The sequence below is a fragment of the Oryx dammah genome, unplaced genomic scaffold (assembly GCF_014754425.2).
Source record: "Oryx dammah isolate SB20612 unplaced genomic scaffold, SCBI_Odam_1.1 HiC_scaffold_8, whole genome shotgun sequence".
Classification (NCBI taxonomy): Eukaryota; Metazoa; Chordata; class Mammalia; order Artiodactyla; family Bovidae; genus Oryx; species Oryx dammah.
In genome coordinates this window covers 39,486,997-39,553,141 of record NW_024070192.1, presented here as the reverse complement: position 1 = coordinate 39,553,141, position 66,145 = coordinate 39,486,997, and the positions used below count along the sequence as shown (strand labels likewise).

At 48.0% G+C, this 66,145-nt stretch overlaps 2 protein-coding genes, 2 non-coding genes and 1 pseudogene across 9 annotated transcripts in view; 1 reads left to right on the top strand and 4 right to left on the bottom strand.

Moving 5' to 3' along the window:
• Positions 1-13,324: 13,324 nt before the first annotated feature.
• Positions 13,325-33,806, bottom strand: CRK (CRK proto-oncogene, adaptor protein). Of its 2 annotated transcripts, none has more exons than XM_040243809.1 (3): positions 33,437-33,806; positions 25,648-26,013; positions 13,325-16,409 (listed from the first exon to the last, which is right to left on the bottom strand). In XM_040243809.1, the coding sequence occupies exons 1-3, from the start codon at positions 33,675-33,677 to the stop codon at positions 16,402-16,404; spliced, it is 615 nt and encodes a 204-aa protein (XP_040099743.1). In that variant the 5' UTR covers positions 33,678-33,806; the 3' UTR covers positions 13,325-16,401. The 2 variants fall into 2 exon arrangements, with proteins under 2 accessions (XP_040099743.1, XP_040099742.1); XM_040243808.1 differs by having other exon boundaries at positions 25,478-26,013; positions 33,437-33,791.
• TRNAE-UUC lies at positions 23,708-23,780 on the top strand. Its single transcript has one exon. It is a non-coding gene; the product is annotated as a tRNA-Glu (tRNA).
• A 5,573-nt stretch (positions 33,807-39,379) lies between the features above and the next one.
• On the bottom strand, positions 39,380-45,272 carry LOC120866660 (annotated as a pseudogene).
• Positions 44,018-66,145, bottom strand: part of MYO1C (myosin IC) — a 23,963-nt gene continuing 1,835 nt past the window's right edge. For 4 of the 5 annotated variants that reach the window (XM_040243803.1, XM_040243807.1, XM_040243806.1 and 1 more), the window contains exons 2-32: positions 59,888-60,043; positions 59,650-59,765; positions 58,824-59,022; positions 58,663-58,743; positions 56,650-56,829; positions 56,461-56,559; positions 56,128-56,241; positions 55,976-56,047; positions 55,487-55,606; positions 55,321-55,403; positions 55,005-55,110; positions 54,808-54,888; positions 54,482-54,573; positions 52,697-52,791; positions 52,568-52,614; positions 52,371-52,451; positions 50,427-50,532; positions 50,216-50,333; positions 49,237-49,350; positions 49,085-49,161; positions 48,515-48,583; positions 48,334-48,418; positions 48,075-48,234; positions 47,715-47,798; positions 46,598-46,691; positions 46,444-46,499; positions 46,190-46,325; positions 46,038-46,108; positions 45,851-45,948; positions 45,678-45,777; positions 44,018-45,298 (exon numbers count right to left, since the gene is read on the bottom strand). In XM_040243803.1, the coding sequence (XP_040099737.1) occupies positions 45,272-45,298; positions 45,678-45,777; positions 45,851-45,948; positions 46,038-46,108; positions 46,190-46,325; positions 46,444-46,499; positions 46,598-46,691; positions 47,715-47,798; positions 48,075-48,234; positions 48,334-48,418; positions 48,515-48,583; positions 49,085-49,161; positions 49,237-49,350; positions 50,216-50,333; positions 50,427-50,532; positions 52,371-52,451; positions 52,568-52,614; positions 52,697-52,791; positions 54,482-54,573; positions 54,808-54,888; positions 55,005-55,110; positions 55,321-55,403; positions 55,487-55,606; positions 55,976-56,047; positions 56,128-56,241; positions 56,461-56,559; positions 56,650-56,829; positions 58,663-58,743; positions 58,824-59,022; positions 59,650-59,765; positions 59,888-60,043 (3,117 nt within the window). In that variant the 3' untranslated portion in view covers positions 44,018-45,271. Of the gene's footprint in view, positions 45,299-45,677; positions 45,778-45,850; positions 45,949-46,037; positions 46,109-46,189; positions 46,326-46,443; positions 46,500-46,597; positions 46,692-47,714; positions 47,799-48,074; positions 48,235-48,333; positions 48,419-48,514; positions 48,584-49,084; positions 49,162-49,236; positions 49,351-50,215; positions 50,334-50,426; positions 50,533-52,370; positions 52,452-52,567; positions 52,615-52,696; positions 52,792-54,481; positions 54,574-54,807; positions 54,889-55,004; positions 55,111-55,320; positions 55,404-55,486; positions 55,607-55,975; positions 56,048-56,127; positions 56,242-56,460; positions 56,560-56,649; positions 56,830-58,662; positions 58,744-58,823; positions 59,023-59,649; positions 59,766-59,887; positions 60,044-61,388; positions 61,475-66,145 lie in introns of those variants that run through there. The other variant, XM_040243804.1, reaches the window with a different exon arrangement.
• On the bottom strand, positions 65,101-65,172 carry TRNAW-CCA. The gene has a single exon. It is a non-coding gene; the product is annotated as a tRNA-Trp (tRNA).

Below are 66,145 nucleotides of genomic sequence, written 5' to 3'. Positions count from 1 at the left end.
CAGATGATTTATTTTTAGCTTGTTTATTTTCAAAACTTCTTGAATTATGTATTACTTTTACAGGCTAAAAAAGGTGAACTAAAAGAAAGAAAAATAATTTACTGCTACAATATTGTTAGGCAGACTGCTTTTTCCCCTTAATATATCATGGCCATCTTTACAATAGTATCTATGAAAATACCTTATTCTTTTTAATAGCTTTATGATATTCTCTTAAATCAGTGTTACATCATTTAACCAATTCTATATTGATTAACATTAAAGCTCTTTAAAATATTTTGTTTCTACAAATAATACGCAAATCCCTTCTATCTTTACACATATACAAGGATATTCCTAGAAGGAAAATAATTAAGTCAAAGAGTATGCACACTTTTTTGGTAAATTTTATACCGATTTATACAAACAGAAAAGTGTACGAAATTTAAGTGCACAACTGAATGATATTTCACCAAATGAAAGTAACTCACATAAACTGCATCCCGTTCCAGAAGCAGAATATTGGTTAAGGCCCAGAAGTCTCCTGTGTATGCACACTTTTTATAATTTTTAGTTGATGTAAAATTGCTTTTTGAAAATGTTAAATGAATCTACACATAACCCAATAGTATTTGAGACTGCCAGGTTCTTACATCCTCTCCAACACAGGATTTATCATACTTGAAATTTCTGATAGTTTGGTAGGTGAGATGAGAATTATGTCTCATTAACTTGCCTTTTTGGGGTTTTAATGAGGTGGAGGATTTTGTGTTTTTCTATAAACTGTGTATTACCTTGTTCATTTTTCTATTAGTTGTCTCTTTGTGTACAGGAATTCTTTATTTTATAGATGCTACCCCCTTTGGTTCTTATATATGATGCAAATATTTTCTCACTGTCATTTGTCCTTTATGCTGACTTTTAAACTGAAGAAGTTTCAAACTTCAAATATTTTGTTGTCACATCCTTCAGTCTTTTTCCGTTTGGGCCTCTCAGTTTTGTATCATGCTTTAATAGTCTTCTAGACATTCAACAGAACAAAAATATCCACCTGTTCTTTCTTCCTGTTCTATTATAATTTTGCTTTTAACATTTAGATCTTTAATATATTTAAAATTGTGTGTGTTGGGAAGGTCAGTTCAATTCAGTCGCTCAGTCGTGTCCGACTTTTTGCGACCCCAGGAATCGCAGCACGCCAGGCCTCCCTGTCCATCACCAACTCCCAGAGTTCACTCAGACTCACATCCATCAAGTCAGTGATGCCAGCCAGCCATCTCATCCTCTGTCGTCCCCTTCTCCTCCTGCCCCCAATCCCTCCCAGCATCAGTCTTTTCCAATGAGTCAACTCTTCACATGAGGTGGCCAAAGCATCATTCCTTCCAAAGAAATCCCAGGGCTGATCTCCTCCAGAATGGACTGGTTGGATCTCCTTGCAGTCCAAGGGACTCTCAAGAGTCTTCTCCAACACCACAGTTCAAAAGCATCAATTCTTCGGCGCTCAGCCTTCTTCACAGTCCAACTCTCACATCCATACATGACTACTGGAAAAACCACAGCCTTGACTAGAGAGACCTTAGTCGGCAAAGTAATGTCTCTGCTTTTGAATATGCTATCTAGGTTGGTCATAACTTTTCTTCCAAGGAATAAGCATCTTTTAATTTCATGGCTGCAGTCACCATCTGCAGTGATTTTGGAGCCCCAAAAAGTAAAGTCTGGCACTGTTTCCACTGTTTCCCCATCTATTTGCCATGAAGTGATGGGACCGGATGCCATGATCTTCGTTTTCTGAATGTTGAGCTTTAAGCCAACTTTCTCACTCTCCACTTTCACTTTCATCAAGAAGTTTAGTTCCTCTTCACTTTCTGCCATAAGGGTGGTGTCATCTGCATATCTGAGGTTATTGATATTTCTCCCGGCAATCTTGATTCCACCTTTTGATTCTTCCAGCCTAGCATTTCTCATGATATACTCTGCATATAAGTTAAATAAGCACGGTGACAATATACAGCCTTGACGTACTCCTTTTCCTATTTGAAACCAGTCTGTTGTTCCATGTCCAGTTCTAACTGTTGCTTCCTGACCTGCATATAGATTTCTCAAGAGGCAGGTCAGGTGGTCTGGTATTCCCATCTTTCAGAATTTTCCACAGTTTATTGTGATCCACACAGTCAAAGGCTTTGGCATAATCAATAAAGCAGAAATAGATGTTTTTCTGGAACTCTCTTGCTTTTTCCATGATCCAGCGGATGTTGGCAATTTGATCTCTTAAAAAAAATCAATAAACCTAATGCTATTATGTTTTGTTCATTATTTCTAAAATTGAGGGGCTTCCCTGGTGGTCCGGTGGTTTAAGAGTCTGCCTTGCAACGCAGGGGACACTGGTTTGATCCCTGGTCTGGGAAGGTCCCACATGCCTCAGGGCAAGCATTGAGCCCACATGCTACAACTACTGAAGCCTGCACACCAGAGTCCGTGCTTTGCCACAAGAGAAACCACCACAATGAGAAACCCACTACAACTAGTGAGTAGCCCCCACTCTCCACAACTAGAGAAAAGCCTGCAGAGCAATGAAGACCCAGCACAGCCAAAAATAAATAAATATTAAAATTGATTTGAAAATGCCTTCTTTACTATATGCCAAATTTTCTTATATCTGATTCTAAATGTATTTAGAGCTGTTGATCCCTTATTTCAAAGCTACTACTCATTGCAACAGCTCAAGAGCACGTTTTCATATCTGGTATGGTAAGTTTTCTCCACAAAATTTCACTTATTTTGTACTAGATGAACTGAAGAATTAACTTAAAAAGTTCTCCCAGGATTCACTTTGATTTTGATTGAGGTTGCCCTGAGTTTATAGATTAATTAGGGGAGAATTAAAAATCTTTTCAACAATGAGTCTTCCCACTCAAGAATATATTTCTCCCACTTTTTTCAAGTCTCTTTTATACGATCTTTTTTTTCTTCATCTTGACGTGTCTTATAGGATCTTAGTTCTCCGGCCAGGGATCAAACCCTGCAGTGGAAGCTCAGAGTCCTAACCACTGGACCTCCAGGGAATTCCCCCTTTTAAATGATTTTATTTATGTAGTTAGATTAATAGAGATTTATAGAGATCTTACAAATTTCTAGTTAAATTTATTTCCAAATATTTAGGAGGCTATTGGTATCGTAAATGATATCAATATTATCATTTAATGGGCATTATTGTTGAATTCCTGTTTTTAATGGGAATCTCTCTAGTATTTCACCATTAAGGGTGATCTGATAAATAGGTTTTTGAAAATTAAGTTAAAGAGATCCTTCTCCTTTGTTTTAGCTGCCTTGGATCTTTGTTGCTGCCTGCAGGCGTTCTACATCTGCGGTAAGCCTGGACTGCAGTCTAGTTGCAATGCACGGGCTTCTCATTGCAGTGGCTTCTCTTGCTGCGGAGGACAGGCTCTAGGGCACACGGGCTTCAGAAGTTGTGGCTCTCAGGCTTAGTAGTTGCGGTGCATGGGCTTGGTTGCCTTACAGCATATGGAATCTTTTCGAACCAGGGACTGAACCCGTGTCCCCTGTATTTGCCAGTGGATTCTTTTTTTTCTTTTGGCAGGCAGATTTTTAACCACTAGACCATGAGGGAAGTCCAGATCCTTCTACTTGTAATCTGGCAAGTTTACTTAAAATCAGGGTTGATTTTCACTAGATGCTTTTTCAAGCTCCATTTATATACGTATATATTGAACCCATACCCCCTGCAAAGGAAGCACACTCTTAACCACTAGACTGCCAGCCAAGTCCCATCAGGCTCCATTTTCATGAACTATGGTTTCTTCATTAATTAGCACATATAGTTAATTGTTTTAATAGATTTCCTAATATGAAACCATGGTGGCAATGCTGGAATAACTTCTCCTTAGTTATATACATGATAGGCAGCCAGTGCCTGGATTTTATGGGGACACCTGCAAGAGTTCTTTGGCAGGTTCTCCAGGGGTTACAAGCAAGTTTCTTCAGCCCAGCAACTTACTGCTCTGTCCATGTGGTCCTTAGGAAAATACCCATGATCTTACTAAATCGGAGGGTATGCCAAAATAGGAAAGTATGGTGGCTCCCCGGAACCTTCCCTCACTACTGCCGTCTCTGCTCAGTCCTCCAGTCCAGGGCCCAGAGAGGCGTGGGAATGTGAGCCACCCATCGCATCAGCATCCCTCTACTTCTGTGGCTGATTCACGTCAAGATCCTGCTATTCTCCTGATCACTTGTAAAACCCATCGCTTCCAAACCTCTCAAGAGTCCATAACACAGGAATAAGAAAGGATTATTGTAAAAGTGGCTTGAGGATAAGAGTATGTTAGAAGTTAGGTCTATACTTTATGCCATTCACCAATTATTTTTTAAATTTAATAAAGTAGGTTTAAAGACCAGCTTATCAAAATTCTAGTATAAAATACAGTCAAATGTCTGTCAGATCTGAGGAAGAATGCTTTTTCAGCATTGAAAGGAAAAACTGACTATTTGAATAAACAGTAAATCCAATAAATAAAATATGCATAGGATATAACCTGATAATTCATATACGAGGAAATTCAAGGGGTAAAAACAAAATGGAAAGATTAATTTTTACTAGTAAAAAAAGTGATTGAGATATACTTTTTGACATTTTTAATTCTTTAAGTGAAAAATTAAATTGTGGTAAAATACACATAACAAAGTTAACATCTTAACCATTTTTAAGTATACAGTTCAGTAGTGTTAAGTACAGTCGCCATGCTATTGGAGATATACTTAGCAGCATACTAAATTAGCTTTAAAATCCAACGGTGAGCCACACTTTCTAGTTCACTCTGTTAGCAGTGCTTAAAGTTGATAAATATCTTTCAGAAAGCGACATAATCGTGGCGGTAACAGCCATCATCCAGTAGTCCTGCTCCTGGGGATTTGTGCTAACAATAATTCAATTGAACCAAAAGGCTAGATTCATAAATGTATCTGTGACTATAGCAAATTATCACAAGCTTTGTTGTTTACCACACAGATTTACTCTTTTACGGTTCTGGTGGATAAGAAGTCCTAAAATCAGCAGCAGGACTGCTCTCCTTCTAAAAGGTCAAAAAGAGAATCCACCTTTTGCCATTTCCAACTTCCATAGTCTACCTGCATTCCGCTTCCTCCATTTTTGGAGTGCTTCATTGAAACCTCTGATTCCATTGTTAAATCTCCTTTTTTTGATTCCTCTTGAGTCCCTCTTATGATTCCACTGGGCCCACCAAGATAATCCAGGGTAATTTCTCAGGTCAAGGTCTTTAATTTAATCACAACTGCAAAATCCCTTTTGTCATATACAGTAACAAGTTCCAGGGATTAGGATGTAATCCTGACAAAACGTGATCCACTGGAGAAGGGAATGGCAAACCACTTCAGTATTCTTGCCTTGAGAACCCCATGAACAGTATGAAAAGGCAAAAAGATTGGACACTGAAAGATGACCTCCCCTGGTTGGTAGGTACCCAATATGCTACTGGAGATCAGTGAAGAAATAACTCCAGAAAAAATGAAGAGACAGAGCCAAAGCAAAAACACCACCCAGCTGTGGATGTGACTGGTGATGGAAGTAAAGTTCAATGCTGTAAAGAGCAATACTGCATAGGAACCTGGAATGTTAGGTACATGAATCAAGGTAAATTAGAAATGGACAAACAGGAGATGGCAAGAGTGAACATTGACATTTTAGGAATCAGTGAACTAAAATGGACTGGAATGGGTGAATTTAACTCAGATACTCATTGTATCTACTGTGGGCAAGAATTCCTTAGAAGAAATGGAGTAGCCCTCATAGTCAACAAAAAAGTCCAAAATGCAATACTTGGGTGCAGTCTCAAAAATGACAGAATGATCTCTGTTCGTTTCCAAGCAAACCATTCATTATCACAGTAATCCAAGTCTATGCCCCGACCAGTAATGCTGAAGAAGCTGAAGTTGAACGGTTCTATGAAGACCTACAAGACCTTTTAGAAATAACACTGAAAAAAAATGTCCTTTTCATTATAGGGGACTGGAACACAAAAGTAGGAAGTCAAGAGATACGTGGAATAACAGGCAAATTTAGCCTTGGAGTGCAGAAAGGAGAGAAAAGGCTAACAGAGTTTTGCCAACAGAACGCACTGGTCATAGCAAACACCCTCTTCCAACAACACATGAGAAGACTCTCCACATGGATATCATCAGATGGTCAAGACTGAAATCAGATTGATTACAATCTTTGCAGCTGAAGATGGAAAACCTCTATACAGTCAGCATAAATAAGACCGGGAGCTGACTGTGGCTCAGTGGAAGTACAGAGTTTTATCCACTAGACCACCAGGGAAGTCCCTGGACCGTTTGTTTTATAGAATATCTCACATCCTGGATTTGTTTCTTCAGCTCTTTGTGGTGTTATTTAACTTGTTCCTCTATTCTTCCTATTTCCTGTAAACTAATAGCTGGATGAGAGTCAGGTTCAATTTTGGGGGGTTTGAATACCTCAGAGGTGGTGCTTGTTGTGAGCTTCCTGTTGTACCACATCAGAGACAATGTCCTGTTTGCTTTTAGTGATGCTCACACTGAAGAGACAATGTTTTTACAATGGCTTTACTAAGATATAATTTACATACCATAGAATCCACCCACTTCAAGTATACTATTCAATAACTTTTATCTATTTACAGTTGTACAACCACTGCCACAATCTAATTTTAGAACATTTCCATCACATGAAAATGAAACTTTGAACCCATTTTTTTTTTTTTTGGAACCCATTTTGAGTCCATCTCCATTTCTACTCTCAGCCCCAGGCAATCATTAATCTATTTTCTGTCTCTGTAGATTTGCCTTTTATAGAAACAAATCATATTTTGTGTGCTTCAGTGTTCTGGTCTCTCTGTTAACTCTCAGTCGGTTTCTGAACTCATTTCAGACATGTGAACCTAAGTCTGTTTTTTTCTTGCTCCTGGTTCTCTCAATCCCTCATTCATTTTGATCCACCTGTAAGAACAAGCGCTTTCTTCATTTTCTTGCCTATTTCTATGCAAGAAATTTCTTCATTTCTTCATATTTCTATGCAATATTTCTTGTGCTTTCTTCATTTTCTTGCTTTGTGCATTTTGTGGCATCTCATGTTCCCCAGTAACCATTTCTCTGCTACCTTAGGTTGAGTATCGAGGGCCCTATTAGCCCAGAGGGAAATTTTGTAAGACATGAAAAAGTGTCCTTTCCACATAGATGTAGCCCTAGAGGCTCACTGCTTAGCAAGCAAAATGTGCCTTTGAATTTAAAATGGTGCTTCTTGCAGGCAGACAAAACCAAGTCAGGGACTGCGACTGTTTCTTAGCTACCACAGTACAGGTTGGATTTCAACTTCACTCCTTGCCTGGCATGTCCTTGGGAAGGGAATCACCTGCACATCTACACGCAGCAGCACTGTTGGTTAAGATGAGACATTTAGCTAGCTCTCCTTTGTAACAGTAAATAGAGGTTTACTCTTATTCATTCAACATATATTTGCTGAATGCTTTCCATGTCCTAATCAGGTGAGATGCTACAGATAAAGGTTAATAAAGTGGACACAGTCCCTTTCCATATGAAGCTTCCTGTCACTCTTCATTCTCAGTGACATTTTTCTAAGTGCCTTTCTTCCCAAACAGTTCCCATAGCCCAGTTCCAAACACCTACTTTAGCAGTACTAAAAATCATGATTACACAGGCAGTGTTCAAATTACAAAATGAAATGAAGAAAAACTATGGACATTTGGGTATTGACTCACCCAGTGATGATGCTTCCTAGTAATGTGTGCTTCTTCACATATTTTAGTCAAATAGTTTCCTTGGGGTAGCTGTGCATATTCCAAAAATGGCCGGATTTGGTCATTCTTCCTATATCCACACCCCTTTGCAGTATGAACTTTAGTTTCTCCCATCAAGAAGAGTCTATTTTTTCACTCCTTGAATTTGAGCTGGCCTTGGGACTTGCTCTGATCAAGAGAAGGCAGTGTTATAGATGTTGTATCAGTTCTAAGGCTAAGCCTTAAGAGGCCTTGTGTGATTCCATCTGTTCTCTTGGAACCCTGTCAATAGCCATGAGAACCAGTCCAGGCTACCCTGTTGGAGGATACAAGATCACAGGAAGCAGAGATTAAACTCTGCTGGCTGAGGGCCATTCAAGAACCAGCCAGCCCCCAGCCAATTGGAAGCTAGATATGTCAGTTAGATTAGCCCAGACCAGAACTGTCCAGCAGAACCAAACCGAAACTGCTAAGCTGCAGAATTGTAAAATATTGTTTTAATTCACTACGTACTGATGTGGTTTATCCTGCAGCAAAAGCTAACTGACACTATAACCTTAAATCCCTAGGAATATTACTACCCGCCGCTCCCACTTGACTTTTGATGATATCTAGCCCACCCATCCTGAGGTTCATTCTTTTGTTCAAAATACACACTCTGGGTATCTTGCTGTGTGTCAAGCAGGGCTGGGTGTTGGAAACATAATGAGATATCTTGGTCTTGTGACAGATACATACATAGGCAATTTCAATTCAGTGTGACAACTGTAGGCATATATTGCCAAGAGAAGACATGGAACAGATAGGTAAGCCAAATTAGAGTGTAATTAGTGTAACTGAAGGTGAGACAGATAAAGACTGTACAAAAGCCTTGAGCAAGTGGATCAGTCAGGTAAAGAAAGGACACAGGATGCTTGGGGCTGGTGCACGGGGATGATCCAGAGAGATGATATGGGGTGGGAGGTGGGAGGGGGGTTCAGGATTGGGAACTCATGTACACCCGTGGTGGATTCATGTCAATGTATGGCAAAACCAATACAGTATTATAAAGTAAAATAAAGTAAAAATAAAAATTAAAAAAAAAAAAGAAAGGACACAAACGCAGCATGGCTAGAGCTCAGAGTAGAGAAGGGAAAGTGAGAGGAGAGGCTGGAGACAGGAGCAGGAACTAGAGCATACAGAGCTCTGTCTCTTCTGTAGAGGGAATTTAGGTATCTGCTGAGGGAGAATATAATCTATTATAAATTACAGAAAGCTCACTAAGGCTGCAACAAACATAACAAAGGGGTTGGAGGAGCCAGAATTAAAGGCATTCTAGTGACGTTTTAGGTCATCCAGATGAGAAACATTGGCAGTCTGAACTAAGGCGGCAACAGTGGGAAAGGAGATAAGTGGACTGATTTTAGATGGTCGGGAATTAGGATTTAGTAAATGGTTACAGATGGGATGAACTCTCCAGAGGAAGAATAAAAGATGGTCTCTGTAGCCAAATGGTGCCATTGAGACAGGGGATATGGATGAGGGGCTGATGGGGGAAAGGACAATGAATTCAGTTTGGAATATATTAAAGAGTTTGAGGTTCCTTCAAGATATCCAAAAGGTGTTCACTAGGCAGTTGGATATATCTAAGACCAGACAATATTCTATTCATTTGTTCATCATTGGGAAAAAAAAAAATAGCAGGTGGCTAATAGTTGAGGAGCTTAGGGACTAGAAAGTGCCTTGAAATGGAAGAACCAGGGCTTTGGGAAGACAGTGAGAGAACAGAAAGGCTAGAAGGTAGTGATCAGAGAGTAAGATGTTTTAAGATTCCAGGGATATCACAGTATAAGATAATGGATTTGAGGTGGTCAAAAAAGTAAGAAGCCAAGGTGATGAAAATGGTAACCCCAGATGACAGCAGATCTTGGCAAAATGAAACACTGAGAACCAGATGACCAAAAATAAATGAGAAGAAATTTGATTGGGACAGCAAAGACAGTAGGGAGCCTAATAGGTTGGTAAATCTTCAAAGATGAGAGTCCAAAAATGGGGGATGCGTGGTCAGAGAAGACTCAGTACAGCTTGAGGATCACAGTAATAAAATGAGAGGTCATCAAGAAGTCTTACATTTAGGACAGTTAGAAAGATGACAAGGGGAGCTCTGGAAGGAGCTGCTTGGCCCCAGCTGTCCTGGTATGGATTGTTTTTGCTTCAGAATTCAATTTCCCTGGAGGAAAGAGCAGCAGCCCTGCAGCAATGTTTCTCTAAAGGGGAGACCAGGGATAGAGTTGCCAGGTTTAGCAAATAAAAACACAGGATGCCCAGTTAAATTTCAATTTCAGGTATTACATAGGTCATACTTACACTAAAAAATCACTTATCGGGTATCTGAAGCATCTTATTTCTACAAAGCTTTGGCATCGTGTGGCCCTAATATTCTGCCAGATGGTCAACCTCTCACCTATTCAATTCACCTCCCTTGTATTAGTTGGAGTAGGGTAGCTAATTCAACCTTAAAACATACGGTTGAACAAACGTTAACTTTTTGCTAGCTAAGCATGTCACCAGGCTCCCCAGGTGGCTCAGATGATAAAAAATCCACCTGCAACATGGGAGACCCAGGTTCGATTCCTGGGTCAGGAAGGTCCCCTGGAGAAGGAAATAGCAACCCACTCCAATATTCTTGCCTGGAGAATTTCACGGACAAAGGAGCCTGACAGGCTGCAGTTCATGGGGTCACAAAGAGTCAGACACAAGTAAGTGACTAACACTTTCACTTTTTCAAGCTGGTCATCAAGCCAAGGTGCCCCTCTCAGTGTAGTCACCTTGAGCCCATGTGGATGAAGGCTTTACCCATCTCCATTCCTGCCTGATAGAAAGGAAGAGCAGGGAGGAGCTCCTAGAGGAGCTATCTAGAGCCCAGGCCTGAAAGTGGTGTAGGTGCTTCTGTGCACAGTCCATTGGCTGCACTCAATCACATGGTCATGTGTAATGCAAGGGAACCTGGGAAACATAGTGTGCACAGGAAGAGAAGACTATGGCTTTGAGGGAGCAATCTGCCACACCCCTTATATCAGTTTATCCATGGATTCCCTAGGGATCAAGATTCTGGATCAATAATCTCTGCTTGAGAACAGGTACCCACACATAAACCATATCCTGCCTGCTACTGAAAATGCTGATCAGGGACAGAGTTAAAGATCATTACATGCATTCCTTTTTCCCTAGACATCACTTTTTTTTGATAGCTAAAAGTGATACCTATCAAACATCTCACTAGAAAGAAGAAAGTCAACCCTGTTGGTCCAAATTCTAGCTTTAGCCCACCAAGTTGTGTGTTTTATCTTTGAATTAGGATGAAATTTACCACAAACCATCCCAAACAACTCATGTTATCCCCTGGTTCTTCCTTATGCAAATGTTGGTTGCTGTGAAATCAAAAAGGCCTGCCACTGGTCAAAGGACAGAGCTTGCTAAGGAACAAGAAACGACGAGCGGGTTCAGGCATAAACCTAACCCTGCACGCATGTTTATTTAACAAGGGAAATAAGAAACTGGGGCAACTTCTTATTGAAAAGAAAAAGTCAAAGTAGGAGAACTTGATTCTAGTAAGAGAAAAGATGTGGCCAAAGAATTTACGTAAACTGTTTCCTCTGCTTGCATTCTTTTTGGGGATGGTACCTGGCTTTCTCCTTTTTTGTTGTGGTATCATAAGGCTCATAAAAGGTTTTGGGCCTCAGACTTGGGACACTTTTGTCTACTTTCTACCTACTCTGACATTAGTGAGGGGCCAATGCAAGGAGATCCAACCAGTCCATTCTGAAGGAGATCAGCCCTGAGATTTCTTTGGAAGGAATGATGCTAAAGCTGAAACTCCAGTACTTTGGCCACCTCATGAGAAGAGTTGACTCATTGGAAAAGACTCTGATGCTGGGAGGGATTGGGGGTAGGAGAAGGGGATGACAGAGGATGAGATGGCTGGATGGCATCACTGACTTGATGGACGTGAGTCTGAGTGAACTCCGGGAGTTGGTGATGGACAGGGAGGCCTGGTGTGCTGCGATTCATGGGGTCACAGAATCGGACACGACTGAGCGACTGAACTGAACTGAATGCCGTTTACCACAATGCAGAGAGAGAATTCGAGAGGGCCCTGCCTCCCTTAGGTGCTTTGAGTTGCTGCCTCTGAGGTCTGTTACTGAAAGACCTAAATGACAACAGGATAAGGTATGACTACTCTCAATATTGTTTAGGCTACTAAGCTACTTCTATTACTGGTATTTTAGAACAAGATAATTCTGACATTTTTGTTAATTCATTCTTTTTGAAAATATCACTGAAACTAGAAATTACAATACAACCAGTGATTGATCTTCATTGTCTGAATATAGCTTCCCTCTAAGTGATCCATTCGCCTCTCCTATGGGGGGAAAAAGCAAAGCAAAACATGAAAGCATCGGAGATCTCAAGGCTGGGCTTTGTCAAGCATTTCACATTTCAGAAACAGAATGACTTAGAGTTGGGTGTTACTTTAACCAAAATTAAAAATGAACCCACAGCCTTGGACCATACCCAAGACCAGGGGTGCTGGAGAGAGCAGTTGAGAGGGAACCAGTCAGGTCCTTATTCCCGACTCAAATCCTGCCAAGGAAAACATTATTCGATCAACAAATATATATTTTCTGCTGTCAGTCAGGCTCTGTGCTGGGCTCTGGAGATGAACAAGTTAGATGTGGCTCCCGTCCTGATGGAACTGCTTTATAGTCTAAGGGAAGAGGCGGAATAAAATCAGAGAAAGAATAACAATCTGAGAGGAGTGCTGAGAAGGGACTTAAGAGATCAGGGAAGACATCTCTTGACAAAGCAGCATTTAAGCCAGAATTGAGTGGAGGCAAGTTAAGCTCGCTTTCGACCTGTATCCCAACAGAATCCTTAAGTCTTGCTCTTTGAACCTTGATTCTTAATAGCAGTTCTTCTTGGCCCCCTACCTTATCTCCCCATTTCTTTTTCTTCATATATGTAGCAGCCGAGTTCCAAATTCTTAGCTTCCTCCTGCAAAACTTTGGAAGACTATTTTCATACTTTCATCTGTGGACAGGGCCACTTCTCTCTTCACATCTGTAAGAGGAATAGACTTTAATCTGAAGATCAGGGTCACAAAATACAAGACTGTTATGAGCACTCCAGGCTATGTAAAGAAATCCAACTCCACCTATCACAAAGATTTTATTTCTAATTGATAAAAAAGTGGAAATATATTTAAATCACCTTGCTGTTAAGTGTACAGCAAACATGGCTCCCTTGCAGTGGTTGCCTTTATTTACCTCTGGGTTGATATTCTGCCGTGTATACAGCAGTAGCTAGACTGTTCATCTGAATTCAAGGCAGAACACTCTCTGAATGACTGACCACGCTTGTCCTTATCATCTCAGAACTTCACTATCCACAGGAACATAAGACTATGACGTATAAAGTCAACTTTTTAGGTATATATATCTACACACTGTGCATATGCATCTAAATATACATGTGCTTTGAGAAAGCATGGGAAGAACAAAACGTTTACCTTTTAAATTTTCCTAAATTATCTACACTGAAGTAGTGTCACTTACATAAAAAAGGAGAAATTATCCTGAATATCTCCCCTAGCATTCTAAAAACCTATTGTGTAACAGCCACACTTCTTACTTGCTTTATGAAGACCCCTACCACAGCCATATTTTCTGTAAACCCACGTGTGATTTGGTATTACCTGCTCACATCATTCCAGCTTTCAAATCATTATATAATCATTCTTCTTATAGTCCCCTCAAATCATTATTTCTGGACTTCTGGAGACCCTTCAAAGTAACACCAATGATTGATCCCATTTTTATGAGTACCCACAGTGTGTATAATTGTTTATATGATTTTTCATAGGCTGTTGAGTACTACACACAACTCTGACTCCCTAAGCATAAAACATTTAGCTCTTTTGTGAAAAATATTCAAAGACTGCTTTCTTCAAAAGATCACCAAGCCAAACATTTGGCCATATTTTTATTTACTACATATACTATAAACATATACAATACATGCTACAAAAAAAATTTTTTTTAAATTTAACTGTCAAGAAAGTGTATAGTGTTATAATACAATGGCACATGTTTCATATTTTATTTCAAATTGGTTTGCTTATCATCCATTTCAAACCTTTAATAGTGAAATGTTACTTATGGATAATTAAAATTATCTATTTGCATTATTAACAATAAACAATTCCAACAATTAATAAGAATTAACCATGTCAAATATTAGTATCCAAAAAAATGGGTTTTTGCAGAAATTATTATATAAAATATAGCAGCCAATTTCGGTTTATTTTGCTCAGTGACAATGTACATATGCATTTGAATAGGATTCTTGCATTTGCTTTTGGAAGATACTTATAAGAAGTCCTTTGAGTTCTTAAGGTCCAACGACTGCCAAACCCAGCCAAAACCAACCCGGCAACTCGTGTAATGGCTCTGGACAACTGATCACTGAGAAAGTCTTCTGATTCGGGTAGAGCTGCATGTTCCACCAAAATTACATACGATGAAGAGAGACATTACAAGCCAGTATCAAGGTCAGAGGCAAAAAAAAAAACCACAAACATTCAAATCAGCTGTGACAAAGCTTTTCTACAAATATTTTAGATGTCATACTTTCAGGAAAACAAGACTTAACGTGTGTTGGGTTTTACAGTATCTATGTTCTAACTGAAAATTTAAGAGTCATCAGATGGAATTAAATCTAGTATTGCAAACCTGTCCATTCAACATTATTGAGCACCCACTATGTGCATAGCACTGTGCCAACATTTTAAAAGTTGAGTATTAATGTCTTTATCAAGCACTATCTTAGTGTGAGGTAAAAATATATTAAATTAGCGTCAACTCATTAGTTTGCTTGTGGTAATGTATGTAATCCTGTGCCAGCTGGCTTCCCTGTGCCATATAATGAGCTTCTGCACACCTCGCATTCCCTCTCACAAATCTGTATGCCGGCTGTGCCAGGCACGGTGCTAGTCACGGGGATATCACGATTTGGCATACATTCAATGAATGCAAATTAATCTTAACCTAGGCAAAACAACTGGAAAAATACACTACTTTTCTAAAATGAGACCCAAAGCAAAGAACACGGTGTTTCTATTGGTCATATCACACCACAGACCAGTAAGTGCCTCTAGACTGGGAACTAAATTTGAAAAAGTTTCATATGGTAGTCTATATAGCCTACATCATTTTTGGTCTCAGAAGTCAATTCTTTGGAGCACCTGACCCTATATAAACCATTCCATTCTTAAAAGGGTTTGTAAACTAAACTTGAACACAAAGAAAAAGAGCCCCAAGTGAAGGCAGTTTATAACATAGTGTGTTTCAAGCACTATTCTGGTCATATGAAACAAATACATAAGTAATTCATGATTGGTTCAAACATTTTTCAAAGTACTAAAACCCTATCCCCAAACTCATGTAATTTTAACTTGATTTTTATACAAGTTGTACATAAAGCAAAGGGCAGAATTTGGCCCCCCAACCATCCATGGAATATTCTAAGTGATTGGTCCTTCCACTCCAAGTAGAAGCTAAGAATTCCAAAAAGTCCCCTGATAGAACAATGGCGCTCAGGAGAACGGCATGCTGGACCCCATTAGCCAGGAGCCCACTGAACCGTGGTAGCAATGTGAACCTACTGTGAGCCCTTGAGGGATGGCAGAGAACTGGGAGTCTGGCTGTCCACGCAGTGAATCCAATACTGGCTTAAAGCTATGCACTGAATAAAGTGCTCTGCACATCCTGCTTATCATCTGGAATGAAAATAAACACTTATCTTGAGAATTAACCTATCTGCAGGTTTGGGGAAAAGGAATTACAAGGCTTGAAAGAATCCCAAGAAAAAGTATGAAGCATTGACTGGGAAGGAAGACAAATGCCTCTAGTAGTGTCCTCAGAATTCTCAGGATTTGAACTGTCAGAATGAGTCACACAATGGTCATGTTCCATAAATGAAAAAGCAATCCCACTGGGTACTATTCACACGTGCATGATTACTTCATGGGGTGGAAGGGAACAGTCTATTGCCATTTGACAGCATGGTTTCAGAATGAAAACCAAACCATTGAATAAATCAGGGTAAGTGGTGTGCAACACTTCTCTCCTGTCCATCAATTTTCCACAGGTTGATTTGTATTGCCTGAGAAAAGGGAGGCAAGATGCCGCTCCTTTCAGATACACTCAGGCAACGGTGCTACCACCTAAAATCACCAATTCAAAAGTTAACACACAAGCCCTCCAGTTTCGTACCCTGAATATGGTAAATAAGACCAGGGATGGAGTAGTTCAGTCTAAAAAAGATCACAGGCAACAGAATGCTTATATAAACTAGACTGCTTTGACATCTGTAAGAAAACTGTATAGATGGCAATTGGAAAAAAAAAAAGATTGTTCCCATCTGTCAGCAAAACTGTTTGTTGAGCTATACTCAGCTGAAGTCCTCATCGGGATTCTGTTGATCCAGCAGACGGACATGTGTGAATGGGAAGTGACCTCGTTTGCCATTACACTCCCCTTCCCACTGACCACTCACATTAATCTTCGTAACCTTTACCAGCTCACCGACCTGCAGGAGGAGAATAAGGACAGCACTTTATTTCCAGTTATGAATGCAAGCTGAAAAACTCCATTCTCTGGTTAGCCATACCCTGCCCATGTGATTGCTCTAGGGCTGATATTACAGAAATGGCTATTTGCTGCCTCCCAAGCCCCAGCCACCAGACCGATTACTTATGGTTAATGCAGGCAAGAGGAAGAAGTGATTTTAGCAGTGCAGAGAAAAACAGAGTACAGAAAATAGGAGGGATGCTAGAAAATGACACCTTTTGGAAAGTTCATGACACATTTGGAAAGTTCCCAAATGTCTCTGGAGCAGCAACCCCACCTAGGATGATCTATAGGCCCTGTCTTTGTACCCACTACTCTTAGCTTCCTGCCTGGTCCACACTGGCCCTCCCCTCTCTGGCATAAAGCAGTGCAATCCCCCAGCCCACTCTTATACACACATCCTGGCCTGGTGTTGCTTGTAGAGCAGAAGGCAATCAGAGGAAGCACATTTCATTTGGTCCCAGAAAATGGAAGTGTTCCCATCATCGTCCTACCAAGGCAAGGCTTTCCCCACCTTGGTACAGGCCAAGACTCCAAATTCCATCAGCTTCCTGAAAGCCTCAACCTTCCTCAGCTAGTTTTACTTGGCAGGCCACTGCCTGCCAGTCCCCACCACTACCCACCCCTAGCAGGTACTGACAGACTTTGCTGCTCCCTCAATGCCACCTGGTACTGGTTCCTTAACAGTAGGAGGACATCGTGTTTCTGCTGTTAGAAAAAGTTTTCCTGTTGCAACATCTAATATTTTTGACAATCTAGGATATACCTGTATCTTACTATGAAACTTAAAAGACAAGGTGTTTGATGAATGGATTCACCCTATAGCAAAGTATTTAACAATGGTAAGGTAAGTTCCCAAATGTCACTAGAGCTTTATGACTATCCTTGAATTATCAACATCTGAGTTCTGCACATGCAAGTGGTTTATAAACGTTACTGTTCATTTGGTTTCATTAATAATGATATTTAACTCCCATAAAGTACTATAGTGCTTTATATAAAATCATTTTCTAATAATCATATAATCCTATAAAATAGGAATTCTTTTCATTTTACATATGACATTCAGAAGAACTACATGTTACATCTGAAGTCACAAAGCCAGTGACAGGGCCAAGATTTGAGCCCATTTATGTTCTTCCACTATATTAAGAACTTTCAAACTATGCTCCCCTAGCCCTGCAGGTTCCTTCCCTAGGAAGGCCTGTAGGCTGACTACCGGCCAAAGCCAACTCAAGTTTAGGCCAGGGCCTTCTCTTAAACCAGCCTGATCTCACTCATAGAGGAAATAGGTTACCTACTGACCTACCTACAGTTTCCTAAAGAATTATATGAAAAGCTTAGAGGCCTAAAGTGGCTGCAGGAATCATAAGATGCTGAGAAAAGGAAGAGAGAAACCATGGAATATTAGAGAGACAAGGGATAAGATACAAGGGTGAGAAAAGGCATGATGAAGATGAAGGCTGATGGGGAAAGGTGAGGAGAGAGGAAAATGACACTGCATATCTGTCTTTGCAAACAGATCCAACTCCTATAGGCTCTGGCACCCAGGGTTCTGTTTATTCCCAGCAATCTTCCGATTCAATTCCTGATATCTGAGTAGACCAACTATGACAAGCAAAAATTTTCAGTCTTTGTAGAGGAAGATCTGAACATCAAATGAGAAGTTCCTTGGTGGTAAAAACAGTCTGGAAGATTTCTTCTCATATCCCCAATTCTAGTTCTCAAGACTACCTTGCTTGTTCTCATCTTTTAAAAATTCTTACAGTATTACAAGTACAAGAAGTTAGGCTCTATATAAACTCCATAACATGTAACTATTCCTTAGTGAATTTTCCTTTCTGACCTGTTAGCTACCTTGACTCCCCAACCTTCTCTCACACACACACATACAACACGTTACTGGAATTAATGCCCCTGCACTGCTAGCCCCTTGCTGTGTTACAGTAAACTTTATTATAAAGTACAATGCTCTTCCCTCTCATTTTTATTATATACTCATGTTATACTCAAGTGCTATTCAGAGAGCTGGACCCAGAATAAGTTCCTGACCTTAAGAAAGAAAAAAAAAAACCACTTAAAGGAATAGGTATGCTCGTGTCAAAAATTTAAACTGCCACTCATGGGACTTCCCTGGTGGTGGTCCAGTGGTCAAGACTCTGCTTCTACTGCAGGGGCACGGGTTCGATCCCTGGTTGGGAAACTAAGATTTCACATATAGGAAAATAAATAAATAAATAACCTTGCCACACATGTTAGATTCTCCTCCAGATGAGGAGTAAGTGGCCAGTTTAAGAAGCTGGTCTGATGCCATTCCAGCTATCTGAATCCATCATTTTACTGATATTAAAAACACAACCAAGGGACATGAGGGAACATTCTGGAATGCTGAAAACATTCTATACTTTCACCTGGGTGGTTGTCACATAGGTATATACGCATGTAAATTCACTGATCTACATACATACTTAGGACTGGTACATTCTACCAAATGATTTCATAGCTAAATAAAAAGGTGAAAAGAATGTTATGTTTCTCCAGCTTTTCTTTGTTGCTCAGTCATGTCTGATTCTTTGTGACCCCATAGACAGCAGCATACCAGGCTTCCCTGTCCTTCACTATCTCCCAGAGCTTTTCTAGGTGTTTTGTAAAAGATGGGTCTTCAGGATACAAACTTAAGTCCACCATTCTACTTGACACCAAAACCCAGGTTTAAACACCTCTCTTTAAGACTGTCATTCTAAGAATAAGATTGTTGTTATTCTTAAGCATTCAAAGTGCTGTCTCAAATCATGCCCCAAAGAGCTCTAAGCGACAGGTAGTTAAAATGTGGACCATCCACCCCCTCCATGTCATCAGTACCACAAAACCACACTAGCTTCTCCACAAGAGAGCACAGCCTTCTGCTCTGCCCTCAGACCATTCTTCCTGCAGAGTTCTAAGTGAGAAATGAGTCAGGGCTCCTGTACAGCAAGATGCTAGTAGGGAGAAGAGTGGAGTGCAAGGCAGGCCTCTGGACAGCATCAGGGTCATCTCTGATATACACTCTCTTGGTTCCGCCCTGCAGAGAAAGACTCAGGAAAAGCAACCATCTTCTGGAATCCAGAATCGTTTTTTTACAGTTGATTAGGTTCTTGGCAGAAAAGTCCAAACATCAAGGGGTGAAAGGTTGTGTCATGACTCTGAAATGATTCTGATTTTTAAATGGGTAGAAGAGGAAAACTGTAAGCATTTAGTAGGCTAATTAACCCGCCCAAAGTGGCCTTGAAGTACAAATATTTCGAGGTAGACCTTATTAAAATTAAATACCTATGCATAATACCCTATGGGTTCTTTCTCCTGAAATAGTCAAAGCACACAGGGAGTCCTGGGGTCAAGAAGGCAAAAACATGACTATCTTTGAGAAAACATAAGGCCCTCGAGTTCCAACCGTCTAGAAGACAGGGTGGGTATGGAGCCTGAGGCAGAGTGCAGGAGGGGATGGGGCAGTCTAGGAATACGGCACTCCACTAAGTGCAGTTCTTTCTCCAAGTCAGAAATGACACTGGAATTTGTGGTCCTCTCCCTGTCAGGCAACAGCACTCTAAAGTAGAGTTCCCTCAGGCAAGACCAGGGAGGGTCAGGGGGATGCACACAGGTTTGAAGCTTGGTGCACTAATGCAAAGACAAAGAAAGCAAGACAGAGCGCCTGCCCTGGAAATGCTCCAATTTTAAGACACAAAGGAATGTACTTGCAGTAGTAACTATAGTTCTCACATTAGTGATTTCAAAATTCACACTACAGATGCAAGAGAAAACCCTCATCTGCGCACTAATGAAAACGAAAGAACTTCTAAAGGACCCGAAGCACGACAAGGCAGTTAACCTTTCTTTTCATGAGGCAGACTCCACTAACACCTTGTAAAGGAAGAGACTGGTGATTCTTTCACCACCAAGGTACTATTTTAGTGTCGAGTTAGTTCCTTGTCTCTCAACCCTATACCACACCCTCAGGAGTAAGTCTGCAAGTAAATCATGGCGTCATCTGTAAAGAGGACCGAATGTAGTTACTTTCTTTTCCTCACTCCCAGGGAACTTAATGAACACTCACCTTTACCAATGAGTTCTAGGGACAATTAGAAAAAATATGAAGTCCAAATGGCATTAATTTTTGGTGTTCCCTAAATAGGAGACACCAGAGACTGTGTGACCTCCCCTGCCGGTGCAACCCCAGGCGACTGCTTTTCTAGTTTCTATCCCTGCTATCTAACAGGAAAGGCATCAATAGTTGCCAGTGTTTCTTTGATCCAGATTTGCTGCATGATTCCTGTAAGCTCAGGGCAGGAAACACATATAACTCACTTTATGTAAATAAAGCCAGGGAAACCAAGTACTGAGACAGACTGCAAGGATCTTGTTTTCAAATACTTTCAAACACACCAAGAACACATTTCAAGATTTGACTGAAGGAGGGAGAAAGGTAAGAAAACTACAGCAATCTAAGACAGGGGTCAGCAAACTAGGTGGCCCGTGAGCCACGTCCCGCTTGCTGCCTGTTTCTGTGAACAGTTCTGCTCTAACACAGCAAGCTCCGTTGCTGTTTGTCTACGGCTGCTTTCTCGCTACAGTGGCAAACTGACAGAGGCTTCATGGCCTGCAAAGTCCTTCACAGAAAAAGCCAGAGCTGAGGAATAGGTAATATTTAGGGCCCATCTAAAATCGCTAAAATCAGTGAAGACAAGTTAGGCCAATTCAATCTTAATGATTCACTTGCCTCAGAGATGGACTGAAATGCACCTGGCTCATATTTGTGGATCATTGCAGGTCTTTGAGATTTAACTCGTAGGCACGCTTCCTGATGTCAAGCAAAAGCACCACACTGAAGATAGGTGTTACCCTGATTGTACCCCAAGTCCAAAAAGATTTTTCTGTAGCTCAACAACTGATAGTAACTGAAACTAAGTTCCCCATCCTCTTGATGAGAGGTACATAGAACAGGTACATTTTAGCTCAACCTAAGGAATTTTCTAAGAACTAGTACAGTCAACAGGACCAGAGGTTCCCAAACTGAAGAGTCAGAGGCACTGCAGCAAATTCTGAGGGGTCCCACCAAGTATTTTGTATTTTTTAGGGAAACAGCAATACCTGACGTCTGTTATGCCATGTGAACTACTAACTCAAAACAGTTAACAATTTTGACATCAGATTACACTACATCCCTTTCAAAGATGTCATGTCTTTGCAAAGCTGGGCTCTGGCAGTTGCTATGATAAAAATCAAGTACCTTATGAAAATAAGTGTGGAACAGGAAATGAAGGTGGCATATGTTCCATATGATCCCAAGGTTTGAGAAACTTTGCTATTTAATGGGAGGTTAAGTAACTGAAACTATTTTATTAAAATGAAAATATTTTCTTTCAATTATGTTTATTATTTTTTCAAGTGGGTATGAAGTTATTATATATATAGCCAAGACTTGTCATGCAGTTCTTACACTTCCTAATCTCATTTTTTCTCTCTGGAACAAAGGGGAAATTAAGATCTTCACTTCACTTTTCCATATATAGGTCAAAAGGCCTAAATAACTTAAGGTTTCAGAGCTCTACATGGGGAGATGTAGAGTTAATATAGTCACTGCTGCATATAATCAGTGACCCATGGAACTTTACATCTTCCCTATCTGCGACCAGAAGAACAGGTTCACACCTAAGTCCACCTGAAAAGCTCCTTGGTTACTCAGAAGTCTTATCTATCAAAGGCAAGAGGCCAGGCTGAATCAGAAAATGGAAGTTACATGATAGTACATTCCAAGATAATGTGATTGTTCTGGACAGTCTACAGAGGCATGAAATAAACTTTAACACCTGCAATTTACAAGATAAGATTCATCACTATTCTAGCTCCCAAGGAGCCATGACTCATGAAACCAAAACCAATCAAATCGAAATCTCAGATCAAATCTAAGACCAAAAAAGTAAATGGTGCCTCTGCACTGTTCTAGCGCTACTTCCAGTGTTTCTCCTTCAAAATACATTTGTTTAAAATCTGTCTTTATTAGAAGCTCCAGGATGGAACAGATGGTGTCTTCCTGGTTCAGTTACATTCCCCCAGAGTTACAGTGAACCGAGGAATACCCTTACTTTGGTTGTTTGCTAGAATTAATCCCTTCTTTCCAACAACCTTCATTCCTACTAAAGAAATTTGATGGGTGGGAAAAGAGGAAGTAGTCGTTGACTTATACTCTACTGGAGGACTCTGGTCACAGCAAATATACCATGCAGGAAACATCCATCTGTAAGGGGAGGACAGGTGGATCCTGAACATGCTCTTTAAGTACAGAAACCCTTCCTTCAAAAAAAAAAAAAAAAACCTTAGAGAGACACCGATATGTAACAGTAAAAACAAAGTTGCTTTGAAGAGAGGTAACCCAGAGCGTTGCATCCTCAGCTACCTTCTGAGAAATACTAGGAGTCTGAACCCTTATTATACCTGGGGTTCTGTCCACTTCTAAAATGCAATGATTTCAACATCAATTTCAAGTTAACTGTAAAACTTCACTAAAATGTGCCTACTTTGTCTACAGATCTAAATCTATAATGGGTCAACTACAGCAATGAATTTTTTTCTCATCTGAATGCGAAGGTCAGAAAGTCAGAGCTTCCTAATCTTATCTCCTGGCTTCATCTCCACAGGGACTAGGCATCAGCTCCTATGGAAAACCAGAAAGAGGAAAGGAACGCTGTCTCCCTGCACGGAGAGTACACGTGAGAACATGCTGCCAGTTACACCACACAAAACTGACCGGAGGGCAGCATCACCACTACAAAACAGAAAATGCCACAGATGCAATCTGGGCATGGCTGAAAAGGCCACTGTAGATCCGGATTCCTCATATCTCCAACTAGTTTAAACAACCCATTCGATCTATCTCTTATTTTTTTTCAATAAATGATTAGGGGTATCTAAGGTCTTTTCTAGCTTTAGGTTTCTGTGATGCTAAACTTACATGATGTTTTCTGAAGTACATAAGGTGTTTTTAAAGTTATTATTTGGGGTATTTGTTCTAACGTGAAAGAGGCTATCGTCATCAGTCAACACACATGGCTCCAAACTAATACCCAACCAAAAAAGGAAACTTAGTGATATCATAAAGCACTCTTCTACTTTAGTCTTTATTTCACAAGATTTACGTTTCACAGTAGGAGACAGCTCAACCATTTTGGAGCACTAAAGCCTCTAATTAAGGCAAGCATCGTTGGGGCAAACAATTCTGGGAATTCCCTGATGGTCCAGTGGTTAGGACTCGGTATTTTCACTGCTGTGGGCCCAGGTTCAATCCCTGGTTAGGAAACTGCTGCTGCTGCTGCTAAGTCGCTTCAGTCATGTCCGACCCTGTGAGACCCCACAGACAGCAGCCCTCCAGGCTCTCCTGTCCCTGGGACTCTCAAGCCAAGAACATTGGAGTGGGTTGCCATTTCCTTCTCCAATGCATGAAAGTGAACAGTGAAAGTGAAGTCATTCAGTCGTGTCGGACTCTTCGATCCTGGAAACTGCTCAGTGAGGTCAAAACCAAACCAAACCAAACCAATTCTCTTTGAGGAAGGAATTGCAAAAGGAAGCAAAATTAATGTGGTAACTATTCTCTCCTGGGTGTTAGCTAGCTATTCCCACACTCCAGCCCAGTGCTAACAGGCCCTGCAATAAACGTCCAGAGTCACAGCTGTCACGGGCACAGCACCATCTTGGCTGTTGCCATCATATGAACTTAAATGAAAACATGAAGCTAGAAACTTGTTTTCCTTATCCTCCAAATTCTAAGTGGGAAAAAGTAGTGTGACCTAGACAACATATAATTCCTTTCTCATCAAAAGCAGGACACAATACTTTTCAGTCACATCATGATCTCAAAATATACACATTTTAAAAGCACACATTTTTTTCAATCAAACCTGTAGACCTAACCCTTCTTTGCACCCACTCTTCAGAATGCAAATGAAAAATTTTAAATCCAGTAATATCAGACTATTTCAAATAAATTTCAGCTCACTGTACAGCCTTTTACTTAGGCAACTCCCACTGCTCACTGTATAAGCATGATCCAAAGGATTTTAGAGATTTCCATTTATAAAAATATATTAATACTTTAGCCACTTCTCTGCTAACCTGCACCCCTACCTGAGTAACTTCAGCCTATGCTCATGAAATTTAGCTACTTGCTTAAAGTTATCATATCTGAAAGGCTCTGAAAGACAGGAAAGCATGCCACTTCTAGCTTTTATGCTGAACCACTATCTCTGCATAACTCAGAAAGAAAGGGAGGGAGGAAGGGAAGAAGAAAGAGAGGAGGTAAGAAACAAAGCTGTGAGCACTAAAGATGAGAATAAACACAATGCGATGGCTGGCCAGAGGAGATGGGCTACTGAGGATCACTATTCACCAGTAAAGGAAAACATTTACTCTCCAGGAGGAACTGGTTTCTTGAGGATAAAATGCAGCAAACAACAAAGACCAAGTAAACCTGCTGCTTCTTGGAACTGACACTTTGGGGTATCTATCTCATTATACCTATACAATTAGTCATGGTAAGAAACCCCAAGCCCCCTAAAGTAAAAACACTTTTCTATAAGAAAATTCATTTAAGTATTTTGATACAGACCACTTATACTCAAATTTGTGGAGCCCACTTATTTTAGATAACGATAAACAGAAAGAAACAGATTAGAATGTAGATGGAAAAAAATATTTTAGGTTAATTCCTGTGAATTCAGGTGGTGTTATTAAAGAAGTCAAAGTATGGTTTAGTAAATCAATCAGAACATTCAGTTATACAGTTTTAAGCTTACTCATTCCAAAATAGGTTTTCTATAAAAAAGAGAAAACCCAACATTAAGTGCCAAGATCAGTACTTAATGGTAAAAGTACCATTCAACATCTATAACAATGTTACAATGCTGCTGCTTATATTCAGCATTCCTACAAAGCTCTAAGAGGTCTGAAAGGGAGACCCTGTAGCAGATCTCTTCTTTCTACATTTTGCACATTATGTACCTCCAAAGCCAAGGCTGTCTTGTCGTAGGCATTAGGGACTCGCTTCTGGATTACCCTGGCATAAATGGGCCCATTCTGGAGGTTAGGGAGCGGAGTGTTGACGCTGGGTTGGGCATAGGGCCCAGGCTCCGGCCCACCCAGTGGCTGTGGGTGGGAACCCTCCTGGTTACCTCCAATCAGAGCCGATACTGAGGCGGAGGCAGGTCTATACTTCTCCACGTAAGGGACTGGAATCATCCCTCTCTTGCCTTCGCTGTCCTCCGCATTCCACCACTGCTCTTCAGGCTTATCCCGGATTCTCAGGATGTCTCCTTTCTTAAAGGGAAGATCTTCTTCATCATTCCCATTAAAGTCAAAGAGGGCTCGTACATACTCTGCCTCTTCCTGCCTGATAATCACTCCACTACCCTGCCTGGATCTGGAAACTGGTTCTATCAACGTTGTAGTGTCCAAATAGTGTATTTTGTAGAATTCCAGTAAAGCAGGCAATGAATCAAATTCTTGATCTCCTATTCGGAGTCTGGAGGGACTCACCCCTAAAAAAAAAAGAGAGCAGAGTATTATTGAAAGATATACTGGAGATGGAATGCAGATTTTAAGCATCTCCCCGCACATATTTACTCAATATTTAACCAGAAAGAGAAGAAAAAATTATCTAAATAACCCCTTCTCCTAACAGTAAACTAAAACCATACTTTGTAGCTCAAATGTTCCCTGGGAAGAAAGTGAGCCATCACTACCTGCAGCAGAGAAGAGACAGAGGCTGTGATAGAGCAACCACACCTGTCATGACAAGCTCACATATCGGACCAAAGACAGAGCACCATGGAAACTTCTTGTTCATTCTCCCAAAACGTTCCGTGGCTATTCCATTTGCAGAGTACAAGGTTCAAGGCTGTGTTAGTCTTTTTCTTTTCAACCTCAGGAAATGGAGCAACCTCTCCGTTTTCATAGGTCTCAGCAGCTATCCCAACAAGAGGTGGGATATTTTATTCTCAATTTTTCACTACTGCAAACAATGCTCTTATGAGTGCTTTTATTAATGAATATTTTTTATTACCTCCTTAGGATAAACGTCTTAAAATGCAACTGCTGGATCAAAGGGTAAGAACACCAAGATTTATGTTGCCTGTCATCCAAAAAGTTTTATGATTTTACATTCACACCAGTGGATTATGAGTTCCCATTTCCCCCATGTCCTTGCCAGAACAGCAAGGATGTCTCTTCTTAAATATCATCTTTGATTGTTTGATGTTTTTCACATTTATTGAATATTTGTACTTGTTTTGTGAAAATTACTTATTCGAGTTCTTTGTTAAAGAGAGGGCCGAAACTACCCTCACCACTCCTATTGAAACCAGTCAGTCAAAACAAAAACGTAGCCAATCCATCTAAAAACCCTGTGCTGTTAACGCTTTGAAACAGGAACACTGCGGTAGCCCAGCTGTCTAAATTGCTTCGCCACTCTAAAAAAATGAGACCAAATTATTTTGTTCCGTGTTAGACAACACTCTGTCCAGATAGGCCAGAAAAAGTACATTTAAAATTCTCTACTGGGGAGAGGTGAAGTGATAAATTTTGGAGGTTAACCAAAAGTCCCCAATGCAGAATGTATACTCATGAGTGACTTCTCTTTCCACCCGTATGAAACGAAGGCCGAGACACATGTAGAGGACAGATGCGCATTTCTCACATTGCAAGAGTCCATCTGTGGAATTCATGGCTATAAACTAAAACAAGTTAACAGCCCACAGTCAGTAATGTTGGCTGTCTCTCTGACTCAAGATGTTGAAATACGTGCTCATACCCAGGATTGTCCATCTATGGCAAACACTCCTCAGACACCAGCAGAATGCAACCCCAATAGTTCCAAGTGCAGAACTGGTGACTGGAGAGATGATTTTGGTTATGACCATACCAGAGCACAGTGGCGCTACATTCTGGAGTTTCTCTTCTCTAAAGCTCATAACTGATGGGTAATTATTCCTATTCCAGCCTGGTAAACAAGGAAGACGCATGGCTACCTCATCTATCACCTCTAGGCTACAGTGATCCTTCAGGCCTGTGGAACTATGTGAAGGACAGAGTCAGTGTGAGCTCCAAGACCAACTTTGTACTGCCTGGTCAAGAAAGCCTAAAGGGCAGAGTGGTAGGGAGAACCTTTGAGAACCTGGCTTAGAAAATTGTCCTGGTGACACCTAGGAATAAAAGTTCCCTTCCTAGAATTTACCCAACAATACGCCAAGGTACAAATGCCAATATGGCTTTCACTAGTCACCCTTTAGGGACCATGTTCATTAATAATGAACATAACTCTCAAGTGAGGAAAAGTTACACGAAAATCTGTCCCCAGGTTTGAGAAACTTACAGCATAGCTGCGCATACAAAGGCAAACACAGTGTGGCTGGTGAGCAAGGAGCATAGCAGCATGTTTCAGGAAGACTTTCTTTTCCTCCCCTGGCATTCACTTCCAATCGGGGATGTACTCTTACAAAAATCAGTGGCAACAACAAGCTATGTTTTAAGATAGAACAAAATTACTATAAAAGAATAGCTCTTTCCATTCCTGAATGGTTCTTTCTTTCCTTCTTTTGTTTTGCCACATTGGGAAACTTGCGAGATCTCAGTTCTCTGACAAGGAATTGAACCAAGATCCCAGCAGCAAAAGCCTGGAGTCCTAACCACTGAACCACCAGAGAACTCCCTCTTTTCCTATTCTAATGACATTATAATTGTTCCATAGAGAAATACCTATTTTTGTGCACCGCTACAGCAGTTACATGTTATATATATATATGGGGCAATCCAGGAGAGGAGGGGGAACAAAATATACATACTTAAGTTCCAGATAAGCCCAAACCTCACCACAGCTATGTGCTCCGGCTCCTTTTCCCTAGTTCATCTCTTTCCAACCACAAACAGCTAAAGCCAGGAAATAGAAGGGCGGGAAAGGAAGGAGACAGTCAGTCAGTCTAGAGAACAGAACCAAAGCAGAGTTCTCATAGCTGGGACTTGGAAAACCTCACTGACTTGTTCTCCATCAAACCCCTGGATTCTAAATGTGCAGTTATGAACATAGTCAGAAATCAAAGTCAAGGCAGTCAGAGCTATCTTTTAACCAACAGAGTTGTACACGCTCAACTCATCACTTCCAAGCATGTCCGCCCTCAGGTTACAACAGTTTTTACAATACCCTGAGGGTTTTATGAAGAACACCCAAGAGCTCTGGGGGCTAAACAGGCCAAGGCACTTCTGGCATGGGCATCGCCACAGTGGCTCCATTATCAGTCTCTTAATCTCACACTTCCTCTCCTTTCCTCTTTCCTAAATTCTCATTCCCTCTCTTCTTTCTCCACTGCCTATGGTATTTATAGAGGTTCCTTGAACGCTCTTACCATCTGTCCACTACAAAAGACTAACAAGGCCACTGACTTCATTTGAGAAAGTATCCTGAAAAAGCTCTAAAAATGGTGGATATCAGCATGTGACTTTGCAGATTCAGACTTACAAAGTTTGAAGAATTCAGGCTGTGGTATTTCTAGCTATCTGAATTGTTATTTAACTTTTCACAGGGATCTATATAATAATAATTTCTATCTAATGATAATAAGTTCCTAAAAGTACCTGGTATATTATAGATGCCCAATAAAAGGCCAATCAGCTTAATATATACCCCCCACCCCAAACCTCTGAACACCTCTGTAAATTTTCAATTCTTCCCAAGGAAGATTTCACAGAATCTCAAGATGCTTCTCAAAGAGTTCTGTGGTCAGACTGGTTTGAAAAAAACCACTGTCCAATACCTGCCTGTCTAGAGTCATAATTTCACATGAACATAGGGAAGGCTTAGAGAAGTCTGGCGATAAATAAACGCACTTTCTTTTACTACGGATTTTTTTGGGGGGCAGGATCTAAAATCTTTAAGTAACTCACTAAAGAACTCCTCACAGAACCACTGAATATCTTTAACTCATTAAAGAGTAAATCATGAGGACCAGGTTTGAGAACTACAAGGATGAGCCAAACAAATGAAATAAATGCTGGATGTTCAAAAAGGCAGTAATGGATAAGAGGTAGTCCCCTAGGATCTCCAGAAGTGGCCTGGCCCAGCACCACCTTGAAGAGGCAGCACAATCATCACCCTAGCATCTGCCTCCACCCCCAAAATGAGACAAGTTTCTATGTTCCCCTCACCCACTAGGGCCAACAGGCAGGAGGTTCTGGGCTAAGCAGGCAATGGAAGCCATCGTCTTGTTTCCACACACTGGCTCCAAGGCTCCTTCATACTTCCTGATGCACTCCCACCCAGCACTTACTCCTTCAGACATGCTGTGAGCCTCTCAAAGCTGAGAATTGTTTTCCATTCTGCTTCAGTTTTTCCCTCTCCACCACATCTGTTAATATACCTAATGCTAGTTCCATTCCTAAGCATCTAATATACTAAAACTCATTTAACCCTTGAAATAACCCTGTCAGTACTATCTCCCCTCTTGCACTGATGAGGAAACTGAGGCAGAGAGGTTAAAGAACTTGCCTATGGTTACATGAGCAGTAAGCAGAAGGTAAGGAAGGTTCAACAGAGAAGGCAATGGCACCCCCCTCCAGTAGTCTTGCCTGGAAAATCCCATGGATGGAGGAGCCTGGAAGGCTGTAGTCCATGGGGTCGCTAAGAGTTGGACACGACTAAGCGACTTCCCTTTCACTTTTCACTTTTAGGCCTTGGAGAAGGAAATGGCAACCCACTCCAGTTTTCTTGCCTGGAGAATCCCAGGGACGGAGGAGCCTGGTGGGTTTCCGTCTATGGGGTTGCACAGACTCGGACACGACTGAAGTGACTTAGCAGCACCAAGGAAGATTCAAACCCAGACTTCAGAACACAAGCTTTTAACTATTCTCCCAACTCATATTTACTGTTTTATCGACTGTTAATTGGACAAGGTCTAGTAAAACCTCATGTTCAAGAGGTCAAGACTAGTGGATCAATCAACGATTGCGCAGTCTTCCCAAGAGGCACACCTGACAGAGTGTGGCCAGTAGACTTGGCCAAGCCCTGCCCTATGGCCCTGGGGCACAGTCAGGGGGCTTCCAGGCAGCAGCAGCACTGGCAGCCTGTGGGAGCTAGGCACAAGATAAAAACAAGCTGGCTGGAAAAAGCTGAGAATATCCGGTCTATTGTGTTCATATACCTCTAAAATGTATATCTAAGCCATTCCGTACAAATTCATCCTATGCATTATGTCCACAAAGTACATTATATAATCCTAAACAAAAAGCTCAGTTCCCATATTTAATCTGCCAGATAAGGTTACTAAAAACCTCTTCATCACTGACTCTATATAGCAGCTGCATACCGCCTGAGCGCTGAAGCCAGTCTCTTGTCACCCTTTCCTTTGGTCTTTATCTAGGCCATGCCACGCGGCATGCAGGATCTCAGTTCCCCAACCAGGGATCAAATCCATGCCCCCTACAGTGGAAGCGTGGAAGTCCCTCCTTTCAGTCTATAAACAGAACCTGGGGCCCACAACAGACACAAGTGTTGAGGCTTCAAAGCGCACTGCTGGGATCTCAAAAGTAAACTGGCTTTGACAGAAAGCAGTGCAGTGTAACAGTGTCAGCTCTCAGGCCACAATTCCTAGGTGCACTTCTGGCTCAGTCGCTTACAAGCTGTGTGACTTTGGGGCACTTTACTGTATCTCTGACTCTCAGTTTCCTCATCTATAAAATGGAAATAGTTTAGTAAGTGGAGGTCATAGTACTTTCCTCACTAGACTGTTATAGACAGTAAATGAGACAAGGCATATAATGTACTCAGCAAAGTGCCTGGCACAGAATAACCAGTCAATAAATGTCAGCTATTAATATTGTATATGCCTCTCTAAAATTCAAGAAATTCTTCTGTGTGGCTTCAAAAGAAAAGAGCTTCATGGGGGGAGGGGGAGAACAAAGATTAAGTAATCTTTATAAAGACGGCAACTGAATCAATTGTCCTATGCAGAAAATAGGGTACACGGCAGAAACAAAAAGGACCACAATGCCCATGAACTTTCCACACCCCAGCCACAAACTCTGGCAATCCTCACCTTCTCTCTTGGGCCAAAGATCTGAATTCACATCTGTTACGAAAAGGTGGAGCTCAACATTAAGGTAACAGCTGAGATTAAAGTTATTAACACCAAGACGTGGGGAAAGCTCAAACAAAGCTGTGTGTTAGTCATTCAGTCGCGTCCAACTCTTTGCAACCCCATGGACTGTAGCCCGCCAGGCTCCTCAGTCCATGGGATTCTCCAGGCAAGAATACTGGACTGGTTTGCCATTTCCTTCTCCCAGGGATCTTCCCCACCCAGGGACTGAACCTGGGTTCTCCTGCACTGCAGGCAGATTCTTTACCATCTGAGCCACCAGCGAAGCCCCTGCTGCTATTTCCAAATTTTTCAACCAACAAAACCCACAGAAGGTTGAGAACTTGAGTTTCAGTGACTGTCTGCCATCATGTCACTGCACAGTAATGCAAAAACCCAGACATCATGAAGGTGGTAAAGTAGAAAATGTCTGGTTTAGAGTAAACACATTCCCACCTCATGTTATAATGCTATTAAACAACCAGACTGAGAAAGACCTAGAATAATTTGTAAGCTTTACGATCCCTACGCTTTTTCAATTGCTATGTGTTAACAAGAAATTATCCCATTTCATTTCTGGTCAGAGAGAATAAACCTAAATTAGGACTCTCCTAAAAGAGCAAGTCTGCAAAGGCTGGTTCAGGAGTCTCCTAATTCAGGTGAGATTGGCCTGAATCTAGTCTCACGTGGTCAGGATTAAACTGCTTCCACCTGGAACAGCAAGGTGGCACCAAGACTCTCCGTACTGTTACACAGATAACAGTAACCTTAGAATTACTCACCACAAATCTCAAGTACCAAGTGCACAAATCCCCTTAACAACTCCAGTGGCCTGGGTGAGTGTCATATCTCAACCTTTAGCAAGGAAGATCCAGTGCAGATCATTTATACTCAAAAGAGTCACTTCAGTGGGATCTGTTTTCAACATCTAGAAGACTCAAGCCACAGCCCTCAACTTACTGAACAAGGAGAGGCCCTGGAGGACAAACAATACTGATAATGTTCGAGTCCAGGGAAAAATGAACTTCCATTCACTTTCAGGGAAGGGATTGTTTCCACTGGCTTATTTCTGAATTATTTCCTGAAATATAAAAATAAAAATCTTTCCTCCACTGATTGCTTTGAAAACTATAACCCCCCTCATTGTGGAGAACAGTCTCTGGAAGCTCAGATCTCTTGGACACAGTCAGCCGGACATCAGCTTATTCAGGGCTGGTCACAGAGGCTTTTCTTCTATAACCAAGGCACTTAGCTCACCACCTTCATCCTCCGCGGGGGAAGAGGAAGGTAAAAGTATTTTGGAAAAATGCCCAAGAAAGGAAAAAGCTGACCGGTTTCCTGAGGGTGTCTCCATCCCTCTCGGCCAGTATGTGGTGACTTCCTACCAAAGGCCACCAGGGGAGTATAGCCAAACCCGGCTTTCCAACACTGCAGGAAATGTTTCAAGCCTAAAAAGCCACTTGTAGGATTATCGGATTCATTCCCGGCACCGCTGCCAAGTGATGCCCCGCAGTGCCAACATCCTTCTCAGCTCTTTGTCCCCACGTTGCCCGGCTCTGCTCGGGCGCTAGCCCCACCCTGGGGCCGAGGCAGTTCCCCTTCCCCTGGGCTGTCCTCCCAAGTCACACCCAGAGGCCTGGGTCAGCGGCTCCTCCTCCCCCACACACTCGCGCTGGTCCGTGGGAGCGAGCCTCGGCAGAAGCTGCGCCCCGGCCACGCTCACTCCAGCTCTCTGCCCACGTCCCTCGTGGGGGTCAGCTCTCGAGGCGCAGCCAGCCAGGCTGGGGAGTTCCGCGGCCCGCACCCCCGCCCCGGGCCTCCCGTCCCGTCTGTCCCTCACCGGGCGGAGGCTGGGCGGGCGACGGTGGCACCGGCGGGCGCGGGCCGCTGCTGTTGATGATGTAGTGGGAGACGCGCGAGTTCTCGGAGACGCTGAGCACATAGTCCCCGGGGCTAGTGCTCGAGTCCCGCACCAGGAACACCCCGTGCCGCTGGCCCTGCAACAGCGCCACCGCCTCCTGCCGACTCAGCCGCCCCCAGTACCAGCTACTCCGCTCCTCCGAGTCGAAGTTGCCCGCCATCGCCGCCTCCGCGCCTACACGCTGGGCCGCCGCCGCCGCCGCGCGCGCGCCCCTCCAGCCCCGGCCCCCGCCGCCCAGCGGACCGGCTCGGGTCTCAGCCTCACAGCAGCGCCCGAAATGGCGGCGGCGGCCGCGGGCCTTCCCCACCGGAAATGACGTGCTCCTGGCCCCCGGGAGGATGCCGGGAAGGGGACCACCGCCCGCCATTGGGAGAAGGGCAAGTGACAGATCGTGAGCGCACTGCGCATGCGGCCTCTTGGGCGTCACCGCCTGGCTGGGACTGGGACTGCAGAGGGTGAGGGGGAGTCCAAGACCGAGGGGCGGGGCTTCAGCTACCAGTAGGCTGTTGGCGACTCGGTTCTTTGCTCCTCCAGGTTTCAAGTTACTGGAAGGCCCAGGCTTCTAGGCAGCGACTAGGGTACAGAATTAGAGCAGAAAAGGTGATGTGGCCCCAGGGCCTGTGTTTCCTGAGATTGTCTTTTTCTGATGGTTCCTCCAGCTTCTCCCCACGCCTGCTGAAGTTCTTGTTTTCACTGATTCATTCAGCAAACAGTTGACACCACATTTGCCCTGAGGGTGCAAAGGTCATCAAGGGTGAGCCCTTCCCTCACCGAATTCTCAGACCAGTGGGAGAAACCAGGAAACAGTCTATGAGGAAGGCATGCCAAGTGATACGATGGGGAAGGGGCAAGGGGCTCTAGGAACACATAGCAGAGACACCTAATCCATTCTGTAGGGGAATCCAGGAGGGCTTCCCAGAGGTGACTTGCACTGAATATTGAATGGCAATCAGGGAAGAGCATTCAAGACAAAGGGAACAGAGTGTGCCAAGCCAGGTGGAAGTATGGAGTTCTCTCTGTTTAGGCTCTCAAGACACCTACCCAGATTCTCTAAACTTTGATTGTGGCCATGGGTATCTTCTGCTCTCCCTGCTGTCAGGACCATTTATACCTTTACATCCCGTATCTATTTTTGTATTCCTGTGACAGCCTGCTCACTGGTATTCTATAGTCTTGCTGCCCCTAATTGTATAGCACACATCTGCCAGTTTGCACTTTCTCAATTATAGCTCTGAGTCAGCTGCTATTCTGTATAAAACTTTTAACAACCTCCAGGTGTTAGAACTCCCCATTTACCTCACAGCATACGACCAAGCCACCACCTCATTTCATCACTTCTACATGAACCTTGTGTTTCTTCTCTCTGGAATGCCCCTCCACTCCTTTTGGGATCTCAGTGACAAAAGTCTCCCCTTTCCTGACCATCAGATCACTCCCTCTCTGTATGTACTGCCCTATTTCCTTATTATCTTTATTATGGTTCTTAACCACTGTACCGTAATCTTTCATTTATAAGTCTGTATGCCATGGTAGATCTCAAAGGCCAAGCAGCTACTGTAGGAGGCACTCCATAATCATTTCATAATAACAGCTAACATTTATTCAGGAAATACTACCTGCCAGGCATAGTGCTAACTGCCCTTAGATGGGTCATTTCATTTAATCCTATCAACAACCTTATGGATTGGTCCCATTTAACCAATGAAGCTCAGAGGGGTTAGGTGACTTGTCCAGAGATACATAGCTGCTGTTGGGATCTGGGATTCAAATCCTGGAAGGAGACTAGAGCTATGATCACTTTGCTGTGTCCTCAGACTTCTGAGGATAGGAAAGGCAGGAGATGGGTGGGGAGAGTAGAGGAAGGATGGAAGAAATAAACACTTTTTAAAAATCAGTCAGCCCTGGGTTTTATGGTCTTCTATGAATAACACACCTCGTCCAGACCCACTTCACATGCCCCTGGGCCTGCTCTGGGAAGGGGTGGGGAGCAAGAGCATCTTCCCTGCTGTGGGTGACTCATCACGACCCTGGCTTAGTCACAGCATGTCACCACAAGCCAGCAGAAGAAGCCAGGCCAGGGTGAAGTCTGGTCCTTTGAGAAGAGAAGTGCCTGCTTTTCATTTCCCCAGGATGACTGGCCTTTGGGGCAGCATCTTACCATGGACTGCCATGGGGGTCTGAAGCAGTGCCTCTAAGCCCCCTTTCTAGCACACATGGGCATGACAAAACAAAATACCTTAAAAGAGAGAAAAAGAAAGAGGAGACAAAAAGAAAGAGGGAGGGAGGAGAGAACAAATCATAACTAAGCTGAAAAACAGGCAAGGATATTGGTAAGGAGGGGATGAAAAAGTGAAAATGTTAGTCGCTCTTTGGGACCACATGGATTGTAGCCTGCCAGGCTTCTCTGTCCATGGAATTCTTCAGGCTAGAATACTGGAGTGGGTAGCCATTCCCTTCTCCAGGGGAACTTCCTGACCCAGGAAACGAACCTGAACACCGATCTCCTGCACTGCACGCAGGTTCTTTACCGTCTGAGCCACCAGGAAAGGACGGGATGCCTAGCTCCAGGCAGCCGTTAAGTGTATTCTGCCTTGGATCACAGAGAACCTACAAATTCAGAGGCCAGCGAGGTGGGAGCGGGAGTGGCCTTGGGACAAAAAAAGAGCAAAGGCTACTTGCCCTTCCCTCCTTTCTCTTCTCCTTCTCCTCCTCCTCTCCCCTTCATTCAGAAAGATTTACAGCTAAGGTGGTGGCTTTTGCCCCTTGATAAGTCTGAGATCTGCCCTACAAAGAATGTAAAGAATGTGACCTTCTTGTGCAAGAAGATGCTCCTGGAGTTGCCTGAAGGAGAAGCAGAGATGAAAGGGGAAAAGAAAGAGAAGGCTTCCCTAGTTCAAGAGAAAACCACATCAAAGTCCTCCACTCCCTACCCTCTAACCGAAGAAAGGCGTTTCTGGGAATTCCCTGGCTATCCAGTGGTTTGGACTCTGTATTTTCACTGCGGAGAAAGGCACTATTTTAGCAAAGGACCAGGAGCAGGGGTTCAAGGATCTATTTGCCTGCCTGTGTCTGTGTCTCCTAAAGTCATAAGAGTTGCCTCATACAGCTGTGCAAGTTGTGCCCTGCACAATTCAAGGGTACTATATAAAATGAAACCCTCCGGAGTTGGGTTACTCACTCACTTTTCCTTAAAAAAAAAAAAAAAAAAGTATTCCTGTGACAAAAATTGCTGTATACAGAGAAAATGGCAGTATCACCTTGAAAAAGGTGTATGAGAGAAAGGGAGAGACAAAGTTTGGTATATGTATAGGCACCATTTGTACTGGTGGGAAAATACATTTCTGCCTAGTTCTCATCCACGGATAGAAACAAAAAGAGAGAAAGGAGACAGAAAAACTCCCAAGTCTCAAAAAAAAAAAAAAAAAATTCCCAAGTCTCTGCTGGAGTTTTTGGATTATGAAGAAGAGAGATTCCCCACCCCTCACCCCCTACCAGTGGGTAGCCCTTAGTTTTGCAAAGACAAGGATCTGTCTTAAGCTTTGCAAAGGTAGGATGTAGGGGCAGTTCTGCGGGGGGAAGTCAAGGGATTGCAAGGCAGGGGGAGGGGAGGAGAGCATGCTGGGAACCAAGGCAGGAGGTGGGACCTTCCTTTTGTTGTTTAGTCACTTAGTTGTGTCCATCTCCTTGCAACCCCATGGACTACATTCAGCATGCCAGGCTACCCTATCCTTCACCATCTCCTGGAGTTTGCTCATACTCACGTCCATTGAATTGGTGATGCCATCCAACCATCTCGTACTCTCTCGTGCCTTCTCCTCCTGCCCTCAATCTTTCCCAGCATCAGGGTCTTTTCCAATGAGTCAGCTCTTCATATCAGGTGGCCAAAGGCTTGGAGCTTCAGCTTCAGCATCAGTCTTTCCAATGAACACCAAGGACTGATCTCCTTTAGGATGGACTGGTTGGATCTCCTTGCACACCAAGGGACTCTCAAGAGTCTTCTCCAGCACCACAGTTAGGAGCTTCCTAGAGAGGTCAGTGAGATGTTCCCTGGGGCGACAACATGCTTCGGGGCTTTTGAGACTCATTCATCTGCTTTGCTTCAATGTAAGTCCCTCTGATCATCCCACCCTTTAGAAGAGCTGCTTACACAGATACCTCTGCAGGGAGAAATCAAGGTGTCTGCAGTTCCCTGGCGGGCCAATAGTTAGAGCTCTGTGCCTCCAGTGCAGAGAAACTAGGATCCTGCATGCTATGTGACATGGCAAAAAAAAAAAAGAGAGAGAGAGAGGGAGAGGGTGCCATCTTCCTTGTCTCCATCTTCATGGAGCTGAGAAAAATCGCGAACATCTGAAGGAGGTGAGATGCAAGTGTGCCTGACTTCTCTTCTGCTCTTCTCCTTCTGCCCACTCCTTTCTGGCCACACTAACCTTTCTCGTCCCCCTTGCTTCGATTTGCTGTTCTCTCTACCCAAACGTCCGTGGTCATTCCCTCAGAGATCTCGTTCCTTGGTCTCTGCTCCCACGTTGCTTCATCGCGGAGACCTTCCCTCACTCGCCCATTCAACACTGCAGACTGCCTACCCCACCTTCCCCCTCCCCCTACTCTGCTTTGTTTTCCTTGTACTCACCTCCTTTTCATTATACAGATTTGTTTCATGCGTTGTCCTCTCTTCCCTAATATGTGTAAGCTCCATAGGAGCAAGAATTTTGGTCTTTTTGCTCCTGTTGTATCTCAAGCACCTGGCAGAATGCCTGGCACGTAGGCCTTATGTGAATGTTAGTTGAATGACGAAATGACTGAAAGGAGAGTCCAGTGGAGGCACTTGTTCAGAGTCAGATTTAGCTTCCTGTAATTGGCAGGTGTCTCCTGGCAAGCACTGCCCTTCCCACAGGAGGTGAGCTGGGGGTGCACAATGTTTTTGGTTACCTCTCAAAAGGATAGGTCTGTGGCTGCCTTTGGACTGGGTCGGTGACATCACTCTCCCTTGTGCTTCCGCTTGCTAGAGGAAGGCATGCGGTTACAGTTGTAAAGCTGGTAATTGCACCTATCCGATTGCTTATCTTATCTGTCCGCTCCTTGGTGTCAGCTTCTCAGGGTGCGGTTCCTACTGACAAGAATGGACAAATGATTGTGGTGCTTTCATTTTTCTGTAATTTATTTGTGGGGTGGCGTCTCAAATCTAGGTGTGGTCACAGGATGGTGTGAACCCTGATACAAAATTAGTTCAGTTAGGTTCAGTCGTTCAGTTGTGTCCGACTCTTTGCTACCCCATGAACTGCAGCATGCCAGGCTTCCCTGTCCATCCCCAACTCCCAGAGCTTGCTCAAACTCTTGTCCATTGAACTGATGATGCCATCCAACCATCCCATCTTCTGTTGTCCCCTCCTCCTCCTGCCTTCAATCTTTCCCAGCATCAGGGTCTTTTCAAATGTGTCGGTTCTTCGCATCAGGTGGCCAAAGTACTGAACTTTCAGCTTCAACATTCAGTACCGAATATTCCTTTAGGACTGACTGGTTTGATCTCCTTGCAGTCCAAGGGACTCTCAAGAGTCTTCAGCACCACAGTTCAAAAGCATTAGTTCTTTGGCGCTCAACTTTCTTTATACTCCAACTCTCACATCCATACATGACTACTGAAAAAAACATAGCTTTGACTAGATGAACCTTTGTTGGCAAAGTAATGTCTCTGCTTTTTAATACGCTGTCTAGGTTGGTCATAGCTTTTCTGCCAAGGAGCAAGCGTCTTTTGACTTCATGGCTAAAGTCACCATCTGCAGTGATTTTGGAGCCCCCCAAAATAAAGTCTCTCACTGTTTCCATTGTTTCTCCATCTCTTTGCCATGAAGTGATGGGACCAGAGGCCACGGTCTTAGTTTTTTATTTTTATTCCCAAATTTCAGCCATTTATTTTTGTTTCACCTTTTAATTCCTATGGGGTTCATCAACTCTTTATCAGTGATGTTCTGACAAAGACCAATTTACATTAACTATGGTTATATACAACATATCAAGAGAGTACACAGGAAAATCACAACACAAGACTTCATCAGCTAAACAGAGTTTAAGTTTGCTCTTATGAAGACTTACAAGAAAACAAATACACTGAAGCATAAACAAACAAACAAAAAATCAGAGTAACACATTCCAGAAGGAAAGATACAATAAAAATCTTAATTTACAATATGTATAATTATATAGTTTATTACAATTAACACAACTCATGTACATAATATTAACATGGTTGTCATTCAGTTTGTTAAGCACGTCAACTACTGAAATGTTAAAACACAACGAAAGCTGTATTAACCAACAAGGGATCTAACTTAGCTCACTAGTTCAGGCTGAACATTCACTTGCCAAAGTACTTCAGGCATGCAAAAAACAGGGCTAACAGGTTTCATCTGTTCTTCTCCCAAAAGTGACAATCCAGCAATTCCAAACAGAGTATAAAAAGGATCTACCGTATGTCCTGGCCTATCTGCAAATCCTCCTGTTTCCTCATCTTGACATGGGAGGATGAAACTGCAGAGCTTTTCTCTATCAATCCAATGAAGCCTTCCAATTATCTTTAGGAAAGCCAACACCCACCATGAATAACATACGTCTGGTTACTTCTCTGGCCTTACATTGAGTCTGCCTGATGGAAGCTGTTTACAAAACCACCAACCAGGTAAATCAGAATTTACTTGGTGCAACTGACTAGTAATAGACAAGAATCCTGGCCAGCATGGGATTCAGAACCTGGCCTGCAACCAAATCCACCATCAAAGTTCATACATGATAAATTCAATTGCCTTTTCCACATTAATAGCATCCAACTTCCCCAATAGAGCCAAAGTTGCCATTGCACAAAAAGAGGATCTTGTATCAGTTTTCCCCCAAGTATCTCCAGCAAAAGAACCATCTTGTTTCTGTAGACTCTGAACATATTCCACAACTTTATTTATGTCGGTAACATTAATACTATCACAGAGGGTAAGTATCTGAGCAGCACTAAGAGTGTACAAAAGATGAGGACCATGTCCAATACTAACACTTATTCCACCACACTCGTGTTGACAAGACTTAACACATGTCAGAATTTCTTCTCTATTCATGCAATGCACTTGTCCGATGAGATCCGTTACGGTCAGACCCCAGTAGATGCCACTCATTCTCAAATACTCAGACATGCAATATTCATAATCATCTTTCTTTGAGCCATAGGATACAATATAATTTCCCTGCTTCTCCAGTAACAGGGTGTTAGGTGCATCTGACTTAATACTAACATCCTTCTGCCATGTACCCCCATCCACTCTCCTACTGATGTATCTAGACAGCAATACAAAACACGTCCACACTCACCATAACCCTGATCTTGGTTTTTCTAATGTTGAGTTTTAAGCCGGCTTTTTCACTCTCCTCTTTCACGTTCATCAAGAGGCTCTTTAGTTCTTCACTTTCTGCTGTAAGGGTGGTGTCATCTGCGTATCTGAGGCTATTGATATTTCTCCTGGCAATCTTGATTCCAGCTTGTGCTTCATCCAGCCCAGCGTTTCGCATGATGTGCGAGATAGTCATATGTTATGTGATATCTTGTTCTTTGGGGACTTCTGTCCCAGGTGATGAATCTACACCCCTCAGTAGGTAGCCTGACTCCTAATTAAACCTTTCATGACCTTTAACCCTGCACGTGCCATTGCCATTCCTCCTCCCTACAAAGGCGGCTCCCTTTGGGGAAAACAGCCTGAGGAGGAGCTCTGTAATTGCAGCTTTTAACACTTACTCTCTTTCTTCTGGAGGCAGCATTCTAATTTTCAGGGAAATCATCTCTCCCTAGTCTCTATCCTTGAGGTCAGGCGTGGTTTGTGCTTCTGTCTTGAGGGGGAGCAGTCACATGACCCAGGTCCAGTAGGCATATATCAGAATGAGCTCTGCTCCCAAACTACACCCGTTGGGGAAGGGGAGAGCACCTCATTCAAGCTGGTCCACTGAGAATCAGCTCTGAGACTTTCTTTTTAATTTTAATTTTATTTATTTATTTTTGGCTGTGCTGGGTCTGCTGCGCGGACTTTTCTATGGTTGCAGCACGTGGGCTCAGTAGTTGTGACTCCTGGGCTCCAGGGCATAGGCTCAGTAGTTATGGCGCACGGGCTTAGTTGCTTTGCAGCATGTGGGGTCTTCCTAGATCAGGGAATGAACCCATGTCTCTTGTATTGGCAGGCGGATTCTTCACTCACCACTGAGCTACGTGGGAAGCCCCACTGAGACTTTCAAATCACCGAGAAAGAGATACTTTCTGCTTCCGAGGCTGAATTCCCAAAGCCTGGGGCTGCCTATGGCTGCTGCTGACACCACACCCAAGGGGAGAGAGAATGGGCCTGAGAATGAAGCCGCCACACACATTCCTGAAAGTGAGCACCTGGAAGCCGACCCAGCCTGGAACTGTTAGGCTGCTAATGCTAATAGATGCCCTCTTCTGCTCAAGCCACTTTGCATTTGGTTTGTCATTTGCAGGGGAGTTCATAGACTGTCCTTTCAGATGGATGACCTCAAATGTCATCTTCTCTGTGAAGTGTTTGCAAATCCTCACCCCTACTTGAGTCAGTTTCTCACCAGTGTGCCCTTGAGGCCTGTACTTCCCAAATGGGCTGTGTTTCCATCTGCCAGCCCTGCCTGCTGGGCTAAGGGCCACATGGCAGGCGCTGTGTAATGTTTCCCCCTCCCCTGCCCCCTGGAAAGACCAGGTTGAGTGGCCCTTCCACAGACAGTCAGTGAAAGAGCAAGGCCATGTTGCAGCTACTGACCACTCCTGCCCTTTTCCCCGGGGAGGGAGCCCAGCCTCCTTCTGGGGACAAGGCAAAAATTATAATAATACAAGACCCCTGAAAGGATAGTTAGGGACTTTAGAAAGGTCATGTACACACTGCTCTACTCAAAATGGATAACCAATAAACAAATGGGACCTAATTAAACTTAAAAGCTTCTGCACAAGAAAGGAAACTATAAGCAAGGTGAAAAGACAGACTTCAGAATGGGAGAAAATAATAGCAAATCAAGCAATGACAAACAGCTAATCTCAAAAATATGCAAGCAACTCCTCCAGCTTAATTCCAGAAAAATAAACGACCCAATCAAAAAATGGGCCAAAGAACTAAATAGACATTTCTTCCAAAGAAGACATACAGATGACTAACAAACACATGAAAAGATGCTCAACATCACTCATCATCAGAGAAATGCAAATCAAAATCACAATGAGGTACCATTTCATGCCAGTCAGAATGGCTGTGACCCAAAAGTCTACAAGCAATAAATGCTGGAGAGGGTGTGGAGAAAACGGAATCCTCTTACACTGTTGGTGGGAATGCAAACTAGTACAGCCACTATGGAGAACAGTGTGGAGATTCCTTAAAAAACTGGAAATAGAACTGCCTTATGACCCAGCAATCCCACTGCTGGGCATACACACCAAGGAAACCAGAATTGAAAAAGACGCTTGTAACCCAATGTTCATCACAGCACTGTTTATGATAGCCAGGACATGGAAGCAACCTAGATGTCCATCAGCAGATGAATGGATAAGAAAGCTGTGGTACATATACACAATGGAGTATTACTCAGCCATTAAAAAGAAAACATTTGCATCAGTTCTAATGAGGTGGATGAAACTGAACCCTATTATAGAGTGAAGTAAGCCAGAAAGAAAAACACCAATACAGTATACTAACGCATATCTATGGAATTTAGAAAGATGGTAATGATAACCCTGTATGTGAGACAGCAAAAAAGACACAGATGTATAGAACAGTCTTTTGGACTCTGTGGGAGAGGGAAAAGGTGGGATGATTTGGGAGAATGGCATTGAAACATGTATAATATCATATATGAAACGAATCGCCAGTCCAGGTTCGATGCATGATACTGCATGCTTAGGGCTGGTGCACTGGGACGACCCAGAGGGATGGTACGGGGAGGGAGGAGGGAGGGGGGTTCAGGATGGGGAACACATGTATACCTGTGGCAGATTCATGTTGATGTATGGCAAAACCAATACAATATTGTAATTAACCTCCAATTAAAATAAAATTTAAAAAAGTGGATAACCAAGAAAGAATAAGAAAAACAAAAACAAAGATAAATAAATAAAATGGATAACCAACAAGGACCTACTCAGTGTATAAAACTCTGGAACTCTGTGGCAGCCTGGATGGGAGGAAGGTTTGGGGAAGTGGACACATGTATATATATGGCTGAGACCCTTTGTTATTCACCTGAAACTACCGTAACATTGTTAATTGGCTATTCCCCAATACAAAATTAAAAGTTTTGGGCAAAAAAAGAGTAATACAAGACCCTTGGTTGCCTTCTAGGGGGTCGTCTCTCTTTTATTTATTATTTTTGGCCACATCAAGTGGCCTGTGGGATCTTAGTTCCCTGACCAGGGATTGAACCCATGCCCCTTGCAGACCATCAGGGAAGTCCTTTCCTTTACTAACATTCACAAGGAGACCAATATTGGCAAACACATATTGCTTTATTTAGTGTTCCTCTGGACTGCAGAAGTGTCAGCAGTGGGCTGAGACCCGCAGAAGGGCAGAGGCAGCTGGGCAGCCCCCAGGCCCTCTGGGGAGTTGGGGGTGGGGGTGGGGGAGAAGCAGCAGAAAGAGGTGATGCCCCTGCAGCTCCTCCCAAGGCCAGCCCCTTCCCCAGGCTCCCAGGATAGGGAGGGGGGGTCAGGAGCCAGTGAAGGCCCTGCGTCCTTAACCTGGGGCCAGAGTATACAGATAGGGTGTTTGTCATCCTAAGGCATGGACTCAGGTGGGCACACTCCTCCCACCTGGTGGCCCCCAAGGCTGATTGCTGGTCAGGAAGCCACATGCACCCTTAAGACATGAGCCTGTTTCACGGGGCCCCCAGTCCCTGGGAGACGCAGTGAGGTGTGCTGAGGACAGTCTGGTTTTGCCCCAACCTGCTGGATCACCTTGGGCAAGTCCCTTCCCCTCTCTGGGCCTCTATCTCTTGCTCCGTCACACCAGAAGACTCAACTAGGTGATCTCCCAGTTGTCCAAATCCTCCGCTCTGAGAGTCTCCCCTTTACTCCAGGATGTCCTCAGGCTGGGCTGATATTAGAAGGGCATTTTTTAAGGCTGGACGGAGAGGCAGGCAAGGGTGGTTTTAGCCCCCAGGGCGATGTCAGAGTGGGCTACAGGTGGACAGGCAGACAGACAGACAAGGTGCCAAGGGAACGGGGAGGAGAAGGGGACCTGGGCAGAGAAGAGGGCACCAGGGCCCAGATCGCCCACCCTCTCGGCGACATTCCCTGCCCTGCTGAGTCAGGGAAAACACATCCAGTGTGTCTTGGCGGTGTCGGGGGTGGGGGTGGGGGGCAGACGGGGCAGGGAGGGGGGAACCGGTGGGAAGATGGCTTTTTTAAAAAATAGTTTCCTATAAAGCATCAAAAAAATCTCAGAGAAAAACCTCAGCAAAAGTTCCCTTCTCTCAAATATTTGGCATTGGCAGTGGGGCTGGCGTGGCTGCCTCTGGCCCCGGCTCTTCCTATTGCTGTGGCCCGGCCTGGCCCACTCCTGGGGCAGCTTCCTGCGCCCCTGCTGCCCCCTCGAGAGAGGGCCGAGCAGGAGGCGGGAGTTTGTCGGTGGGCTTCAAGGTGTCCCTGGGTCCCTGTCTGGAAGCTCGAGTCTTTGGTAGCTGGAAGGGAGGAGGGGATGAGCGAAGCACTGGGAGGCGAGAGGGGTCCAGCGGGCGCCTTCATCACCGCGAGTTCAGCCGCGGAGCCACCTGCGGGGACCAGGGGAGAAGTCCAGTGGTGAGCAGGAAGCAGAGGTGCTCCAGGCACTGGTCTTCGTGAGTTAGATACCTGGTAGTATACGCTGGAGCGGGGAGGGGGCAGGTCCGGAGGCCTCGGTGCTGGAGACTCAGCCCTTAGATCCTACTACCCCGACGAGAGTGGGCCTCTCTTCCCAAGCAGCATATCCCCTGCCACCTCCCCATGCTGCCCTCTTTATGACCCTCTGCACTGGTCTCTGGCGCTCAGTGGGCAATGTGATGAAGGGTGCCTTCTGGATCGAGACCCACAGTGAGGTGCCCAGGCTCTGTCCAGGACGGCCGAAGGAGGAAGGCCTGGCCCCCAGAGGCTCTGCCCCAGCCCCACACTCACCACAGCCAGGTGCCCGTTCTTGGCCTTGGTGATGAGCAGCTCCGAGCCGGGTGTGAAGTCAATGATGCCATCCCTGCCGGGCCCCCCTGCGAACGTGATGCTGCAGACAAGGGGGTGTGTGAGGCCTGCCCCCTGTGCATGCACGGCCCGCTCAGCAGCCCTCCCTGCCTCACCTGCCCTGGTTGATGTTGATGTTGTTCACTCGGTCAGCGCTGAGGGCCGTCTTGGTCAGGGTCTCGATCACGTGGTCACTCTGCAGCACCACGTCCCCCTGGGGGCCCACACAGGGACAGGGGTCAGGCCCTGCCCAGTGCTTAGAGGACCCGTCCCCTCCCCGCCTCCCCAGGCCCCGAGGGGCACCTTCTGCTTATTGTCCTCACGCTGCACGTGGAGCACAAAGAGGCTGTCGCTCAGGCTGCTGACAGAGATTCCTGGGGGGGAAAGGGCAGAGGTCAGGGATCAAGGGGCAGAGCAGGGCCCCCTCTCTGGACCCAACCTGGACTCGGGCTCACCGGTCAGGTTGGTGTACTCTATCCTCTGCTTGACCTTGGCGTCCTCCACAATGACCACGGCATTGGGCGTCAGCAGCAGCTGCCGGGAGCGCGGCTTGTAGCCCTTGCGGTCGTACTTCACGACGGGCACGGCGTACTGGGGACAGAGGGTGGGTGAGGGACCTCTTCACCCCCTGCCCAGGCCCCAACCCCCACCCGCGCAGCCCTTGAGCAGCTGAACTGTGTGGGATTGAGGGCTGCCGGCAGGGTCTCACCTGGATGGGCTCCGAGCCCAGGGCCTGCAGCACTCTGGGGTTGATCTCATCTGCACCTGCAACCCAGACAGGGGAGCGAAGGGGGTGTGAGCAGAGGAGAGAGGGGACCAGGCTGCTGATGGAGGGTTTGTGCACTGGAGGGGTGGGGGCTCACCGAGCCGCGTGCTGATGAAGAGTCTGGGGACACTCTGGGGGTAATTGTCCTTCTTGCCCTTGAAGATCTCACTCGCGACAGCCTTTTGCTGCAGCTGAGGAGACAACAACAAAGAGGGCGAGGGATGTCAGAGAGGTGGGGCCGTCACAGCAGAGCAGGAGCCTGCTGAGACAGGAGCTGAGACCACCTCCCTCACCCTCTCTCTGGCCCTCAAAGCAGGAGGCTAAGCCCTGCCACCAACACTCCCCTTCAGCCCCTTCTCTTACCCCCGTGCCCACCCACCGAGGCAGAGGCCTCTCCAGAAGGGTCATGACAATGCTGTCAGGGTCCAGGCCCCACTTCCGGAGTTATTCCACCATCACAGGCCCTGGAGCCCCCGAGATTCAGCTCTGGCCTGAGATCTTAAAATTGGCTGACACTAATGCTCAGAACTACTGTGGGGCTTCCCTGGCAGTCCTGTGATTAAGAATCCACCTTGCAATGCAGGGGACATCAGTTTAATCCCTGATCTGAGAAGATCTTAACATGCCTTGGAGCAACTAAGCCCATGAGTCTGTGCCCTAGAGCCCGGGAACCACAACTACTGAAGCCCGGAGCCTGTGCTCGGCAACAAGAGAAGCCACCGCAACAAGAAGCCTGTGCACCGCAGCTGGAGAGTAGCCCCCACTCAGTGCAATGAGAGAAAATCCTGAGCACAGCAATGATGAGCCAGCATAGCCAAAAACAAATAAAATTATGGCAAAAAAAAAAAAAACAACTACTATTGCAGGTTAACTCTGCTGGATGGGTCCTTCATCATCATCCAATACCGAGTTAGCAAATACAAGGCCCATCAGTCACCAATGTCTCTCTGGAATTATTCTAACAGACCGATGCTGCAGCCTTTTTGACACAGGACTCTGGGCAGCCTCGACCAGTCCAGTGCAGCTGCTCTAGAAGACAAACTCTATTTGCCTTGCAAAATCTACTCCAGTCTCCGCTTCACACAGGAGGCCAGACAAAGGCCTGGATCAATTCAAGGTTGCACGGTAAGTCAGGGCAAAGGTCCTCCAGGCCAGCTCTCTTCCAGTACCGCCCCCCACCCCGCCCCCCCAGTGCCTGCCTCCCAGCCCCATACCTGCTGCTTCCATTCAGGGCTGATGCTCCGGCAGTATTTCCACACCATGTTCTTCCGGCACAGCTCCCGCAGCAGCTCTGAGGCCTGTGGGCAAGAGGGAGGTCAGGGCACCCAGGCAGCCTGGCTCCCTTCCCTCTGCAGACAACAGGCACGTGCCCATCATCGGGTCTTGGCCTAAGTGGCAACCCCCTCAACCTGGACCACCCTTCCATTCCTGAATTGTTTCTCTGCAAAGAACTCGCTCTCCATGGCCCAGCTCCAAGTCCCTTCCCTTCCCATGGATCCTCGGGTCACATGGTTATTAGGTCCCTCCGCTAGGTGAGTTGGTGGTCCCCCAGTCAGCAGGGAGAGCCCACGGACCTCACGGAGGGCAGGTGGGGGCGTGGGCCAAGAAGTGTCCAGAATATTCCGGGGCAGCTGCCGCCGAAGGTTGAGCAGAAAAGAGGTGCGCACGTGGTCCACGAAGAAGGCATTCTCGGGGCAACGGGGTGCATGGCGCAGGATGAAGCCCTGGATGAGCCTGGGGCCGGGGGTCCGACATGGGTGGAGGTGAGAAGCCTGGTAGCGGACCTGCCCCCACACCCTGCTCTGCAGCCCCTGCGTGGCGCCCAGTGCTCACCGCCGGATGGTCTGTGCCGCCCACTTCCTCTTGGCCGCCTTCCTCCGGCCCAGCGTTCCTCGCCACCATGACTGGATGCAGATCGCTGTGGAGACCACAAATGGCTGACCTCTATCTCTTCCCATGGTGGCCCACCCTAGCCCCAGCCCTCACCGTCCTGAAGACCTCTGGGCACCCGAACCTGATCGCTTCACCCGGAGGAATTTCTGCCGGCAGTGAAAGCCCCTCCAGGTGGCCTGGATCTTCGTGGCTGTGGTTGGGAAAGAAAGTCACTTGGCCAGAGCGCAAGGGACCCAGCTGGGGGCCTGGCCCTGTTAAGAGCTCACTGAGTAAGGGGAATGGCTGAGCCAGCTTCAAGTGCAAGGATAAATAAGTGAAGCAGAGTACACGAAAGGGCAAGGGCTGGTCTGGTGCTTAAGACTTTGCCTTGCAATGCAGGGAACATGGGTTCAATCCTTGGTTGGGGAACTAAGATCCCACAGACCATGGGGCAACTAAGCTTGAGCTGTGCAACGAGAGAAGCCTGTACGTTGCAACAAAGACCCAGAGTAGCCAAAAGAAAAAAAAGAAAGAGTGAGAGAGGGAGCAAAGCAATGTGGGAACATGCTGAGTGTGTGTCCAGGAGCAGATGAGGCGGGCAGCCCGATGTGGGCGTGGCAGACATCCGGGAGAAGAAGCCTGAATACAGCAATTTCTTTCCCAGTTCCCAGAACGACCCCACTGGACAGGATGGGTGGGGCCCCTCGCTCACCCAGGCTCTGTCGTCGGATCTCCAAGGCGTCCTCTGTGGCAAACAGGGTCTTGGGGAAGCGGATGAAGATCTTGGTCCTGGGAGGGCAGCAGTGATCAGCCCCTGGTTGCCACCCCCGTACCCCTCAAACCCCAGGCATGGGCGCCACTCACCTGCCCATCTTGTACTCTTCCGGCTTGTAGCCCAGGTGCCTGGCCAGCACAGTCACCCCATCCTGGGGCCGTCCTGTCCACATGGGCCATGTCTCTGGGCACAGTGACTTGTACCTGGCGACAGGAGGAGCAGAAATGTACCCAGCGCCCCCGCTCCCACCAGCGCTCTTCTCTGGGAGCGCAGATCAGCTTTCCTGATCCCACCGACTCTCAGGTCACAGAAAGTCGGGGAGGTAGCTCTGTTACTACCCCTACTTTAAAGATGAGAAAATTGAGGTTTCTCATCTGAGATCCAACCAGTCAATCCTAAAGAAAATCAATCCTGAATATTCACTGGAAGGACTGATGCTGACGCTGAAACTCCAATCCTTTGGCCACCTGATGTGAAGAACTGACTCATTGGAAAAGACCCTGATACTGGGAAAAGATTGAAGGCAGGAAGAGAAGGGGCCAACAGAGGATGAGATGGTTGGATGGCATCACCGACTTGATAGACAGGAATTTGAGTAAGCTCTGAAAGTTGGTGATGGACAGAGGAGCCTGGAGTGCTGCAGTCCATGGGGTCGCAAAGAGTTGGACTGAGAGACTGGACTGAACTGAATATCTGCCTAAGGTCACGGGCCTAGAAAGACATGCCTGGTGACTCCTCAGACCCCTGACTCGGGATAACCATGAAGTTGCTTTCTGAGCTGACTGCAAACTGTCGCCTTCACAGGCTTTTACTGTCTCTACTGGTGATAGGTATGTGAATGCATGCCTCATTGGACCCCTGACAGCTGCTCTGTGAGGCCAGGGCCTGGGTGTGGGGAGGGCTGGTCTTTGCCCTCTCAAGCTTAACATTAGGCCTGCACCATGGAGGGACCCCTGGCGTGGCTCCCACCACAGCTGAGGGCTGTCCTCCCAGAGGCTCCCCCCGCCCCCCTCCCACCCCTTCCCCCCCTCCCCTTCCCCCTGGCGCCAAGCCAGGCCCCGCCCCCACCTCTGCAGGAAAGCCTCGTATTTGCGGCGGTAGGCAAAGCCGGCTCTGCGCACGCGCAGGTTCTCCATCAGCCCTAGGTACTTCACCTGGTGCCGGATCAGCACCTCATCAAAGCGGCCTGGGGGCAGAGATCACCAGCTGGTCAGCCGGCTTTGACCGGCCTCTGCAGGGGAGGCCCAGCCCCCACCGGCCTACGGGGCGGAGGGCCTACCGGGCTGCTTGGAGTCATTGGGCTTGATGCAGCGGACATAGGCAGGCTCCTTTGACTTCAAGATCTCTACCAGCTCCAGGAGGCTCATCTTGAATTGGGTGGCCACCTGGTCAGCCAAGATGAACAACAGGAAGGTTGGTCGTAGCTGGGCTGAGGCCACGGACCCCTGCAAATGCCCCTCCCTGCGCAGAACCCCACAGACACCCCTCCCTGGGGCAAAACACCACCAGTTCCCACAGCTACCCCTGCCCTTCGTAGACCTTTTTTTTTAAAAAATTACGATTCTTTATTGCAGCATCTGCAAAGGCCAGATTTCTGAAGCTGATTAAGATGGTGCTGCATTTCCAAGTGAAATGTTACAAGTTTTCTGTCTGTGGGGTAGGGGATAGCAGGAAGGGTCTTCGGGAAATAACCCTTCAGCTGAGAAGGAAAGGACAAGTAGGAAACAGCCAGAGGAAGAGAGGCAGAACGGCATTCGGGCAGAGCAATAGAGTGAGCGAAGGCTTGGTGTACACAGGGAACTACAAGCTGCAAGGATCTAGGTGGGGAGTAAAAAAGAGCATCAGAGAGGCAGGATCATGGTAGGACTCGGGAACCACATTAGGGAGACTGAACTTTATCCTGAGGGAAAGAGGGAGCCAAAGAGGAATCTGGAGGGAGAGAGGCACAGGAACAGATCTGCCGTTTGGAGTATCTCTATAGCACATAGGGGGAGGGTGGTTGGTAAGAACAGGTGGGAAGACAGAAGACCAGGGAGGAAGCTGACTGGCTCAGAGGACTAGAACTGGAATAAGGGTTATGGGGAGGGGTGAAAGGAAGGGGTTTTCAGGCAGCAAAAACCGGCAAGATCCAGCAGTTGGTAGTATGAGGGCAATGGGGGTGGCTAAGGATTCAAGGATACGGCCCAGGCTTCTGTCTTTCAGGACTGGGTGGAGGATGGTCCTTGCCTTGAGTTAGGGAAACAGGAGATGCATGCCTGGGACACTGGACAGTCAGGGTGCATCATAGACTAGTGGGGTCTGGAGCAGCTGCGGGTCCCTGGGAGGGGTCAATGGAATCTCTGGTCTGCTGGAGAGGCCTGGACAGGAGTGGGTGTGTCCTCACGAGGGTGGGGCTGAGAACCATCAGGGAAGGGGTGGGGTTGGGGAACTGAGGACAGGGTCCCAGGGAGTCAGACTCTGGGCAACACTGCCTCCACAGCCTCCCTGCCAGCATGTCTTGGCCTGCAGCTCCCTGGCTTCCACCTCTCCCTGACCTTGCTCGTCCTGGGACTGCCCTCCCCTCCCCCTGCCAAGCCTGGCAGCCACACCTCTGGGCACAGCTCACTGGATGGAGCATTCCCCTCGTCTGGCACCACTGGCCAGATCTGCCTTCCCCCCGTTGCTCTCCTTGAAAATGGCACTTTGTGGTCCACTTCCTGGTCTTTTTTGGACTGTGTTCCTGTGTGGGGCTCTGCAGGGCCCTCCCATACGTCTGACAAGCATCTATACTCATTCCCAAGTTACCTCAGATGCTTCCTCCTCCAGGAAGCTTTCCCTGACTCCCCTCCCCTCTTCACTTCCGCAGGCAATTTGCTGCTCCCTATTGTAAGTTGCCATAGCACCCATGCACATTTCTAGGACAGCATGTGTTCATTTTTATATCCTAAGCGCCTAGTAATGTCCACTACAAGTATCTTCTGCAGGGGAGTGAATGCATGCAAGCGCCCACACAGACACAGGTGTGCATACGCGCATCCACACTTAAGAGACGTTACACACCCAGACACCCATCAAAGTGGCACAGATGCACCCACGGGCAGCCTCCCAGACACACACAAATGTGCACCCAGGCGCCAGCAAACACACGGACTCACACACACACTGCCAGCTCCCAGCTCAAGTGGGCAATGGGCCCGCTCACGTGTGCACGCACACTCCCCCTGGGGTCCCCCCGCCTTCACACCGTCTCTGGCCGCTTCTTGTCGCTGAGCTCACTCCGGTCGAAGCACTGGCTCAGGATGGGATTCTCTGAGCTGCACATGGTCTGTGAGGGCAGGGCAGGGGTCATGGAGGAAGAACATGGACAGGCCGGTCAGCTTTCTGGGGCAGAGATCATTCAGAGCCCAGACCCCCAGCCCTCTCCCTGGAGGTCCTCCTCACCTCCTTCAGGTTCCGGAAGAGAAGGTCATTGTTTTTATCCAGAAACCCTGAGGGGAGAGAGCAGAAGTGAGAGGAGGCAGAGCCCCTCTCCCAGCCCACCCGGGGGGGACACAGCCCCAGGGTGCTCACCGGTCACGTTGTAGGTCACCTCCCCAGCATAGTGCAGGAGGCGGAACTCCCCGCGGTCTAGAGACTTCCTGGTCCGCTGGTCCGCCAGCTTGTGCCTGGGGCGACAGGGAGAGGAAGCTGCCAATGGCTGGCCCGAGCCAGGCCCCTGTCTGCTGAAGAGACTTCAAGAGAGGAACCAGGCATCCAGTAGGAAACCAGCAGGGCGGGGCCTCCTCCCGCACAGAGGCCACCACAGAGGCTCAGAGAGGTAGATGGCCTTGTCCGGGGTCACATAGTACCAGGACCAGGACCTCAGCCTCCACGCTGCCAGGGCTCGCAGGATGGATGGCTATTTGGTGTTACCTTTGGCTGTTGCGTGGCTCCACTCAGAGTGCTGAGTGCTGCCCACTACATTTTAAGAATGGAATCAGCCCCCAGGAGACTGCTGCTGCTGCTAAGTCACTTCAATCATGTCCGACTCTGTGTGACCCCGTAGACGGCAGCCCACCAGGCTCCCCTGTCCCTGGAATTCTCCAGGTGAGAACACTGGAGTGGGTTGCCATTTCCTTCTCCAATGCATGAAAGTGACAAGTGAAAGTGAAGTCGCTCAGTCGTGTCGGACTCTTCGAGACCCCATGGACTGCACCCTCCCAGGCTCTTCCGTCCATGGGATTTTCCAGGCAAGAGTCCTGGAGTGGGGTGCCATTGCCTTCTCGCCTTAAGCATGTTTATACCCTTTTGCCCATTTTCTACTTTTAAAGAAAAATTCCAAGCAACTAACCAGAGACCAGGCAGAGATTTAAGGCCCAGCAGTAGATATTCTGTTTTCCCAGCAGAAAACCAGAGGCTGGACAGGGCCCCAAGAGGCCGGGTGAGAGCAGTAGTGTGTCTGTGTGTTAGAGCTGCCGGAGGAAGTGTTTTGAGGAGTTTTCTGTTTGATGATACAGGAAGATACTCAGGATATAACATTATCCTGAGTCCTATATACAATAAGCTCTCAACCGCAAAAAAGAAAAAAAAATATATAGAAAAAGGCAGGAAGAAAACGTCTCAGATTATTAACAGTGGTGACCTCTGGGTGACAGGCTTACAAGTGGCTTTTGCGCACGTTCCAACTTTTCTCTGAGGAGGGATGTTCTTTTTACAAACAGAAAAAAAGGTGTTTTTCTTTTTTTTTTTTTTTCAGGCAAGGCTTTACTGGGACTCCTGTTGCAGCCCGTGGGGAATGAGAACAAACAGGTTCCTTGCTTGCTCGCCCCAGAAAAAAATTGCTCAGGAATTCCCTGGCAGTACAGTGGTTAGGACTCTGCTTTCACCGCTGGGAGTCAGGTTCTATTCCTTGTCAGGGAACTAATCTGTGGCCCTGGGCCTGAAGCCCAGCTCTGGACTTGATGTGAGATAACCTCCGGCAAAGGGCTGCACCTCTGAGAGTCTCAGTAAAACCTCCTCCAGGGGTTGCTTCTAGTTAGAGGAGGTGATATGATCAAAATATGCAAGGCAAAGCTGGGACAGAGGGGCTTGTTTCTTTTCTCTCGTCATCCCGTTTTAGGGGATTCCTTAAATAAAAAGGAATTTCCAAGTAAGGAGGCTAAAAAAAAACACCTTAGCAAGTTTCATTCTCGAGTGGCTTAAGGAGGAAGAGGCGTTCCTTGCTTATTACTTGGGAGGCGTCAGGAGCCGCAGCTCTGTGTGCCTGGCCGTCACTGGCACCTCCCCTGGCCACCTCCTTGTGGCTGGCACTTTATGGGTGAGGGGGTTCCCAGGCTTCGAGAGGCTCTGGCCCAGGACAGCCCCAGCCCCACTCACGTCAGGAAGTGTGGATGGTGCTTGACTGTGTCCTCCAGCTTCTCCAGGAAGGTCAGGTCCGTGGCCTCCCCGGGACGCAGACACTCCTCGTCCTGGGTGGGTGGTGGCAGAGGGTGAGGGGTGTGTTTTGGGGAGGAACCGGAGAGCACAGGGACTCAGGGGCCCCGGCGGGAGGCGCAGACACTCCCTCACACTCCACACACAGCCCTGTTCTGTCCCTCATCAGGCTCCGAGGACTCTGGCCCTCTGCGGACAGGCCAGCTAGGAGAGCAAGGGGAAAGGGGTGACGTCATCCCGCCCAGCCCCCAGGGGAACAGATGGCTCACCAATATGGAGATGATGCCCTTGAACTTCTCCTCCACCAGATCACAGATAATCTTGTTGTTGAAATACTGGACCGGCTCCCACTGAGGGGCACAAGGGGAGAAAGGCATCACCATGGGGTCGTGGCACCTCCCCTGGGGACACCAAGGCCTGGACCTTGACTGCATGTGGGGCTGCTCGCGGGTGGGCCTGCACTCACCGCGATGCCCTCGGCTTCATACTCCTCCTGCTCCGACTTGAGGGTGAGCTCGATGAAGAGCTGCTGCAGCTTTTCGTTGCAGTAATTGATGCAGAATTGCTCAAAGCTGTGAGGGAGACAGAGGCGTCCTCAGTAATTTAGTCAGGGGGTAGGGGGCGGGGCGGAACAAGGCCCCAGCGCTGGCCGAGGGAAAAAACACAGAGCGGGACCCAGGCGGCTGGAAAGTCACTGGCAGGAATGAAGGAGGCTGGGGGAGAGGTGAGGGACTAGGGCAGGGGCGATGATGAGAGACAGGCAGAGTCAGGGGGGCACTCACCTGTTGTGCTGGAACACTTCAAAGCCGTAAATGTCCAGCAGCCCGAGGACCGTGGTGCTCCGCCAGCTGGGGCTCTCGGCGTCCTAGGGCCAGCCGACCGAGAGTGAGGGTCCTCCCGGAACCACCCTCCCCGCCACCTGGGGGGCAGCAGGCGCCAAGCTCTCACCTTGGAGGCCAGCGACCTGTTGATCTTCGCGACCAGCCAGGTAAAGGTGCGACTGTACACGGCCTTGGCGAGGGCGTCCCGTGCATACGCAGCCTGTTCTAGGTTCAGCGGGCTCAGGAGCTGTAGGCGGAGGGTGAGATGGGAGATGAATGCAGTCCCTTCCCACCCCTGGCCCCTTTGACTCAGGAAACTGATCACTCTGCCCTCAGTGAGCCTGGTGCTGGCCGGGGGGCGGCCTCCAGGGGAGGACACAGGGGCCCCACCAGAGGGAAACTGGTAGAGAAACAAGAGGTCTCATTCCTGGAGGTGAGTCTTCCTTCCAGCCTCACCCTCTTCCTGTGTGACCTTGGCCAGCTCCCTGTGCCTCTCTGAGCCACCTGCCTTATAAGCTTCCGATATTGCTAAGAGGACCAGCTGAGCAGCCCAGGGCAATGGGGGATGATGGGAGTGGGGGCTGCCTTGGAACACCCCCGAACCCCCTGGCCTCACCTCTTCACCCTTGGCGATGATCTTCCTGTGGGTCAGGGCTTCCCGCAACGTTGAGCCTTCCACGCCAAGGAGCTGCCAAGGGGGTGGGTCTGGTGAGGGTGCAGTTCCCCTGCCCCAGCTGCCCCGCCCTCACCTTCTGCTCGCCTCCTCACCCTGGTCAGGTACTTGAGCTGGTTCTCGGTGGTGACCTGGGCGTTGCTCTCCTCATTGGCGGCAAAGTGGGTGTTGCCCAGATGCAGGACGCTGGCCACGATGCTTAGCAGGTCCTGGGTTGGGGTGAGGGGAGAGGGAGGGGCAGGCGGGGGTTATGGGAGGGTCTGAGAGCCCCAGGAGGGCACATGTGGATGGTCAGCAGGAGCTGGGAACGGTATGGGGCAAGGCGTGTGAGAGGAGACTGCGGCTAGAGTAGAAGCAGGCTGTAAAGGTAGCCTGGGATTTTCACGGGGTGACAGGAGGAAAGGGCAGGCCCCCGACAGAGGTCTCACCTCCACCTCGTCCTCAGTGAAGTCGATGACAGTCAGAGCCTTCCTGACCACCTTCCAATCACTCTTGTCGTTGATGGAGGAGACTTTGGCGCACTGGCCCTGTGGCACGGGCAGAGCGGGCTTACAGCTCTGGCTGGGTGGGCTCCCTGGGTGGCACTGGGTCCCGCTCGCCTGCCCCCCTCTACTCACCTTCACCAGGTACAGGTAGCTCTGCGGGTTCCGTTCTAGGCCCAGCCTGCGCAGCGTCTCCTCCTCACCCCCCTCCAGCAGCTGGTAGAAGATGTGGAAGTTCCTCTCCCCGTGATTTTGGTGCACCACCCGGGACTTCTCCAGGAGGTAACTGAGGATGTGGCCACCCACGGGGGCGCCCTGTGGGCCGGGCAGTATGCAGTGACTGCTCAGGGGGACTGGGGACACAGCCCATCTTCTCCATCTCCCCCTGCCCTCCAGAGTATGAATTTCAGCTCTGGCTGCATGGGCTCAGGCATGTCGCCCCTCCTGGCCTCCATTTCTTCCTCTATGAAATGAGGATGCTAAGCCCTTTCTTGGGCTTCCCAGGTGGCACAAGTGGTAAAGAACCCTCCTGGCAATGTAAGAGATGTGGGTGTGATCCCTGGGTCAGGAAGATCCCCTGGAGAAGGGCATGGAAACTTGCTCCAGTATTCTTGACTGGAGAATTCTATGGACAGAGGAGCCTGGCGGGCTACAGTCCATGGAGTTGCAAAGAGTCAGACATGACTGAAGCCACTCAGCACACATGCATGCATGCCCTTACTACCTGGTGGCTCACACCTGGAGACCCCATAAGCATCTCAAACTCAACAGGTCTGAAACTCAAGTCCTGGTCTCCGCTCCTCAAACCAGCTCCCTCTTCCCACTCTGCTCACCCTTAGGTGTTCAGACCAAGAAGTCTGCGGTCCTCCTGGGAGCCCCCCTGTCTCTCACACCTCACGTCCAGTCAGATAGCCAATCCTGCCGCCCTAACCTTCAGAATATCCAGAATCCAGCCACAGCCACCAGACTGGGCCCAGCCACCATCATCTGTCACCCAGATCTAATAATCATCAGTTTCCTAACTCGTTTTCTTGCTCGGCCTCAATCTCTACCATTTATTCTCAACAAAGCAGCCAGAGCGATCACTTTAAGAGGAAATTGAGGTCATAATACACTTCTCTTTCAAACTTTTGGGACTTCCCTGGTGCTGCAGTGTACTTCCACTGCAGGGGGACACAGGTTCAATACCTCGTTGGGAGACTAAGATCCCATATGCCGTGAGGCCTGGCCAAAAAATTAAAAAAATATATATATATATGGTTCAAACTTTCAGGAATTTTCCTGGTGGTCCAGTGGTTAAGGCTCTGCACTTCCACTGCACGGGACATGGGTTCAATCCCGGTTGAGGAACTAAAATCCTGCAGGCTGTGCGGGCATGGCCACAGAAACAAACCAAAAAAAAATCCCCCAAAATGTTCTTGCCTCACTTCCACTCAAGAGTTTTAAAAAAATTCTTACAAAGACCCAAAAGGACCCACACCATCGAGCCTCCTCTTCCGTTCCTTGGCCCCTTGCTCTCTTCTCCAGCTACTCTGGCCTTCTTGCTGTCTGTGAACACATCCAGCATCTCGTTCATCCGCTCCTCTGCACTGGTGGGGCCCTCTGCCTGCACCCTCTCAGGTATATGCACAACTCATTCCTCTGTCTCCATCAAGGCTTTACCAAAAGCCACCTTCTCTATGCCCACTGTATCTGCATTATTTCAAACAGCCAATGCCCCTTCCCCTTGCCTCATTTTCTTTTTTGCTGTAACATGTGTTGGCTAAGTTACATTTTTCTGTGGACTATCTCCCTGCTAGTCGCTCAGTCATGTCTGTTGTTTGTGACCCGCATGGACTACAGCCTGCCAGGCTTTGTCCATTGGATTCTCCTGGCGAGAATACCGGAGTGGGTTGCCATTCCCTTCTCCAGGGCATCTTCCCAACCCAGGGATTGAAGCTGGGTCTCCTGCATTGCAGGCAGATTCTTTATCTCCCTGGAGGCAGGATTTCTGTCTGTTTTGTTTCACTTCTGTGTCACTAGCACTTGCAACAGTGCCTGGCACACAGAAGGTGCTCAATAAATGTTTGCTGGTGCCAAAGACCCGGGCCAGTGGGTGCCCACTACATGGGAATCCCATTTTCCCTGCCCCGCCCTGCCCATGGGTACCTTGAAGTCAAACTGCACGTCCATGTACTTCCCAAACCTACTGGAGTTATCGTTCCGGAGGGTCTTCGCATTGCCAAAGGCCTAGGAAAGGGCCGGGGTGTGAGGGGTGCCTAGTGGCCTCTCCCTGCCTCTCCCACCCCCAGGGGCTGCTGTCCCCTCACCTCCAGCACCGGGTTGCTCTGCAGCAGCCGGTCCCGCACAGCACCACCCCGCTCAGGGGCTGGGCAGGTCTCGGCATAGAACTGCAGCAGCCGCTTGCTGGCCTCAGTCTTGCCTGCCCCGCTTTCCCCAGAGATCATCACTGCCTGGTCCCGGCGCTCCGTGCGCAGTGCTCGATAGACAGTGTCAGCCACCGCGAACCTGGGGCAGAGGCCCGTCAGGAGCTTAGGGGGCGGTGGGGGCTGAGTGGCTGCAGGGGCTGGGAATCCCACAGGAAGGACTGGGGGTGTACCCTTGAGGACAGGTGACCCCTCCAGGATATGGGTCAAGGGAGATCCTTCACAGTTGAGAATGAGAGTCATATTCTGATGGAAAATTAAGGGGATCACTCATGGGTGAGGAGATTGGAAGTTATTCAGGAGAAGATTGAGGTCACTCATGGGTAGAGCTGGGAAGTCCTTCAGAGGTGCAGGTCAGAGGGTCACTAAGGTGGGAGGGCCATGTCCAGGTAGTGTTGGGAGAATAAGTCACAGGTGTGGGAATTCCCTGGTTCAGTGGTTAAGGCTCCACACTTCCATTGCAAGGGGCACGGGTTCAATTCCCAGTCAGGGAACTAAAATCCCGCAAGCCACACAGCAAAGCCAAAAAAACCAGTCCTGGGTGTGAGTTGGGGTGGAGGATAGGAGGATCCTGATGGGATAGAGAGATTCACCTTGGGTGAGGACTGAGGGTATTTCCCAGAGATGTGAACTGTGATTCATCCCAAGTGGGAAGTTGGGTGGAGTCATCTCAGGTGGTGATGCTGGGGGTGGGGGGGGTGTCACTCACAGGTGAGGGGGAACCTCGTAGAAGCTGACGCCTCGGTAACGCTCCATGTGCTGCCGGCTGTAGACTTGCAGGTCCCGGTAGGGGTTGACGGAAACCAGCACGGGGCCAATGTAGGTCTGGGGGTCAGAGGAGGAGGCTCAGAAGCTCCTCCCAGAGGTCCCGGCGCCTCTCCCCCGAGTCCCTGCAGCCCTGCATCTGTGGCCCCCGCGCCCTCTCCGCCTTCCCACTCAGGCCTCACGTAGATCAGGTTCTCCCGGAAGCGCCGTCGCAGGTTCTCGATGAAGGCAGCCTCGCTGGTGAAGTTCTCCAGCAGCACGAAGTCCTGTACCCCCACCCGGTCACGGGCGGTCAGTGCGCTCTCCATGGTGACCCGCACCCCGTCACTGCCCAGGGCCTGCAGGGATGGGCCACGGGAGAGAGACAGAGGCGGCAGGGTAAGGGAAGGCCTCTTCTCCCCTTCGCCACAGCCTGGAGGACTGAGTGGGCAACCAGGGCACGCCTGGGAAACAGGTGTACCAGGCTGGGTAGAGAGGGCCGAATGGCAGAAAGCTGGCACATGGGACACTGAGGACACGGGTCCCAGAAGCAAGACCATCTGGGACACGTGGGGCCTGAACACAGAGGCCCCAGAGGACATGGGGCCAAGGCCACTGAATCCAGGGAGAGGCTGGTTTTATGTAGAGAAAGTTAGGGGTGGGGGGGTGATGTCATGAGAATAAAAGAAAGAATGCTCTGTTGACCTTGGACAAAACCCCTCCTCTCTCTGGAAGGTGTCCCAAGGAGGAGGAGTTGAGGTAGACCAGGTGACCTCAAGTCCCCTAGCTCTAGGCCTTGTGTGACAGGTGCTTTGTAGGACAAATTGCTTGGAGTGAATTCTACAATCAAGGTGGGGTTGTCTCTCCCTGTCTAACTCACCAAAATCTCCAGGGGGAGAGGGTCTAGCAAGAAGCTGCCCCAGGAGAGAGATTCCCCTGGGGCAGGGGCAGGGGTAACCTCACATCCCAGCTGGGCTCACCACTCACAACAGAAGGGGGCCCTCCCTCCCAGAGCGGAACCACACCCTCCCCGCCAGCTGCCAGGCTCCCCGGACACCCTCCTCCACTGGGAGTCGTGAGAAGTCTCAAGGGAGCAGGGGTTTTACCAGGGAAAACCCAGCTGGCAGCTGGAGCCTATCAGAGGGTAGGAAGAAGCACAGGCTCAACAAGACCCTCACCCCTCACCACACTCTTCAAAAGGGTCTGAGAGCTCTAGGAAATTGACACCAAGAGTGTCAAGGGTCAGGGAAGAAAGAGTAAGCTGGCCGCAGGAGTAGGGATCCCCAGAGAGGCCACCAGGTCTCCTCCAACCGCAGACCGCCCAGATCTCGGGCAAGGGGCACCCCTTTGGGTCTGGCCTTGGCCCTGCCTCTTCTAGGCCTGCCCCTCAGCGCCCTCCCCCTCACCCCTCTAATACTGTCCCGAAGCTGCTACCAAATCTGACCCAAGCCCTCGCCCCCTTGCCCTCTGGGTGGCGGGTCTGGGCTCTCTCAGCCTTCCCCGGGAGTTATTGGCCTGGCCCGGGTCCGAGCGCCTCGCGGCCCTCCCGACCTCGGCCTCCACTCTCCTGCAACTTTCCGGGACGTTTTTCCACCCGAAATTCCTGGGCCGCGCCCGCTTCCTGGCGGGGCCGAGGCGGCGCCGCGAGGCCGGCAGGGACGCCTGGGACCAGCCCCCCGGCCCTGCCCCGCACCCCTAGCTCACCGACGCCCGGTAGCGCATCCTGCCTGGTCGGCCTGGCGCCCGTCTCCGCGGCCCGCGCTCTCGGCCCGGGGCTCGGCGGCGGCGGCGGCGGCGGCGTCACGAGGGAGGGGCCGGCCCGCCCCCCGTTCCGCCTCCGCTAGGCTCGGAGGCGTGGGACTCCCCGGGCGCCCCCGCCTCGCTCGGGGCTCGGACTCCGGGGTCCCTCTCCAGTGGGTAGGGGTGGGGCAGGCGCTCAGTAGGGGGAGCGGGGGGAAATCTCGCGGCGTGGGTGGGGACAGGGCGGGGGCGGGGCTCCCGGCTGGGCAGGGGCTCCGCCTGAGTCAGGTTTTCCAGGAGGGACGTCGTCGGTTCTCCCAGGGGTGGGGCCCGGAACCCGCGCTGCTGCCGCGTCTACACCGACCCGGAACTCACTTCCGGGCTCGTGTCTACACAGCGCACTAGGCCAGGCTGGGGACTCAACTTACTAGGCAGACAGGCCCGTGGGTCCCGGAGGAAGCTGGATTTCCCTCCCCCCCTCACCCCAACCTCGAGTCCCGGGAAAGTTAAAAATAGAACGAAATGTCCAAATACGGCCGTCGTGCCCAGGCAGGCGGAGCCTCGGTGCGGGGACACTGTCCATCCCCCACGCCGTACAGTCTGGAGGGTGGGTCCCACGTCTTTAAGTCCCAAGAAAATCTCTTGGGTTCACAGAACACACGCCCCAGGGAGGGAGACGGCCACAGGGCGCCTGTGCCCAGCGTCGTTCGTGCAGGGCCTCCACGGAGGGCTCAGCTCTCCATCTGGGAAATCCACGGCCCGATTTCCAGCATTCGGAGCAATACCCTTCCCCCTACCCCGGACACTCTGACTAGGGCCACCCCCCGCCCCACCTCCCCCGCCCGTGCCCAGAGGCTCCTCACCTCTCTTCTTTTTCTGTTTGGTGGGGGGACTCCCTCTCTGGTCTCTCTGGATCCTTCCATATTTTCTACCCCGGACACCCTCCAGCTACCCAAACCAGACTCCAGCAGCCCCATCCTCGCTGAGCTCTAGGTGCGCAGTGGGCAGCAGCCTGCGGGACAACTCTAGCTCGGATCCCAGCGCAGGTGGGGGTGTAATGGCTGTGCTTAGTCACTTAGTCGTGTCTGATTCTTTGCGACCCCATGGACTGTAGCCCTCCAGACTCGTCTGTCCATGGGGATTCTCCAGACAAAACAACCGGAGTGGGTTGCCATAACTGCCTCCAGGGGATCTTCCCAACCCAGCGATTCAACCCACGTGTCTCGCACTGCAGACAGATTCTTTACTGTCTGAGCTACCAGGGAAGCCCGGTGTGATGGCTAGTGCTTCCTGAAGGCTGGGCTACTTCTCACAAGCGGTATGACTGCCAGCAGATCATTTCGCTTCTGAGAACCTCTCCTAGAGCCTTGAAATGAGACTAACCTCTGTCTCAAACGGCTGTTGAGAAGTCTAAGATAAGGCGTCCAGGCACCTCCCAGACCCTCAGTAAATATCACTTCCCTCTCTGGCCAGACACTCTCTGCACAGGCTTGGAGAAGACCTTCAATGCAATGCTAAGTCCGCTTCAGTAATGTCTGACTCTGCGACCCTTACGGACTGTGTAGCCCACCAGGCTCCTCTGTCCATGAGATTCTCCAGCCAAGAATACTGGAGTGGGTTGTCGTGCCCTCCTCCAGGGGATCTTCCCCACCCAGGGATCAAACCCGCATCTCTAATGTCTCCTGCATTGGCAGGTGGGTCCTTTACCACTAGTGTCATCTGGGAAGCCAGTGGGAACAGACACACAGAGCCAGGTCCTGGGTCAGACAGGTCACACTTGTTATCTAGCAGGGAAAGCCCCTGAGGCATGTCCCTCGGCCAATTAGAAAGAGCTCTCCAACTTTACCTCCACTGCACCTGATAGATAAGGAACCAGAGGTGCAATAAGGCAGATGCTGGCTTTGTCCTAGGGGGCAGGAGGCAGGGTTATAACGGACCCAAAGCCCTAGCCTACCCGACACTCGGACTCAGACTCCCCGGGGAGGGAGTGAGGTGGCGGCAGGTGCGGGCTGCAGCCTCTCGGGGAAGGCTCATTATTTTGAAAACAACAGCCCGGCCAGAGCCCGCGGAACCCCGCGGCGGGGGGGCGCCAGCTGGGAGATGGGGCCCTCTGGAGGGACCGAGGGGACTCGAGCGCCACCGCGCGCAGCTGGGAGATGGGTGGGAACGGAAGGGCGGGGCTGGGTCTTAAATGCCACCAGCTTCGGGCTTTGGGCGAGAGGAGGCCCCCTCCTCGAGGCCCCCAGGGTGAAAATGCAGAAAGGAGAAAGAGCGCGGAGAGGACAGCCTCCCGCTCAGCCTGAGTGGGGAGGTACTTGGGGGACGGGAGGAAGGGGGTCAAGCCGGTGCCCACCGGCAGCACGGCTCCGGGGGCCGTGCAAGCACCAGGTTGGCGAGGTTGGCCGTGGCCCGCGGGCCCGAGGGGAGGGGCTGGCAAGGGGGCGTGGTCTCGTAGGCGCGCTAGCGGCTGGAATGAGGGGAATCCGCGCACCGAGGGGTTTGGCCGGCCACCCCCGCCAGAGCCGCTCCGCCGCATTCCCGGGATGCCCGCCGACGCCCCCACAGCCGCCACTTGGTGGCGGAAGGAGGGGGCGGCTAAGCGGCTAAGCAGGCCAGGCGAGACCGCAGCCCCTGGCCAGCGCCACAGGCCATCCGGCCCCGCTAGGCGGAAGCGCCTGCCCCCAGGGGGAGAGGAGTTAGAAAGGCGGGGGTGGGTGGACCGAGGGTGTGAGAGACATGAGGGCTGCAGCGCCAGGCGCTTCCTGCGTTCGGATCGCTGTCTTCTGGTACTACCTTCAATGCCCTGGAACTGAGCCTTTTAGGTCTGGATTATCACCCCCATTCTACAGACAGGGATACCGAGGCTCAGCAGACGAACGTCGTGTTCAAGATCCCAGGACTAGTAAAAGAAAAGGTGGCATTGGAACTGGAAAGTCTGCCACTGTCTATTCCTGCAGGGCTGCCTGAGGGGAGACGCCTTCTTAGCCCTGGCAGATTTCCGAGCTTCTCTGTCAGGTTAACCTGCTGCCTGCCAGGTGTGACCTTCCTTAGTGAACCTGTGACTGCAGTGCCTAGTATCCGCCTTTGGCTGTGTTGTGTGAGTATTGGCGTGTAGGCCTTGGGAATAGCAGCTAGGGAGTGGGCCATGATCTTTGAGTCCCCAGCATGGCCCTGAACTTAGGGGCTGGCTACAGGCTAGGATGCAGCCATGCCTCACCCCTGCGTGACTCAGGACTTATTTTCCAAGGCTGCCTCTAGGTTTCTTTCCATCTGGAGAGCAGTTTCCCCTAAAAGCAGGGATGGGCAGGCCCAGCAGACGTGGGTTATTCAGTCCCTGTTACCTAGTATGGGCCAGGTGCCCCCAAGCCTGTCCTCTGGGAGGGTAGTGAGCATCTTCAGTGGTTCCTTCAGGCCAGGGCTATGGAGGTTTGGAGAGGGTGTTCTGAGGACCCTCATATTGCCGCTAGAAACTGATTTCCACTGGGGGTAGCCTCCCGGCCTGTTGGGGCAGCAGAAAGAACCATAGCCTATCTTAGAAAGAAAGTGAAAGTGAAGTCGCTCAGTCGTGTCCAACTCTTTGCGACCCCATGGACTGTAGCCTACCAGGCTTCTCCGTCCATGGGATTCTCCAGGCAAGAGTATTGGAGTGGGTTACCATTTCCTTCTCCAGGGGATCTTCCCGACCCAGGGATCGAACCTGGGTCTCCTGCATTGGAGGCAGACACTTTAACCTCTGAGCCACCAGGGAAGCCCATAGCCTATCTTACCCCCAGCCAATGCTGGGCACAGAATAGGTGCTCGACTTTTCTTTTTTTTAAATCAAACATATGTTAGGTCTGGGCCCAGGCTGCCCCACCTAGGACTGTTCCAGACTCAAGGGAACTGTTGTAAGGCGGAATGAAAAGGAAGGACGAGGACTTAGGGGTTCTACCTGATATCTCACTGGACCCCAGTCAAAGGTTTACACTCTGGCTTCAGAACCATGGGCCTTTTGCCTGCCAGATGCCTCTACCTGGGGGTCCAGTGGAAGTAAACAAAGCACTTTGCCCCCTAACCTGTCCTCCTGGCTCAATATCCAGTCTGTTGAGAGGAGACAGGCACCTCCAGCTAGTTGTCACTGCCGGGCATCAAAAGCCCTGCCCGCCTCCCTCCGCTCCTCACACGGAGGAGTCACCACTGCCAACACACCCCCCGCCCCCGACTTTGTTCCTCCATCACTGCTCTGCCCCTGGACGAGGCAAGCAGCCTCCAAACTGGCATCCCTGCCTTCCTCCAGTTCATTTTCCTGCAGCCTCCTGTGGTATTTACAAATGCAAACGCGATAAATTAACGTCTCATGTTAAGAAAGTGAAGGTTCCCTATGCCAAGCACACCCACTGCTTCTTGCCAGGCCCCTGTTTGTGGACTTCAGCCGCCCTCTCTGTCCTGAGTTCCTGTGTGGCCACAGGGGTACCCTCTCCAATGATTCTCTCCCCACGCCTCCCTCACCACCCCACACAGCCAAGAGGCGCTCTGCGGGCGCCCCTGCCACCAGCCGCCCGGCTCTAAGCTTCTCGCCTTTGCACCTGCAGCTTCTTTGGCCCTCGCACCCAACCCCCTCCCCACCTGACTGACTCTTAGTCATCCTTGAAGACTCGGCTCAGGTAGCACTTCCTCCAGAACCCCTTCCTGACTCCCCGAAACACACAGCCCCCTCCTTGTCGCATTCCGCTCTAATCGAA

Bases quoted from the DNA above. Each gene is read 5' to 3' on its own strand.
- CRK (XM_040243808.1), bottom strand. From the start codon at position 33,677: ATGGCGGGCAACTTCGACTCGGAGGAGCGGAGTAGCTGGTACTGGGGG. The intron at 26,014-33,436 runs GTGAGGGACAGA...TTTTTTTTTTAG, and splicing joins GCCCGCCCAGCCTCCGCCCG to GGGTGAGTCCCTCCAGACTC. The intron at 16,410-25,477 runs GTACATAATGTG...CTCCTCCTGCAG, and splicing joins AGACAGCCTTGGCTTTGGAG to GTCGGTGAGCTGGTAAAGGT.